Here is a 63,453-nt window from a genome sequence, read left to right as displayed (position 1 = left end):
CCATTTTGCACCATTGACCATGTTGAAAATCCTAGGACTTGCTGTCTCCTGCACTCTTCTTGTATTTCGTTTTCTTCTGAATTCTGATGAATACTATTCTGTTGCTTTAAGGTGCATGCTCAGGGTTCTGTTCATTATCATCTTCTCTTTGCCTGATGCTTTATCTTTAAGCAAACCCATCCATTCTTGCTACTCCAGTTATCTCCTCTATCCAAAGAGCTGGGCCACCATGATTTTTCTCCTAAGCTTGTTATCTTCACCTGGATTTCCTCAAGCTCAGTATATAAAGCCAAAACTCTTCAATTGTCTCTGTAAGCCACCTCTCCTATCCCTTCCCCTTTGTCTCAGCCATTTTGTTTGTATATGGAAATAAACCTCCTGGTGTTAAAGCCTCAAAACTTCAGCATTATCTTTGTCTCTACACTCTTGTTTGACCTCTAGATCCAGGAAATACCCCAGCTTCATTGTAAGGCCTGTCAATTTTATCTCACAATGTTTTTCACACTTATAAGCTAGATAGACCGAAGCAAGGGTGTGTGCTCATTCTCTGTGATGCTCATTCCTATGTTCTCAAGATAGTTGCTGGAGCTCTAGCTGCAGCTTCTGCATTTCAGGCAGAAAGGAAGAGGATGATCACAGAACCAAAGGGCATCTGCCAACTGAAACTGCCACCCTTTAAGGGGAGCATTCCTGAAAGCAACATGTAATAATCTTTGCTGACATTGAATTGAGCAGAGTAGTGTCGCATGACCACCCTGATGTACAAGGGAGGCAGAGAAATGGAGTTCAAAAGATCGGGACATAGTGCTGTTTCAATAAATGGGAGTTATATTAGAAAGGAAGAAAGTCCAAAATGTTTTGGGGTGGGCAATGGACAGTCTCTACACACCTTGCTTCTTAACTTTCCTATGTTTACTTGAAAAAAATTTCCACTGACTTTGAATAAAACACTCCTTGTTTCCCACCATTATCATCTAACTTCACATCTTCACTGTCCTTTTGCTTAGATTTTTAAAAAGCCAAGTGGACTCTGTGTGGACTCTCTACTTCATTGCTACTGAGAGGTGAAGCCAGCTGGGCTTCGGGGTTGGGTGGAGAGTTGGAGAACTTTTCTATCTAGAGGATTATAAACGCACCAATCAGCACTCTGTAAAAACGCACTGATCAGCGCTCTGTGTCGAGCTAAAGGTTTGTAAATGTACCAATCAGCACTCTGTAAAAATGCACCAATCAGCCCTCTGTGTCTAGCTAAAGGTTTGTAAATGCACCAATCAGCACGCTGTAAAAACGCACCAATCAGCGCTCTGTGTCTAGCTAAAGGTTTGTAAACACACCAGTCAGAACTCTGTAAAATGGACTGATCAGCACTCTGTAAAATGGACCAATCAGCAGGACATGGGTGGGGCCAAATAAGGGAATAAAAGCTGGCCACCCAAGCCAGCAGCAGCAACCTGCTCAGGTCGCCTTCCAGGTGGAAGCGTTGTTCTTTCACTCTTTACAATAAATCTTGCTGTTGCTCACTCTTTGGGTCTGCACTGCCTTTATGAGCTGTAACACTCACTGCGAGGGTCTGTGGTTTCATTCCTGAAGTCAGTGAGACCATGAACCCTCCGGAAGGAAGAAACAACTCCAGATGCACCACCTTTAAGAGCTGTAACACTCACTGTGAAGGTTTCCAGCTTCACTCCTGAAGTCAGCGAGACCAGGAACCCACCAGAAGGAAGAAACTCCGGACACATCTGAACATCTGAAGAAACAAACTCCGGACCCACCATTTTTAAGAGCAGTAACACTCATCTGGAAGGTCCGCGACTTCATTCTTGAAGTCAGTGAGACCAAGAACCCACTGGAAGGAATAAATTTCAGACACACTACTACTGGCCCTGTTCATTAATCTATTTATTCAGCAAGAAAATATTGAGAATGGGCACTGTCCTGTGTGCTAGAGATGGACAGAATCATGACTTTTGACTTCAGGGCCTCACAGTTCAGTTGGAGAGAGCAACATGGCACCAGTTGATTCCAGGGCAACACAATTAGTGACATAACAGACAGATGAAAGGGATTGCAGAAGCAGAGAGAACATCCTGACTAATTCAATCTGTGAATGGTGAAGAAGACCTTCCAGGGCTGATGCTGTGAGCTGAATTGTGTATTAGTAGGAATTTCTCGGTTCAACACACAGAGAAATAACAAGTTTTCTGTTGTTGTAAACTATTCAATACTAATTAAAAACAAAGTGGTTATATTCTTGACCTCACTCTGAATTTACTTTTATAAGAATGTAATCATAAGTGAAAGCAATTTTAAATATAGCATTATAGGGCACAGTATTGATAAATGAGAGGAAAACTTGTTCTTAAAGAGTGTACCACTCACTTACCATGCCCTGAAATTAACTGAGAACTCATTTGTCAAGAGAGCACCTACCCTATAGAGAATTCTTCCAATTAACATCAAAAGCGATCATTCTTAACCTCCCATGCATTAAGAAAATCTTGTCTGCACCCAATGTTCTGTTCATAATCAATGAAGCCCTTTATGTTATTCCAAATTTATCACCCTGTATATTACTAAAATGGATGAATTAATAAATGGATCTGCTGTAGGTCCAGAAGCCAGATTTATTTGTTGTCTTCTGGTTCTCATGGGATTTTTCTTTGGTCTCCAAGACATTTCACTCTGCACTCTCTCATAGTTTGCGATATTTATTGATAGCTACTGACAGCATGAGTTGGTACCCATAGACTCACAATGGCTGTATCAGAAAAGTGGTTTTGAGGGGGATTAGTTAAATTCTAAAAATGTCACTCTCAGGCTATGCTAAAAAGTCAGTGCCAGTGTTGTGCTATTATCAGTCCTAACAGTATTATATTGCTATAAAAAGCATACATCAAGATAAATTAAATGATGCTTAACACTGGTGAGGTCATGGTAAGCTTGATATATTCATAAACATTAGTTAAAGAGTGAAATAGTGCATCATTCCTAGGGGCCAATCTCATGATATGAAATTAGAATAGGTTAGGATATATTCTTAAGATCTGAGCCTTATTCCACCCACAAGAATCTACCTGTTGAGATGACTACAGATGTAGAATTGTAGGCAAGGCTGGGTGCAGAAGGATGGCCATTGAAGTATTATATAAACTACAGAATACCCATGAGCTAGAATACTATGTACTCATCAAAATTGGTGCTTTCCGATAATTTTGATTACATGGAAAAGTGTCTACTATGTTCAATGAATAAGAAGAAAAACAGTTGTATCAAGGTCTGATCCATATGGAGGGATACGTATATCATGTATGCATACACATCTTTCAAATGATTTGCATCAGAGTGCTAACAATAGTCTAAGTTTAACTGATTTCTATTATAATCTTTAAAGTTCTCTAAATTTTATGAATTTCTAATCAAGATGCATGAGTTTCACAATTAGAAATAAATCACTCATTTTTTTTTTTTTTTTTTTTGAATTCAGTGGTGCAATTACAGCTCACTGCGGATGCTACCTCCTGGGCCCAAGCGATACTCCCACCTCAGTCCCCTGAGTAGCTGGGACCACAGGTGATATGGTTTGGCTGTGTCCCCACCCAAAATCTCATCTTGAATTGTAGCTCACATAATTCACACTTACTGTGGGAGGGACCTGGTGGGAGATAATTGAATCATAGGGGTGGATATTTCCCATGATGTTCTCATGGTAGTGAATAAGTCTCATGAGAGCTGATGGTTTTATAAAGGGGAGTTCCCGTGCACATGCTCTCTCTTGCCTGCCACCATGTAAGACGTGACTTTGCTCCTCTTTTGCCTTCCGCCGTGATTGTGAGGCCTCCCCAACCGTGTGAAATTGTGAGCCAATTAAACCACTTTTCTTCATAAATTACCTAGTCTTGGGTATATCTTTATTAGCAGCATGAGAAGTGACTAATACAACAGGCACGTGCCACCACACCTTGCTAATTTTTTATTTTTGTAGAGATGGAGTTTTACCATGTTCGAGCCCAGGCTGGTCTCGAACTCCTGGGCTCAAGCGATCCTCCCACCTTAGACTCCAAATGTTCTGGAATCACAGGTGTGAGACACTTTGGCCAGAAATTAATCACTCTTAAAAGGAAAACTGAAAAGGACCATGTAGTAGAAGATGAAGAGATTATTTATAGGTACTTTTTATATGTATATATTCTACACGCCTAATACGCAGACCCACATACAGTGTGAGGTCAATTTCTTTAAGGGGCTCAGCACAGGCTCTGGCCAGGGAGGGTGCTTCGGGCCTAACCGCCTGCCATCACTCTCTCCCCTGCCATCCCATTCTCCAGGCTGCCATCAGATTTCTCTTTCCGAAGCTATGGCCCTGTATCCTCTCTCTGGAAACATTGTTAAAACCTGTTATCATCTCTCTGGAAACATTGTTAAAACCTTCCCAATTGTGCACAGAATACATTCTCCCCCTCCCCTTGGCTCCAGTTCATGTCCTCAGTCTGATATCCCTCATATCTTTCAATCCTCCTGCACTCCAGCACTATAGAGCTACTTTCATGACACTCTTCACCTCCTCCTGCCCACCACTTTACCCTCATTTTTGCCTGTCCTACTCGTTCTTTAAAGCCCTGCTCAAATTCCCAGAGTGACCACTCTAAATTAATCTTTCCTTCCATTATTTCCTCTTTGCACTTTATTGATCTCTTTCATTGCATTAATCAGAATTTTACTTGTATTATGGTTCTTTGTGTCTTTCTGTTCTTGTACTGATTTTTAGCCACCCAAATCATGTCTTCATTCATAACCTTTATGGAGTGGTTCTCAAACGTTAGCACGAATCACAACCATCTGAGGGTTCATTAAAACAGATTGCTGGGCCCCATCCCTGGTGTTTCTAATTCAATACATCTGGGGTAGGGCATGAGAATTGGCATTTCTAATAAATTCCCAGGTGACACCGCTGCTGCCCCAGTATAGCGACCACACTTTGAGCACCACTGCTTTTCAAAAATGGGAAATAATGAACTAACATAAATGAACTTGCTATAGTAGATAGGGAATGGAAGTTCAGAGGGCAGGATTTAGAATCAGAGGCTTAGGTTTGAATTCCAGTTCTGCCACTTAATGCTTCAACAAGTCACTTAATCCCTCTGAATCTTCATTTTCTTGCCACAAAAATTGGGATATTATTACAATAAGTCCTCAGTGTCACCCATAGGTTCTTGGAAACTGAATTTAAGCAAAATGATGCATTAAAAAAAAAAAAAAAAAACCCAATCTTACCATGGGCTTATTCACATACTCAAGAGTTAATGGCCTAGGAAGTACTTCCGGTCACAAAAACATCGCCAAACTTCTAAATAAAAACTAGAACATGGCTGGGCGCAGCTCACGCCTGTAGTCCCAGCACTTTGGGAGGCTGAGGCGGGCAGATTGCCTGAGCTCAGAAGTTCGAGACCAGCCTGGGCAACATGGTGAAACCCTGTCTCTACTAAAATACACACACACACACACACACACACACACACACACACACACACACACACATTAGCCAGGCATGGCGGCGTGCGCCTGTTGTCCCAGCTACTCCGGAGGCTGAGGCAGGAGAATCACTTGAACCCGGGAGGTGGAGGTTGCAGTGAGCCGAGATTGCGCCACTGCACTCCAGCCTGGGTGACAAAGCAAGACTCCATCTCAAAAACAAAACAAAACAAAAAAAAAACCCAAAAAACTAAAACACTTCTAATATTAAACATTGAAATAAATGCGATTACACATATATTTAAGAAAGATTAATAAACACAAATAAGGTCATTATTTAAATGCTTTTTCCAATTCAGGGTTAGGAGTGATCAGAACCCATTCTGGCAGCTCAGAGCATAAGGTTGGAACCAGCCCTGGGCAGGATGTCACCCCACTGCAGGGGTCACTCATACCCACCCACGCTTACACTCACTCACACTGGGACCGTGTGGATACATCGGATAACCTGACGTGCACATCTTTAGGGGATACCTGGAGAAAACCAAGGAAGATTGTGGCCCCAGCTGGGATAGACATTTTTTCCCATCCATATTGTAAAGAAACAAAACTGAATGAAATAGTTATTCAAGAACCAGCTGTACCTCTTACATAGGGTTGTTCCGAGGGTTATATGAGATCACTTTTGTAAAGTGCCCAATAATAGATGCGCAATAACTTTATAAGATAAATTTTGTCACCATTTCACAGACAAAGAGACTGAGGCAAATGGAGGTCCCATAATTTACTGGAAGTCCTCTACCTTATGAAAGACTAGACTGGTATTCTAATTTAAGTCATTTTGATACATTCTACTCTACCTACCACAGCATACTAAATATAATGCACACTCAAAAATATTGGATTTCTGTATTTTTTTTTTTTTTTTTTTTGTGGCGGAGTTTCATACTTGTTGCCCAGGCTGGAGTGCAATGGCGCGATCTTGGCTCACCATTACTTCCACCTCCCAGGTTCAAACGATTCTCCTGCCTCAACCTCCTGAGTAGCTGGGGTTACAGGCATGTGCTACCACACCCAGCTAATTTTGTATTTTTAGTAGAGATGGGGTTTCTCCATGTTGGTCAGGCTGCTCTCAAACTCCCGACCTCAGGTGATCCTCCAGCCTAGGCCTCCCAAAGTGCTGGGATAACAGGCGTGAGTCACTGCGCCTGGCCTAGATTTCTGTATTTCTTTATGTGAAATCCTCTATTGGCATTACCATCTCTCAAAACATTTTCCTGGACTTTTAACTAAAGATTATTTCCATTGTGATGGGCACAAGTGCAATTTCCCTTTTTTTTTTTTTTTTTTTTTTTTGAGACGGAGTCTCACTCTGTCGCCCAGGCTGGAGTGCGGTGGCGCGATCTCGGCTCACTGCAAGCTCCCCCTCCAGGGTTCGCACCATTCTCCTGCCTCAGTCTCCCGAGTAGCTGGGACTACAGACACCCGCCACCACGCCCGGCTAATTTTTTTTTTTTTTTTTTTTTTTTTTTGCGTTTTTGGTAGAGACGGGGTTTCACCATGTTAGCCAGGATGGTTTGGATCTCCTGACATCGTGATCCGCCCGCCTCGGACTCCCAAAGTGCTGGGATTACAGGCGTGAACCATCGTGCCCGGCCCAATTTCCCTTTCATTTTAAGAGACTGGGAGAAGTAACAAATCAGGTAAGTAAAATTAATTATTAAAGAAGGAACTAGCACTTAAAAATATAATTTATAAAACTGAGTTGCCTAAGAGAAGCGCCACCTTACAAGACTTTGTTACTTCATGGCATTAATAGTTTCAGGAACATTATAATACATAGTTTAATAGTTTAATTTTCTTTGGTGTTCTTTGTCGTGTTTGGGGGGTGGAGGTTTTTTTAATTATAGATTTTATGATAAATAACTTGGTTTTAATAGCACTTTTGAATTTGCTAGACACTAAAATAATAGAGAAAAACCATTTTATAAACTGAAAATTCACTTGTGTGAACACAATGCTGGAATTTGATTTCTTTGTTTCTATAGAAACAAAAGAAAATTGAGATTAAAATAAGCTAAAATGGAATTACATTTTATGAAACAGTAAAGAAGCTTATTTTACTTGTTCCCCGTGTAGTGTGGTGAAATAAAATTTTTATTTAAAACCCAAGCTGTCTGTGGGCCCTTCTGCCTTCTAAGAAAAAGTTTCCTTGGAACAGGGAGTGGCAAGATTTATATAGTGAAAAAAAAAAAATACCCCCATCTCTTTGGTGTTTCATTCCAATTTGAGAAATCGCTGGTGATGGTTTGGAGGAGATAGGGGAAGATGAAGAGTGTTTTCGCTGTGAAAACTTAAACCAGTGCTCTCTGTATTGTTCAAATTGTAAGAGTAGGTTTAGCAGAAGCAGTAATGTTAATGTTTTTGGGTCGGTAATGACAGCCCACTAGGGTAATAGGTCAAAGAACCAACATTTTCTGTGATAACGGGAAGGACGACCAACTATGAGTTGGGGCTGAAGAGCTTTAAACAAAGTAGGCGCCTAACACTTGTTTTTGACTTATTTGTGTTGCTTCAATGTAAGACTGAGATAGTTAGTACAATGCAAATACTGCCAGGCATCGTGGCTCACACCTGTAATCCCAGACCTTTGGGAGGCTGAGGTGGGAGGATCACTTGAGCCCAGGAATTAGAGGGTGCAGTGAGGTGTGATTGTGCCGTTGCACTCCAGCTTGGGTGACAGAGCAAGACCCTGTCTCAATTTGAACAAAATAAAACAACAATAGCAAAAAATGTGAATATCCATGTGGTTGGTTTTAGGGAAATTAAGGGAAAGGGGGTAGGTTTAAATGCTGGGTTGGCACAGTTCAAATGAAACAAATAATGTCTGTGATAGACGAGATGTGGGGAATTGGGGCATTTGGGAGACAGAAACTCAGAGAGAACAAGTCACCATGAGCCTAAGTCCACAAGAGTTTACAAAAATATTGAGAAGGGTATCTGACAGCTGACATTTAGGTTATATTTCTACTACTTAGATAATATTAAATCTAATGTGGTTCTAATATTAGAGTCCTTTGCCATTTTTGTTCTTAGTCATCTTCGAGTGTCTAGTAGAATAATATTTTCATGTATTAGAATAATTCTAATCTAGGCAGAAAAGGATACGTCTCCACCTATAGCATGAATTTACTCCCACCATTGAATTAAATTGCAAATCAATAGAAAAAAAATTGAAGAGGGAGAAAATCTAAATATCATTACCTAAAACAATGATGAGGTTCATGTCTTGGTTACGTAGAATAAGAACATCCCCCACCCTCAATTCAAAAGACTTGAGTTTGGAATTGCTGGATCTGTAGAATTTAGATGACAATCCTTGTCTCCTCAAGCATGTTTTTCCGTATATAAAATGGAAAACTTATATCTTGGTATCATGAGGATGTTGTGCAAATAGTAGGCCCTCAGTACTAACCTGGTAAACTTTGTCATTACATTGTTTTTATTTTTTACTTTTTTTTTTTTCCTTTTTTGAGACGGAGTCTCACTCTGTTGCCCAAGCTGGAGTGCAGTGATGCGATCTCAGCTCACTGCAATCTTTGCCTCTTGGGTTCAAGCGATTCTCCTGCCTCAGCCTCCCGAGTAGCTGGGACTACAGGTGCATACCACCATGCCTGGCTAATTTTTTGTATTTTTAGTGGGAACGGGGTTTCACCATGTTAGCTAGGATGGTCTCAATCTCCTGACCTTGGGATCTACCGGCCTTGGCCTCCCAAAGTGCTGGGATTACAGGCGTGAGCCACAGCACCCAGCCTATTTTTTACTTTTACAAGGGAATGGTAGAAGGCAATTAGGGCCAGCTTTATGGGCATACAACCTGTGCTACCACACAGGGCTCAACACTCCAAACGGCCTCACACTTAGCTTAAGACTCTGCTGCTTGAAAATCTTCGCACTTATTTTATTTATTTATTTTTTTTTTTGAGATGGTGTCTTGTCTCGCACTGTCACCTGGGCTGGAGTGTAGTGGCGTGATCTTGGCTCACTGCAACCTTTGCCCCCTGGGTTCAAGCGATTCTCCTGCCTCAGCCTCCCAAGTAGCTGGGGTTACAGGTGCCTGCCACCACACTCAGCTAAATTTTTTTATTATTATTTTTGTATTTTTAGTAGAGACAGGGCTTCATCATGTTGGCCAGGCTGGTCTCAAACTCCTGACCTCGTGATCTGCCTGCCTCGGCCTCCCAAAGTGCTAGGATTACAGGCATGAGCCACCGTGCCTGGCCCCAAAAATCTTCATAATTTTTAGACAAAAGACCCTGCATTTTCATTTTGCACTGGGTCCTGCAAATTATGCACCCAGCCCAGAAGGTAAAATTACTCTGTAAGCTTCGGCCTTTCTGACTCTTTCTTGAGCACTTTCCCTCATCCGTTCCCCACTATGAGGACAGCACAGGTAGCTATATTGCTTAGTGGGACTTAATCTCTGGCTATCGTTGATTGGTTCAGAGGAGGGCACCTCACTCCAGATGGTCCAATTTAGCCCATTCCCATAGTCAAAAGTGATTGGTCCAAAGATGGACACTTGAGCAAAACTGAGCCAAACTCTAGGAATTTTGACACTTGGATGGCACGACTGAGCTACTAGACTGTTGATGGCAATATTTTCCACTATTTGAACTAGGAAGGAAAAGAAAATTGATTTCAAGAGAGAATAAAAAGGAACCTGGCTGGGCTAATATCTGTAACCCCGCACTTTGGGAGGCCGAGGAGGGTGGATAGCCTGAGGTCAGGAGTTCAAGACCAGCCTGGCCAACATGGCAAAACCCCATCTTCACTAAAAATACAAAAATTAGCCAGGCTTGGTGCTACATACCTGTAATCCCAGCTACTTGGGAGGTTGAGGCAGGAGAATCCTTTGAACCTGGGAGGCAGGGGTTGCAGTGAGCTGAGATCATGCCATTGCACTCCAGCCTGGACAACAAGAGCAAAATTGCATCTCAAAAAAAAAAAAAAAAAAAAAAAGGAACCACCAGGCATGAAGACAGTTGCAAAGGAGAGGACTGGAAAGAGGATCTCATGAGCATTCCTGGATCCATTTGTTTCTGAGGCCCAACTGCTTTCCTGTAGTTGGATAACTATTATGGGAATAAAGAAAAATTCTTCCCAATCCATTCCCATTTTGTCAATTCAGTTCAAGATAGGGTTGTTCTTATTTTGAGAGAATTGTCCTTCACTGTGCCACATGTAATCCTTTACCTGGTGTGACATTCCCTTTCTGATTTCTTACTGACTCCGTGATCCTGTGCAGCGAAGGCGCAGCATGTATTCTCATGCTTGCATTTACATGGGCTCTGATTTTTTTTTCTTTTGTTCTACATATGTGGCATGGATAATTTGAATCTGATAAAGGATCTAATATTTTTTAATCAGATAATATTCAACTCAATCTATCTTTAATCTGAAACTTTGCTCAATAGGAACATATAGGAAATGCAAAAAAAAAAAAAAAAGTAAAAAAAGATGGAAGACCTAAATCCACCTTGAGGCATAAACTATGGTGTTACTTTAAGAAATGCACCTGCCAACCCTAATAATGTCTGTAATGGTATATAAAACACCTCCATGCCTCATTCTTTTAGACAATATGGTCCAGTGGGAAAAGTTTTGGCTCTAAAAGATACTGTTTTCTAGCTTAGTGATATGTTCATTCCACCTTTCTTGATCTCAATTGGAGGATCTGCATAATGTAATTCATAATTTTGTTCTGCCAAATCTGAAAAACAGTACCAGCACCTATAGATAGCAAGTTGTAGAAAATGGCAAACATATGCATAAAAATGGAAATGGATCCTAACTATCTCACCTTACTTGTTCCTAGAGAAGTCCAACAGGTAAGTTGGAATAATTTATTTTTTCTTCCCCAGTCATGCAGGCCTAGTTACAATTGATACACTTTTCCGTTTTGTCCAATAGTAAACAGTCTGAAATGTAACTTAAAATACAGTTTTCCTATGAATTATAAAAAGTTCTGAGAAAAACTCGTTTACCTAATGGTCACTGGATATCCAACACTGTGCTGTTGAGAACTTCCTTAGCAAGAGGTGATCAAATCAGGAAGAGCTTCCTTCGGAAATCATGATCAAATCAGGAAGACAAACCGAGCAGAAGTGAAACCACTTTTGACCAAAACATGTGTTTAACTGAATATAAGATGTTGATCAAGATGTGTTTGGCAGCCAATAGAAATATTAATTCAGCTGGTTTAAATGATTAGGACTTTTATTATCTAATATAATAAAGTTTGGAGGTGCGTCCGTATCTGAGTGAGGCTTCTTCAGCAGTTCAATGGCATAATCAAAAATCGAAGGCTTTTTTCCTGCTCTGCTATTCTCAAGGTGATAGTCTTGTGTTCCCAAGTTGCTACAGAGCTTCTGCAGCTCCAAGCATGACCACTATATTTGGCTGCTGAAAAGCATGACAAGGGCAGAAATCATAAAGACTTTGCCCAGAGGGCCTTGACGGTCCTTGCCTTCTGGTACTTTAGCGAGAACTTCATTGGTGGTGGCTCCAAAAATCAGTAGACTTTCTGTGATGAATTCACTGTAAGAACTGTGGGACCCAGCCTTCCTTGAAGGACGTAAGTACCCGATATCTGATGAAAATAGAGGTTTTTTTGTTTTTGTTTTTTGAGTTGGAGTCTCGCTCTGTCGCCCAGGCTGGAGTGGAGTGGCGTGATCTCGGCTCACTGCAACCTCTGTCTCCTAAGTTCAAGCGATTCTCCTGTCTCAGCCTCCTGAGTAGCTGGGATTACAGGCATGTGCTACCATGCTCAGCTAATTTTTATTTTTAGTAGAGATGAGGGTTTCATCATGTTGGCCAGGCTGGTCTCGAACTCCTGATCTCAGGTGATTCACTCACCTAGGCCTCCCAAAGTGCTGGGATTACAGGTGTGAACCACCGTGCCCAGCCTCTCCTGGCTTTTGTAGACTTGCATTTGATTCAGCTATAGGGTCTTGTATGATACTGTTTATCCAAGTCAACTGCTTGGTTCCATTTTTCTTTTCTGTTCTCCATTTGGTTGGTTTTATAATCTACAAATTCACATCCAGAAGGTATGTATTTTTTCATCTAGTAAATGGATAAACTTATTGTGAGATTTTATTAGACTTTTTTGAAACTTCCAAAAATTTTAAATTGCATTTACTGCTTAAAGGAATAATTTGAGATATAACTCAAATCAGTAAGTACTCTTTTTAAGAGAGATTCTTATTAAATATTTTTGGTAATGTTCCATAAGGGACATGTTGTAAAATTCTACTTGATTTAAACAGTATTTGTTACCTTTCACTTTTCTCAGCTGCACTTTCTCAGTTTACACTCTAATCTCCTTTTACCTGGACAATTCTAGTTGCTTCCTAACTGTGCAATGTACACATCCTGTTGCTGACCATGGGAACTCTCAAAACACAAATATGATGCCCTCTTCCTGTTTGAAATTTCAATCAAGGTTACTTGCAAAATCAACTTCATAGTTCTTGGTCTAATGCCTGAGACCCTGACTGACCTTGCAACTTCCTTCCTTTACAGCTTCAAAAGTTGCTACCTCAAAAAACCTTCCAAGTTTTTGAAAAGTACTTTAAGGATGAACCTACTGTAGGCATGAGGAGCTGTTGGTGGCTCCCCAAACATCCCATGTTCTTTCAAGTTTCCATGCATTTGCACATTTTGGTACTACTGTCTGGATCATGATTTTCTACCTATCCTGCTTTATAGGAGAATTTATTTATTTCTCAACATGCAAATGTTCTCTCCTCAATGAAGATGTGCCGAAACTCATCTTTAGCCCATTTCCACGTAGCCAGCAGTTAATACTTTTGCAACATCGTATATGTATTTCTAATACAGGATCCAGATCTGTACATCACATGTACATTTAATATAAACTCTAATCCCCACATTAGATGAGACTTCATTGTCCGAGCCTAAGGCATGGTTAGTAGGCTCTCAATAGGAAATAGAAAGCTAAGCAGGTTGGTTCTTCTTTGTGACTTTTAAAGACACTGGATAAGTAAATCTGATGAAGATAGACTTCGGTTCAAACCATGGATTGGGCAACATGCATTTCACTCATATTATCACTTTTACGAAATACCTGTATCATATTATGGGTATTTCACTCATATATCTCAGAAAAATCTATTCTATGGTTTGTGGAGGTAATAACTGTTTTAGAAACTGAATTTTAATGCAAAATTGATAAATTCTGGTATGCAAATGGTAATATTTAAAGAATTTCCACCATTCTCCACACATTACTGGGACTGGATAATTATCTGAAAGGCAGATTCTGGTTTTGAAGGTCTAGACAACAGCATAGTAGACTTTCTTTTTAGTACTTACTTTGATTATCATTGACTATCTAACATTAATGTAAATAAGAATTATAAAAAATGAGAAAACATGTTTGTTTTATTTTAGGAGTAACAGAAAGTATCTTTTGAAAGGGCAGTTTAAATATTCCCAACCCTCATATTATTAAAATACAGTGTGGTGGCTTTCTCTTTATACTCTGAGCTTGTTGGTAGCAAACCCATTTATCTTTGTTGTCTTCCTAATCTATAGTATACTGGCTTGCATTTATTTTCCTTCTGATGTGAGTGCTTCTGGATCCCACAAAAACATAAGTTGAGGTAGTTTTGGGAGACAATTAAGCAAATGAAGCACACCTCTTCTGCTGGGCTGCAGTTGGATGATTCTACCTCATGTGTTTGGGGAGCTGGTGTAGTGATATAAATTTTAGAGCCAGAATGCAGGGTTTAAATTCCAGCTCCGTTACTTACCAGTATGTGCTACCAGGAAAGTCATGTAACCTCTTTTTGCCCTGATTTTGTCTACTGTTAAGTAGGGATAATACCAATTACTATCTCTAAGAATCTTGAGAAGATTACATGTGTTAATACATGTAAGGTGCTTGGAACAATGTCTGACACATCATAAATATCACTGAAGTGTCAGCTCTCACTTTATTGGTTTCAAGTCTTCACAATCAGCCTCCTTTCTCTCTGTCCTAAGGTCATGCAACATTTTGTATAAATGTTTCTTATGGGACAAAATGCTCCTGTCTGTTTAGGAGTGTAGGTGTGAGTGTTTAAAGACACTGATGACTTTTGCCCTATAATGGAAATTCTCTGCACCTAAAGAGCCAGAAGATTGTATTATACATTTATAAATTCACATCAAGTGCAAACAGAGAGGGAGATGGATCCCAAAGGAGATATTATCAGAATCGGGCTCCAGATGGAGAATTTTATGTGATTTGGTATAAGTTTAAATATACAGTTGTTTTACTCCAAAGCTTAAGAGAAGAGGAAGGCATCATTATGGTCATTGCTAGTTATATTAATGGAAGGGGTCTTCCCTATTTTTAAAACGTAAGTGATGGTAACTATTGGCAGAATTTGTCATTCATCTCAATCGAGTTTCTAACTCGTACTCTTAAACTCCCTCTTTTAATATTTATTTTTAAATGTTTTTATTATGCATAAAATCCATTTTTTAGTAAGTTGAAAAGAATTGGAATGGGAGGAAATCAGAGCTGTCACGGGAACTGGAGAAAATGGGTGTGGGGAGGGGAATCTGTAGAGCACAGGTGCCAGGTATCCTGTGAATCTCAGCCACAGCTCCCCCCATCACCTTTCCTGTACTGTTTCTGGCTAATGGAGCAACCCATTCACTTTTTTCTTAACCAAATGAGAAAAAGGATGCATGGAAATTCCACAATCAGTGTCAATGAGGTCAGACGTCAATAAGTTTAATGAGAAACTTTAATGTAGAAGGCTTTATTTAATTTGTTTTGTTATTTCGTCTTACTGTGGCTTCAGAATTTCACCCAAGCAATGTATGAAAGGTTTAACAATACCATGTTAAATCAGTAGATCTACACGATCTTTTCAGTGGAATAGAAGAAATATGATCAGGACTTGGTGGCCCTAAATTAACTTGTTTAAAAACAGGATTCTTGATTTGGTTATGAATTTTCTTACCTCCAGTGATGTGCTGAGAAAGGTTTAACAACTGGCACTTTGGAATAAAACCTTGATTTATGCTATTGGCTTGTTTCCTTTTGGTGATATTCCCACCATAGTCAATTTTGACCTACCAGTGTGATGATACCAAATGAAGAGTTAAAAGAGAGGTGCACACTGGACTCTTGAGAGCCTGTTGAATCCGGCAACTACACAGCACGACTCTGTTTACATCTCAGAAAAGATTTGAGACAGGCCGACAAAAGAGATTGTCCTGAGAACTGTCATATACAAGAAGCTCTATGGCTTGCATAGGCAATGATGAGGCACAGAATTCAAACAGGGAAGCTGGATCAATCAACATTGTTTGACTGCACAGCATTAGATAGTCCAGCCAATATTCACTGCTGCACTATTGTTTTTAAACTAAATTAGTGAAGTATACAGACATTCCTGTAGACATCCACCTGGATATATCAGATACCCAAAAACTGCTTTTCTTTTCTTTTTCTTTTTCTTTCTTTCTTTCTTTTTTTTTTTTTTTTTTTTTGAGATAATCTCTCTCTGTTGCCCAGGCTGGAGGCTGGAGTGCAGTGTCATGATCTTGGCTCACTGCCACCTCCGACTCCCAGTTCAAGTGATTCTCCTACCCCAGCCTCCCAAGTACCTGGGATTACAGGTGCCTGCCACCATGCCTGGCTAATTGTTTGTATTTTTAGCAAAGACAAGGTTTCACCATGTTGGCCAGGCTGGTTTTGAACTCCTGACCTCAAGTGATCTGCCCGCCTCATCCTCCCGAAGTGCTAGGATTACAGACCGTGAGCCACCATGCCTGGCAAAAACTGTGCTTTCTTATGGTGTATTTTTCTTTCCCTTTCTTCTAAAACATTTTTAGGTTGTTATCTCATTTTATTTCATTTTACATCAGAAGGTTTTCACATAGAAGTCCGTATTCTCAGGTTTTGTATGCTTTGGAGTAATTCACTCTGTATTCATTCCCTCTGAGGTCCTACATGATGCCTGTTTCCAAGGGAGGAAGTGATGAAGAAACAAGATATCCTCAAGCTACTCTTAGGATCAGTGTCCACATAGATCTGGCACACAGAAATGCAAGAAAACAATTTGTACAAAAAGGTGGGGTGGGGGCGCTGGTACTGAAAGTGTAACAAGTACTCCTGAGAGAGGACAGACGGAGAGGACCCGTGGGCAGGGATGGCTGCCCTGAGCAGCTGATGTTCGAGCTAAGATCTGAAGGGCAAGCTGGGGCCACAGACTTACTGAGTTGGGGTTGAGATGGGTCACCATCTGGGGCGCAGGAGACAGCCCATGCCTAGCCGAAGGAATACAGTGCGTTCAAGCTGCTGAAGGAGTGCCAAGCTGGAGCCCAGGAGCTCCGGGGAGCCTCCTGCAGGATGAGATGGGATGGGGTGGGCGGCCGGGCAAGACCTAGGGGATGAGATTTTGTGCTTGGGTCCTTGGATGGGAAATGGGGAGGCAGAAGAATGAATGGTGAGATGAAGTTTTATCACCAAGGAAGAGGGAAGTATTCATGAGGTGTTTACATCAGGGATTTTTATTAAATTTAGCGAGGGGTATTGACCTGGGACTCAGTGATCTGGAACCGAGAAAAGGAGACTTCCCCCATATCTGAGCAGCATGCAGAGTGATCAAACAGCCACATAATCATGACTAAAAGACTGACATATCTCAAGAGTTTGACAAGTCTGGGAAGCCCTGGAGGGGAACCCCCAGAGGGCGAGGAGTCCTGCTTTTGAAGGGCAGGGGTGTTTGCCATACAGTGAAGTGTCTCTTGCGAGTGGCTTTTAGGCAGCAGGCTGTCATGCACAGTTGTGTAGTTTGCATACTTGGCAAAGGTACTCAACACAGGGGGCAGTGGGAGCCTCCATACAGCTCTCTCTCAGCTCTTCACATCTGCACCTTGGCAAGCGACACAGAGATGGGTTTTTTTGACATACTCACTGAGGCTTTAAGCCAACGAGACCCTAGAGACCCTATTCAGGAATAACTTGGGGAGAGGGGCATTTGTTGAGGGTGGCGGGGCGGGAAGAGGTTTTGAGGTTCTTTGCCAGCTAGGAAGGGGGTTTGATCCTGAAAAAAACTAAAGTTAATATATTTTATTTATGCCTAATGTTGATTGGGCAGGAATTGCTTAATTATACACTGCATATGTGTATATATCCACCCACACATGCATATGAGTATTGTGAGTGTACATATACATACATGCATATGTAATGGCGATGTAAATGCTTCTTAAATATATTCATGTCCTTCCTTTTCTCACTTTTCAGGTGCATGATTTCCCACTTACCTCCCACAACCACTACCACCCACATTGTCCAAAGTATTCAGCTGTCACGGGGAGGATCACAGTTATTCTAATGGGACTGCAAAAAGAGGGAAGGACATAGCTTTTATCATCTGTTAGAGAATTTTGTTGAGACTGTAGTAAGTTAGCCTTTGGAAAATACTTTTCTAAATTTCCGTCAATTTGGGTTAACTTATTAGAAGTCAGACCTGGAAGATGAGATCATCTATTTCTTCAAGAGGAGGACCTCTGCTTCTGAAAAAACAGCAGAGTCAACAGGGCATGGTGTCTCATGCCTGCAATCCCAGCACTTTGGGAGGCTGAGGTGGGAGGATCACTTGAGCTCAGGAGTTTGAGACCAGCATGGGCAACATAGTGAGACCTTGTTTCTACCCCAATTTTTAAAAATTATCTGGGTTTAGTGGTGTGTATCTGTAGTCCCAGTTACCTGGGAGGCAAGGTGGGAGGCGAGGCGGAAGATTGCCTGGGCTGGGGAAATTGAGGCTGCAGTGAGCCATGATCACACATCTGCACTCCAGCCCAGGCGAGCACGAGACCTTGTTCCCCAAACAACAACAACAAAAAAAAAAAAAAAAAAAAAGAAAAAAAAAAGAAAGAAAGAAAAGAAAAGCTGAGCCAGTAGACTTAGGGTTCCACAAGAATGGGATAGCATCTCTACAAGTCAGAAAGACAGAGAGGAAACTCTACTTCAACTCAGGTAGAATGCGGGAGAGAGAAAGTAGACACAGATGTGGCGGGATTAGGCTTGATGCTGAGTGACTGGAAGTCTAAGCAGTGGTTGAAACAAGATTGAATGTGTTTCTCTCCTTTCTGGTTGCCTGGGGAAGGCAGTTCAAGGCTGGGATGGCACTCTTCAGTGTAAGAGACTCAAGCTTCATCTTTTTATTTTTTACTCTGCCATGATCCTTATTCCAAGATTGCCTCATGGTGCAAGATAGCTGCTGCAGCTCTGTCTACTCATCTGTGTCTCCCTCAGTAAAGGAAAAAAAAAGTAAAGAAGGCCACACTTCCACATTTGATCACTTTGCTAATATCCCTTAGCAGAGGTTAGTCATTTGACCACCCAGAGGCAAAGGAAGGTGGAGAATATAATTGCTATTCAGAGAAGCCATGTGGAGAGCTAAAATTCTGGGGTCCTTATAGCTAGAGGAAAAAATTAGGGAACAAGTGAGGACAAATGAGAGAACTGATACTGGGAGAAAAGAGTAGGGTGAACAGATGTGTGTTAGAAATGACCAGATAGATTTAGGGGAGTCAAGGATGTGAGGCCTTGCCTACTCCCATGGTACAGTCTGGGAAACCACTATGACAGGCCCCGTTGGTGCTGCAGCCACACGATGGCATCTGGGCCTGATGGATGTGCTTGAGGCTGCACTACTTCTGCGCTCAGCACAGGATCTCAGCGGTTCCCACAGTCCTTCATGATGAGGTGTGTTGGGTTGAGGCTGTATACTAGCAGAGGGCCAGCATGAGAGTCAAGATGCAGTGGCAGCTGGGACCTCTAAGACTAGAAGCCTGACATGTCAGCAGGTGAGACAGGACCTCCTGCCTCTGTGGGTACCAGCCAGACCATTAGATACCAAACGTGTCCAGAGTCCCCTGTGACTCTGATCCCCTGTCTTCTTGCTGCCCAAAGACACAGCAAGCTTCTTCATACACAGGCACCATCTTGGGGAGGAGCAGGGAGTAACTTTTTTTTATCTTCCCATACATGGGGGAGCTAAATGGGGGATGGAAGCTTCTTGAGAAGATTTAGATAAAGAAGCCAATTTTTAAGTTAGGCTTCTGAGTATAATGGGAGTGCATTTTCTATCCTATAAATGTACATAGAATTAAACTTGTAATGCTATATCATTTACTTTTGAGTTCACCCTCGTAAGAGTGCAAAATGAACAAAAATTAAAATTGAGATTGCAGATTCTGATTTAGGGTAGACATGTGGAATTTAGTGGTACATCAGGCTAAAGACGTTACTCCAAGATAATACCATTTACACAGAAGATCTCCTTAGCTAGAGATGTGTTTTAAAAAACAAACTAGTAAATAAAAGAGAATTGACTCCCACAAATCAGGTGTTTTCCAGGTATTCAGGCATGCAACATTCACACAGATGCTCTCAGATCCTCTTATAAAGCACTGGATTAAAAAAGTATGAGATAAGACATCAGATATTTCAGTGACAAAACCATCCCTCTTGATCAACCAAAATATTCAAATGCATTTCAGATATGCTGATTTTTAAAGTGACCTGAAGAACTTGTTTTCCCTTAACTCTAAGTTAAACCCAGACACAGTGACTCCAGACAGAGAGCAATTGTATGGGGATATTGTATTGCTATTGCCTGCAATTTAGATAAAACGAAGGTGCACATGGCATGCACCGACGTACACACACACGCACACCTGCCCTCCCCCCCACCACACACACACTGTGAGGTACTATATGAATGCCTGCATACTCCACAAATCTAGTCCAGCAACTTGCTTAAGCTTTTCACTGGAACAAAGTGATAGTCTTCTCTCCTAAAACATAGTATCTAAAAAAAAAAAAAAAAGAAAATAGCTAATTTAGCAAAAGGTAGTGGCCAACTTTTCCAGGGACCCATGGAATTCAGGCCATCTAGCTGACACCTCTGCAGTACTTTAAATATTTAAAGCAATTGCCTCTGAAATGTGGATTACCAGGTAGGGAAATGTACAAGGGAAGATTGCTTTCTCCAGTTTTATTTGCTCCTTTTGATGTAAAACGTTGTGGAAAAAAAAGAGCTGTGACCCTTAATTAGATCAGGATTTATCTACGTTGCTTTTCTTTTTGTGCCTGACCCCACTAGTCGGGCTAGTTGATCTGCATTGCCTAGTGTTGACACAAATGGACAGCGTGAACCTTATACTGTTGTAAACACCTCTAAAATGTGGCCTTCTTTACATGGTCAGTGATGAGGCCTTGACAGCAGGGCACCCTTCATCTGATAAGCTAGGGTCAGGAGTCACTCAAGGAGTGTCTTTTTCTTTAAATTTCTAAAAACCAAAAACTTTTAATGTTTTTAATAAGTAAATTTCCTAAACACGTACAATCCTTTTGCACATATTAACTCATCAGAGGCCAAAGTGAGTCAGGGAGGGCTCCCTCAACAGTCAGGGGCTGTTCACCTGGTGTGTTGTAACTGCAAGACTACATTTTGTTGAGAATCTGAGATGTATTTTGGAGCGCTTATGTTACATGGTGGTCACATGGTCCTGAGGAGCCAGAGGTCATGACTTTAAGTAAATGGCTGGATGTTTTTTCCAATGTTGGCAATGTCTGTACTCAAAGGCAGAAACTCATTAGTAGGACTTCGATGAAGGAAGAATATTTTTCTTAAAGCAAGATACATTTTAGTGACAGAATTAGCCTTTTAGTTTATTCTCCCATGTGTATATATATATCTACACACACATACACATACATATACAACGCCTGTTTTATAATGTCTTGGAGATTTAGGTGATCAGGTTTTCTTCATGCTAGTATTTGGAATTCAGTGAGATCAGGTGGCTAGGCAAAAGAACAGTAAATTATAACAAGAGGTTCCTTTATAGTCACCATGAAGAAGATGACTTATTCACTGAGTCATAAAGTCATAAACCAAAATGTCTTGGTAAAGAAAAATTTTAATTGATACTGATACATGTTTATTCTGTTCCAGGTCTATCTTATTCACTGAGGATGGGATAGGGGATAGTGTGTGTAACAAATATGTCAGTCCTTTGGATAAGGTGCTGTGGGAACACAGAGGGACTCGTGTCCCTGGGATGTAGGAGGTTTTCCTGTGTTGGCCTCCTGCCATCTCTCCTTGTGCTTCAATCATTGTGTGAGAGTAGGTGGAGGAAGCACCAGCTTGGACATTTCTAGGGGTTTTAATAATATTTACAACCTTAAAATTTTGCGCTCAAAATAGGTCACTGAGAGCCTGTAATCCTGCAAGATTTCAGAGCTGTTCATTGCACTTTCTGTAGCAATTCTTTCATCAATCTGATCACGCTCTTAATTCCAAATTTGGTGGTGCAGGTAGTCAAAATACTAGTGAGGACTCCATTAATGCAACTCAAAAGTCAGGTTTCTTGTTCCAATCACAGTTCAAATCCTACAATTTAGAATCCACGGGCACTTCTAGATTGGGTCTTGCAGAGATTTTTTACAACAGAAAGAAAGGAAAGGCAAAAGAAAACATTGAGTAATAACCAACCCAAGCAACTCCAGTTTCTTTCTGCAGAAGGCACGTAGTTCTACATGAATCGAATATTTGGCAATTTTTTTCTACCCACACCGTTTGACTCCATTCTGGGCCAAAATGATTTGTGACTAAACACAGGCAAAAACAAAGTTTATTTTTAATCTGTCTAGCACTGAGGGTATTGGCTCATCATCCAGAGGAGATGTGAATTCTTATCCTTTATCTAATCTTTAACACTCTGTCTCACTTGGGGAGTGGTGATGGCTCAATTTCTAGCACTGATTTTCTATTGAAACTGTGGTTTCCTTCATTGTTTATCAAATTCTCTCCCATCCTACCCTCCACTCCAACCAACTCAGAGTTTTTCTTCAAAGCCGCTCTACTTGACATACATATGAGCTTGACAATAAAATCCCTTGGATATACATTGTGGAAGACGGGTGCATTTTCTATATTTTACATCATATTCTTGTTTCTGGATCACCAAAATATGATGTGTTATAATTCAGAAATTCATTTCACAAATAATTTAACTAACTGTAGGTCCAGACTCATGCAACTTGGGTATAGGCCAGACAAGTGGTTCATGATTGTAATCCCAGCACTTTGGGAGTCTGAGGCCAGCCGATTGCTTGAGCCCAGGAGTTGGAGATCAGTCTGCGTAACATGGTGAAAACTCATCTCTACAAAAAATTATAAAAATTAGCAGGGCTGTTGGCATATGCCTGTAGTCTCAGCTACTTGGGAGGCTAAAGTGGGAGGATCACCTGAGCCCAGGAGGTCAAGACTCCAGTGAGCCAAGATCACAGCACCGTACTTGAGTCTGGGCAACAAAGTGAGACCCTGTCTCAAAGAAAAAAAAAAGAAACTTGGGTACAATTGTAAGATGGAGCAACAAATCTTGGGTTTTACCTTGGGTCTCCTATACCATGTGACCTTTCAAATTTGGCCTTGTACAAATCATACTGTAAAGGTATGTTTCAGAACTTTTTCCCTAGCCTGACTCATCAAATATATTTTCCCCACAGGAATATCTAGTACCATCGAAGTGGATAATTAACATTCAAGGTGCTAAGACCATGTCTACATGATGAAAAGTGTTTTGGCAAAGAATAAATGAGTGCATTACTAATGAAAGATTTTTTTTTTTCCTTTACAGAAAGTCACTGAATTTTGCTATCCAGGCAGCCCACTGTCTGATGCATTGATAAATGGAGGAAAAGACAATCACATTAAGAACATCAGAACATCATTTGCAATTCTTAAAGTCGGTATTCAGAATCAATAAGCAGGGAACTTTCTCTTAAAATTAGAGGTAATAACCCACCCAATTGAGTGACAGCAATGTGGTCAATTGAAGATAGAAAAACAAGACATATTTTCCACATTACAAGCCTTTAGTACAAGGAAGTGTTTTTCAAATGATGTTGGCTGAGACCCTGAGTAATAAATACATTTTACACTGCAACACAAATGCAAATGAGTGTTGAAACAAGTTTCCAAGTAATGCTAACTCTACTATCTGCAATACACATGTATTTTCTATTGTATCCTATTTCACTTTAAAAATAAATGCTAGTTGCAAACCATAAAACTGATATCCTTAATAAGCGGACTGTGGTCCACAGTTTGCAAGAACAGTTATTTAGCAGTTATAGTCGTCTATACTTTTGAAAAATGTAGCAGATGGACTAAGAAACTTCCACAAAAATATGTATTCATAAGCTGAGTGAACCAAAGACCACTTTAAGGATAGAGTGTGACATATGATAGGGGCTCAATATAAATTTGAAGAAATAATTAAAAGAAGATAATAGAAAAGACCAGGCGTGGTGGCTCATGCTTGTAATCCCAGCACTTTGGGAGGCTGAGGAAGGTGGCTCATCTGAGGTCAGGAGTTCAACAGCAGCCTGGCCAACATGCTGAAGCCTGATCTCCACTCAAAATACGAAAAGTAGCCGGGCGTGGTGGTGCATGCCTATAATCCCAGCTGAGGCAGGGGAATCGCTTGATCATGGAAAGGTGGAGGTTGCAGTGAGCAGAGATTGTGCCACTGCATTCCAACCTGAATGACAGAGCGAGAGGCCATTTCAAACAACAACAACAACATAGTAGAAAAGAAGAAAAGAAGAAGATACTGTGGAGAAGCCATAACAGCAGGTGAGCAGATAAGGCAGTTGAAATGAGCCTCAAGCACCTTAGAGGTGGCCAAGTTTTGGCAAAGATTTTAGGCTGTTTATAAAGCAAAATAACAACTGGAATGACTTTAAGTGCTAAATATTTTTGGAAAAAAAATATAGTGAGGCCAGCGCAGTGGCTCATACCTGTAATCCCAGCACTTTGGGAGGCCAAGGCAGGTGGATTATCTGAAGTCAGGAGTTCGAGACCAGTCTGGCCGACATGGTGAAACCCCCGTCTCTACTAAAAATACAAAAATTAGCAGGGTGTGGTGGCCTACGCCTATAATCCCAGCTACTCAGGAGGCTGAGGCACAAGAATTGCTTGAGCCCAGGAGACAGAGGTTGCAGTGAGCCGAGATCACGCCACTGCGCTCCAGCCTGGCTGACAGAGCAAGACTCTGTCTCAAAAAAAAAAAAAAAAAAAAAAAAAGAGAACCAGGTGAGGAAAGTTTAAAGCCTTTTGTGACAAATGGATATGGTTTTGAATCCCAGATTTTCCACTTACCAGCTTCGTCAATGTGGACACTTTTTCCTCCACATCTTGTGTGATCTTTAATATTGGGGTGATGATATCTAGCTAACCAGGTTATGATGAAAATTTATAATAATAACGCATAGAAGGAACGTTATAGGGCCTAATAGGTAGCAAACGCTCAAGAAATAAATCAAGAAATATTATTTTTTGTGTTACATTTTGGTTTTTTTTTGTTTTACCCAACCTCTGGCTTTAGTTTTCTTTTATGCTAAATGAATTTGCCCTTCAAAATGTTGCATCAGGCACTAACATATCTTCTCTGCCCAAATTGTTAACTAGCAGACAATCAGGATGACTCCAGCTTTGTACCTGACTGAGGAACTTAGTGAACCCTGAAGAAATGATGATTAAAGAGACAACGAAGAGGCCAGGTACGGTGGCTCATGCCTGTAATCCCAGCACTTTGGTAGGCCGAGGTGGGCGGATCATGAGGTCAGGAGATCGAGACCATCCTGGCTAACATGGTGAAACTCTATCTCTACTAAAAATACAAAAAATTAGCTGGGTGTGGTGGCACGTGCCTGTAATCCCAGCTACTTGAGAGGCTGAGGCAGGAGAATCAGTTGAACCAGGGAGGTGGAGGTTGCAGTGAGCCAAAGTCGTGCCATTGCACTCTAGCCTGGGTGAGAGAATGAGACTCTGTCTCAAAAAAAAAAAAAAAAAAAAAAAAGAATGTAGACAGGAGACATTGGGCTGTGCTCTTCTAGACATGACAGGGAGCAAATAAGCCAACTCCAGGTCACCATAAAATCCTAGGTGATCATTAAAATCACTTAAAATTAAATAAGCCAACTCCAGGTCAGCAAAAACTCCTGGGCAATCATTAAAATCACTTAAAATTAATATCCTAGGTGATCATTAAAAAAACTTTAAAAAGACATGTTTTGGGAGCCATGTGTTCAGGGAAACAGAGGAGAATACAATTGGGAGTCTATGAGGTGCCAGGTTTGAAGCTGTATGGATGTGACTGATGTCAGGTTTTCATAAGGCCAGTGGGAAATTTTGAGGCAGTAAACTCTGGGCAACTCAGGCTTTTGGTGCTTGAGTAATGACTGGACATCAAGATCTCCAAACTGTGTGGCACACACGTGTGGTCCCAGCTACTCAGGAGGCTGAGGTGGAAGGATAGCTGGAGCCTGGGAGATTGAGGCTGTAGTGAGCTATGATGGTACCACTGCACTCCAGCCTGGGCGACTAATCGAGACCTGGCTCAAAAAGAAAAAAAAAAAAAAAAAAAATCTCCAAACTGGACCCTCTCTCCCTAGGGGTTTGTCTCTTTCTCTTTTCCTTCTCTTCCTTCCTGATTATCTCCTTTTCCTTATTCACAAAGTAGGAAAATATATATCCTCAACTATGAATAAGTATACTTAAACTCAGCTATATTTTCTTTTTTTTCCAGCTATATTGATGTATAATTGACAAATAAAAATTACATATTGTGAAGGTGTACAACACAGTGCTTGATAGATGTAAACATCGTGAAATAATTACCACAACCAAGCAAGCTAGTTAACATATCCATCACCTCATGTAGTTACTTTTTTTATTTTTTTATTTTTTTGGTGTGGTGAGAACACTGAAGATCAATTCTCTTAGCAAATTTCAAGTATTCAATGAAGTATACTTGAATAACATTGTATACAAATTCAAGTATAAATTCAAGTATACAGTGCTATTAGCTATAGTCATTCTGTTATGTATTAGTTCTCCAGAACCTATTCATCATATAAGTTAACGTTTGTAACCTTTGCCCAAGACCGCTCCACTTCTTCCACCGGCTGCTGGTAACAACCATTCTACTCTCTGTTTCTATGAGTTTGACTTTTTAGGTTTTGCATAGAAGTGACATCATGCGGTATTTTTCTTTCTGTGTCTGGCTTATTTCATTTAGCAAAATGTCTTGCAGGTTCATTCATGTTGTCGTAAATGGCAGGATTTCCTTATTTTTAAAGGCTGAAGAATATTCCATTGTTTGTGAATATATATGATATCAACTGTATTTTCATATATGTGTCTAACTGGATGGCCTCTTAATAAACTTTAAAGGATTAAAGATTGTCATTAGAGAATTCTAAATAAGATGGTTTAGGTTCATATTATACAACACATGTAATATGCATGCATTATGTTGACTCTTATTAAATTTTAAGTCCTACTCAATAGTGTTGAGGGCATTAATGCACCCAAGAATTTTGTTTTTTTATTTAACTTAGTGAGAAAATATAACTTAATATATAGAAATTCAACTAGATTGGTATAGAAGTATTTAACACCATATTCTTATTAATAGATTTCTACATATTTGCAATGACTAATAACTAAAAAAGTAAAAAGTAAGGAAGTTACATTATAGGTTTCCAAAAAATACGCCTTTCCACATGTTGGATTTCGAGAAAAAAATATAAGCACAAAAGTATCTATTATAACGCTTGGAATAGTCAACCAAAATTTCACACAATATAAACAAGACAAATCGGTACAATTAATAATAGAGGACTGGATGTTTCTACTGTAAATTTTTGATACACATTAAGTGTTTCTCAATTTTTGGTACACATTACATTTCCTCAGGGTGTTTGTTAGTAATATGGATTTTGGGAACCACCCTGAGAGAGATTCTGACCCAGAAGATTTGAGGTGGGGCCCAGGTATTATTTGCAAGCATTGTAGTCCATTCTTGTTTTTTTTTTTTTTTTTTTTTTGAGACGGCGTTTCCCTCTGTCACCCAGGCTGGAGGTGCAGAGGCGCAATCTCCACTCACTGCAACCTCCACCTCCCGGGTTTAAGCGAGTCTCCTGCCTCAGTCTCCCGAGTAGCTGGGACTACAGGTGGCACCAGCTAATATTTTTGCATTTTTAAGTAGAGATGGGGTTTCCCCATGTTGGCTCAGCTGGTCTTGAACTCCTGATCTCAAGTGATTCACTCATCTCGGTCTCCCAAAATGCTGGGATTATAGGTGTGAACTTCTACCTACACTTTGAGAAACTGGTCTAGGATAACTCAGATGAATTTTGGTTCTTTTTGCTTTCCCATATTTTAGATGTAACCAAAGTGGTGCGCTCAATATTTACTCTAAGTACAAGGAAGAACGAAGAGGTAGAAATTTCAGGCAGCTTTTCAACCTGCTTTTCTCATTTTGTTTTCCATCTTTGTTGTATGCCTTAAACAAATACACCAATTGTCTTAATTGAACCTTCTGGAGCACATTCGCATTCCACGTGTGCCCATGAATCTATGGCCACATGCACACATACATGGTTTGGAGTTCCATTTCTTAGAAAAAATGAAGATTGACCCCGATTATTTAAGTGCTGGGAGTATTACCGTAATAAATGGTATCACTACATGATAAGAGCAAGTGTGTGATTGCAGTCAACATATTTTCTACATCATTAATGAGAGACTAGCAGCTTGGATACACAGCAGTGTCTAGAGTCAGTGGCTAAGCTGTAGTAGGACTCTATGAAGTGGTGAAGTGGGCAAGTACTTCTGACCAACCGCAGGGAGACGTTTGCAATGTAGAGTGCAAGCTGCCCTGCCGTGGTTTAGCACTGCAAACACTCTCTCTTATACATGCAATTTGCATATTCCTTTATATACGAAAAGGTCACCTGAATATAGGTGGTAAAAAGATCTTCTTTCTACCTTCCTTCTTCTTTTGTTCTTTCCATTGGACCTTTGATTCTGAGAAGTCTGCCCCATAGAAAGGAGGAGGCTTAACTCTAGGAATGCTCCCTGTTCTCCGTCTCTTTCATCTTTCTTCTCACTTCCAGCCCCGGAGGCATCACGGAAGCATCAGTGATGCTTTTTTTTTTTTCTCCTCCACTCCAGTCTGCTCCGCAGAACCCCATGTCCTCGGATAAAATGCCAACAAAAGTCTGAAGGTGGTTTGCAATGGAAATAGATTATTGAAGACACAAACACCTGTAGTAAATTTTACAGTTTATATACTTCTGTGATGCTGTTGTTCTTAAAATTGATAAGAAAAATCAGGAAATTTACATAATTCCTGTGAGTTTCTAGGACAAATGAGTTTATGACTATAAAATATCTTGTAATCTAATCTACAGAACTGTAGGTAAATATAATTGGGCATTATTATTGTTGTTGTCGTCTTTCTTGTTTTGTGAACAGTGATAATCCTAAGAAAATCAAAAGTTAGCTGTGTGCCAAGTTCAAGTTGAGAGAGCAAGAGAAAGACAGCTGGGCGGCTGCAGTTCACTTTATGGTGGGCCCCAGGAAGCTGAGGCATCTGGTCACCCAGCTGCTGAGCGGCTGAGTTAGGAATCAGACTCCTAGCTTTTGTTCCATAATCAAGACATGCCCCTTGAGGCTCAGCCATAAGAGCTTCGCTTTGACCCTCAGAGCCCTGCTCTTTGCTTGGATGGTTCACCTCTATGGACATTCTCCCACTCTCGTTCTTATTGTTCCTTCCCTAGCCCCTGCCCTGCCCTGATTGGTGAAGTTGCTGCCAGGGACCAGGAGGCCACTCTCCGAAGTGTTTATTATAAACAGGGGGAGAAAAGTGGGGAAGGAAAAGTGCCAGAGGAGTATCTCATATCTAGCTGCCCAAGGGAATCCACTGAACACCCATTACATATGCTGGCTAAGCTTCCATTGGTCTTTCCCCATTACAACAATGATAGTCTCCAAGTATATATGGGTCACATGTTGTGGAACACAGTGACAGTGGATAATGGTTTTTATGGGAAAATGCATTCTGAGATGGAAATCACCAGTTTAGTAACAAACATTTAGGAATTAATGCTGTCCGCAAATTCAGGACTACCTTTCACTTATGCAACAGTTACAATTCCATAGCCAGAAATGCTGACATCCCATTAAAGAAGGGCAAGAAGCAATGGGTAAAGCACCCTAAAAACTACAATAATCTTTAATGCCGAGAAAGGAGCAGCAAACATTATAAGAACAACATACAGCAAACTTTGCCAAATAATGGGGAGTTACGCATGAAGCTTGCTTCGTGAGAAACAATAGATTCACTTAAAGACAACTCTTAGGGATATTTTCTTTGGCTTTGTGAAAAATTCTGGACTTTTCTACAACCATGTCCCAAGAAATGTACCTCATTAAAAATATGAAACTAGCTGGAGACAGTGGCTCGTGCCTGTAATCCCAGCACTTTGGGATGCTGAGGTGAGAGGATCCCATGAGCCCAGCAGTTTAAGACCAGCCTGGGCAACATACAGAAACCCAATCTCTACCAAACAAAAACAAAAACAAAAACAAAAACAAAAAAAACGCAAAAAAACATGAGGCGTGTTGGCGCATGGCAAGTGCCTATGGTTCCAGCTACTCAGGAGGAAAAAATATATATTTTTTGAACTATGTATTCAAATAATTTGTATTGCTTTATTATTATTATATAGTGATACATAATCAGTGAAGAAATAATTAAAACAATAAAATGATTAAAAAGAAAATAAAGGCCAGGTGCGGTGGCTCATGTATGCAATCCAAGCACATTGGAAGGCCGAGATGGGAAGATCAGTTGAGCATCAGAGTTTGAGACCAGCCTGGGCAACAAAGTGAGACCCTGTCTCAAAAAGAAAAAAAAAAAAAAGTAGAAGAAAGAAAAAGAAAAAAGAAGAAAAAGAAAAAGAAAAATTAGCCAGGCACGTTATGGTGGCACACACTTGTAGACTCATAGTTCTCCCAACTACTGGGGAGGCTGAGGTGGGAGAATGGCTTGAGCCCAGCAGTTTGAGGATGCAGTGAGCTATGGTTGTGTACTGAACTCCAGCCTGGGTGCCAGAGTGAAACTCACTCTCCAAGGGGGGGAAAAAAAAAGACAAGAGAAGTAAACGAAATATGACCTAAATAAATTTAATGACCTCTTCTAACCTTTTGGAGATCATGTATAAACACACCACATATATGTTTTAATGAAATATTGAGTCATATTGAAATATGGCAGTATAGTCCGTTTTTTAACTTAAATATAGTACAGATCTCTTTCCATGTCATCTATGGTATGACAATTAAGGTGGATGTATTTAGTATTTCATTTTATGGCTGACTATATTTTATTTCACTAATCCACATTTGACAGTCAGATTATTGTAATATTTTCACAACTTTATATTCTCATAATTGAATTGTTGTACTAAGGCATATTCATTTCTTTTGTATGTGAAATTTATCAGATACTTATATTGTTTTAAGCAAGCTTTATGAGATTACTTTTCTAGGTCTACTGGTTGTCTGTAGTTTCTAAGACCAAGTTGACTGTATTTCTAGACAAATCAGATAATGTGATTTCAGAACACCTGATTATTTCAGTCAATTGAAAGAAGCAACTGGTCAACCTAGTGCATAGTATTATCTTTTTTTTTTCCTCATAAGTAAGAAGACACATAAAATTCTTAGGATAGTTTACAATCTCATACTGGTTTACATGAGACAGAAAGTGCTAACTGACAGAAGACCCAAGTTGACAGCCAGCTTTCATTTCTCAGATGCCATATGAAAAGAATCCCTTATATTAATTTTCTCAGTTAAGTCCTACAGTTCTCTATTAATTTCTCAATGAAATCCAGAGGACTAAATTAACTGACCCTTCAACTATCCCCGGCAACGAATCATTAGCTACAATGTTAATAGAGACAGAAGGAAATATGATATTACCTATAGTACATGAGAAATAAAAATTTGGTGAATGGCATTGAAAACAAAATTGTATTTCAGGACCTATTCTATTTTATAGAATCCTTCTTCAGCAAGAGCAAACTAATGGAACTGCATATTAGAACTACTGGTCAGTATTAATTTAGCTAAATTAGCATTCAAATATGCTAAAATGTTCACTCTTCAGCCTTCTGGGCCATAATTTTCAAGATAGATTGATATGATAAAGAAATGGTGAATGGGGATTAGGAAAGGTGAAGTGAAAAAGTTATTATAATCCAAGATTGTGAATAAATGTTTATAGATGATCAGGATAGTTTTACATAGGCCTCATCTGATTAGATGTGAATCTATACATAGCACAGATCTGTTTATATTCACATGAAGGAAGAAAAAAAAGCTGGCATAGCACCAGATGTTTAATTTGTAGCCATCATTATTTTCACAATAACACCTGTTGAATCAGAGATACTGGCACCTGTTGATTTTGCCTGTGCATCTATTTAGTGCTTTGTTCTTAAATGTGAACACAGTAGGGTAAGAGCCATGTTAATGAATCATGATATATATAAATAATGAAAAGTTATCCCTCTAGAAGTTTCCAATAAAAAAATAAATAAAGCAACTTGAGGACCTCTGTGTTCTTAAATGTGAACACAATAGGGTAAGAGGCATATTAATGGATCATGATATATATAAAATAACATATAAAATAATGAAAAGTTGTCCCATGATATATATAAAATAATGAAAAGTTGCTCTAACAAATAAATAAAACAACATGAGGACCTCAGAACAGCATTAGGATGAATGTTTTAAGAAGTTCTGATCAAACCAAGTAGCAGTGCCTGAGCACATTCTGACTTCTGGACCCTGGGATCTGTATCCAGCACGATGGATACTGAGCAGTACTTCTGGGTGTGATTTCTTGGCCATGTAGGCTATTGCAAAGGGAGAGAATTTCATTTAAAAAGGTCTGTGTGGTGTTTTTGTATTTAAAGTGCAAACATTTTAGATAACTTATCTTGATTTTTGGCTTTGATAGGGGTTTGTGGGGGTTGTTCATTATTGAAATTTGTACTTAAGAATTTAGGACATTCTATTTATTATGTGTTTCCACAGCTAACAAGTTTATTATTCGAGATGATTACTCACAATACTTACAAAACAATAAAAATCAGAATACCATCAAACACAGGTTACTTTTGAATAAAGAACTTGGAAGTAACGAAGTTTCTATTTTAAAAATCATTTCCTGTACTTTCTGTTTCCTCATTAAAAGTATTAATATGAAACTTCAGATGAAAATGCTTTGGACCATCTCTGACTTAAGGAGAGATGCAAAGAAAGAAATTTTAGTTTCCAAATAGTTACTTCTTTCCCCTCTCAGTCAGGCATTATCAGAATGTTTGGTACCACATTAATTTTAGGAGACAGAAAATATAATGGCCATATAGTCTTTTGACAATCAAAAGTATTTTATCTGAGGTGGTGTGTAAAATACTTCTAAGTAATTACGAAAGCTTTCCTAGTTATAGGACAAGAAATGAAACCTGTTTCATCTGTCTTGAGATAATCGGCTTCACACTAAGAGGTTTTCTCCTTGCCTCCTCTTCCCTGTTTGCTTCCGATGCATCCCAGCAGCTTCAGCAAGCTTTGCAGCAGTGTTGTGGCAGAACCCCCTGGGACACTTACGAAAACCCGGGTGGCTGGGTCCAGTCCCAGAATCTGAATTGGCAGGTTTGGGGTGGCCTGAGAATCTGCATTTCTAACTAGGGCTCAGGTGATACTGATGCTGCCAGTCCTGAGACCACACTTTGAGAACCGCTGTTGTAAGGTCAGTTATATATATTTTTATCAAATGTTTTATTTCATTCGAAGCTATATGTAGCAACCTCATAGTTTTAAGATTAAGTTGATAGAGCAGAAAGAAGAAATGATGGTTGCTCACTTTGGTACCCATTTTACTAGTGAAGTTGCAAATCCCCAATCTATGTCACTCCTGATAAGTGATTTTATACAAATTGGGCCATTCCCTTGAGAGCTTCACTTGAAAAAATGACATGTGTGACAATAAACCTTCATAAAGCATCAGAAGGAGGGGGTCTTGTTTAAGAAATTACAGGACAGATACATAGTAAGTACCTAATGATTTGCTGAATGAATATATAAAAGAATCAATTATATCCTTTCAAGTTTATATATTATAGTTACTTGCCATTTTCAACACCAAGTTCATTTTGAGAAGAAAATTGAGAAGAAAATGATTTTATGCACATAATTCTCTCCCTTACCTATCATGTTATATCTTATTTTTATCTAGATCTCCATGTGTCTTTTTGTCCTTAAGAAGCTTTGGAAGCAAGGAAGAGCAGAAATCACCTCCCCATTGGATAGATGAAGAAAGGAGCCTCAGAGAAGAGATTCGGAGGTTCTCCTAAGGCCACTAAGTAATAAATGATGACATGAGAGTAAACCAAAGCCTTCCTGTGCCAGGGTTGGTGTGGTCCTCTCTGATGGGGGCTTTAACATGTGGGGCCAAGGACAACAAAGGAACAGCGGTCTCCTTGCCAGTAACCAGAAGGACTCAACTGTCAGGGCTGCAAGAACTTCTCAAGGGCCCAGCTCTCTGCTGGAGTGGCAATCAAGAAATTGAAACACCTGTGAAGCCCCACCTCGCCGAAGAACCAGCACACCTGTCGACCACTGTCTTTCCACATGCAGATCCAGGAAGAAAATCAAAGCAAGGAGTGGGGAGAGGCTGTTCTAGGACTGTGCTGCTCCCCTGGGTGCACAGCCCCTATATCTTCCTTCCCCCATGTGTTACCACCTTCCCTGCCCATGAACTGAAGGCTATCTCCTCCCTCTCCCTCTCTGCATCTTAAAGCTGAGCCCACTAACATAAAGCCTGGACAATTTGATCTGCAGTGAAATCTTGAAGACAGAGTCTGGCCTGCCTCATTAGAATCCACATGTTATTGAGCCTTACCCATTGGTGCTGGCCCTGGCACACAGAAGGCAACTTAATGCATACTTGTAGAATGAATGAACATTGTCCGGAAGACACACCAAGTCAAGGGTCGTTTGACATCTAATGTTCAAAAACTATTTTGTGCACCTACCATTCAGTGGGTACTATCCTATTTATTTAGGATATGCTGGTGAAGCAAATGGATTCATTCCCGGCCCTTGATATATTTTAGCAGGGGATACAGACAAGTAGTTGTCATGCATGTGATGGTATGAAATTCAACCGATGAAAAGTTCTTACCACCTCCAGGCTCTGTCTTGCACAGAAGCACAGCCTATGCTAGAGCCTTCATGTCCAGCAGACTTTGCAGTCTGGACTTTTCAATGTCTAGTGTGAGCTAAGATTTGGCTGCCTTTCCCCACTTCCTGCCCCATGTAGCCCTCTCCCTGGCCTCTTTTGGCCCTGTGTATGGAGTATTCCTGCCTCTTGGCATAATTCCAGTCCTATGTAGTGACACCTGCATCGGTGAGTGGCTGTAGCAACTGTCTAGGCCTGTCTAGAAATTAAAGCTATAACTCTAAACTTTGAAAGTCAGGGAAGCAGCAGCAGCCCTTCCCCTTCAGGTACCTACCAGCTATCCTGCTGAAGATACCTGGATTTGCATCTTCCCTGCAATCTTCTGGATGAGATAGAAGCTATGACTGATACTGAGCCATCTAAGGCATCAGTCCCCAACCTTTTTGACACCAGGGACTGGTTTCATGGAAGACAATTTTTCCACGGACTTGGGGTGAGGGGGATTGTCTCAGGATGATTCAAGCACATTACATTTATTGTGCACTTTATTCTATTATTGTTACCCTGTAATATAGAATGAAATACTTATAAACTCACCATAATGTAGTATCAGTGAATCAGTGGGAGCCCTGAGCTTGTTCTCTTGTGACCAGATGGTCCCATCTGGGGGTGATGGGAGACAGTGACAGATCATCAGGCATTAGATTCTCATGAGGTGCATGCAAACTAGATCTCTCACATGCACAGTTCTCAATAGAGTTCATGCTCCTACGAGAATCTAATGCTGCTGCTGATGTGACGGGAGGTGGAACTCAGGCAATAATGTGAGCAATGGGGAGCGGCTGTAAATACAGATGAAGCTTCACTCACTCACTTACCACTCACCTTCTGCTGTGCAGCCCAGTTTGTAACAGGCCACAGCCATGGACTAACTAAAATTGTCCCTAAGTGGAGGTGAGGGTTTCAAAGGCCAATGCAATGTGTTGAATGCGGAAGCACTGCAGGGTCTGGATGCTCAAATAATTGTTCTTTTTCTCAATTTTGGAAAGAAAGTTGTCAATCTAAAAAGAGCGGTGTTGAAGAACCTGCTAATTAGATTAGCCATGCTTGGCTAAATGGGAATGTTATAGTACTTGTTTTTTTTTTTTCTTGAGTAAAATCATACTTTGGAAGTGGCTGAGTTGCAGAAACATCTGGGGGCGCTTTATGGCGTTAATAAGAAGTTTGGCCCTTGATGCAAGGTTAATTTATTTGGGATGAAACCGTAGCTAGTTCAACTTCCTATCATGCTCTCCAGAAAACCCCACGGCCTGGAATCCTCCAGGCAAAGCTCATTTACATTTTGTATCTCCCTATAGTCAATTCTGAAATTCCAGTGGTCATGTTCAGACATAACTTACTAGAAGAGTCATTTCATTCAGAAACGTCTTAATTTTAAATGACATCTTGAGTCTCCACATCTGTGCTATGGAGACTTCTTTATTTTGACGTGCTTATTCTGGTTGAGTACATTTAGTGTTTAAAAATGCAATTCAAAAGTTTAAAACTATGGTTTTTTTTTTTTCCATTGAGTCCCTCTGTCTGGACAAGGAGGACTCCTTTTAATACCCTTTCTGGTGCTGCAGACATTCAATTTCTACTTATAGTGTTTGTGGATGGCAATGGAAAACGTATTTCCTGCTGAGCCTGAACTGGAAATAAAATTTTTGAGAACTTTGGGAAAAACTGGCAAAGATTCCACCAAGGTGTACATCCAAGGGGGCTGAAAGAGTTGCAAATATCCCCCTGGGATGGGAGTGAGTTGCATGGTAGGAGGAGCTCCAGTTGGGGAGCTGATGGACCTGTGTTTAGAGTCCCACTCCACCACTAATTCATTGTGTGATTAGCCCCTCCATAAAAAAGGGGAGATTATATGGGGTTCCTGCTTGTTGAGTGAAGATTAGAGTCTGTGAAGGGCTTAGCACAGAGCCTGGCCCATCACAAAGACTGGATAAATGGAAGTACTTATTGTTACCATTCTCTGTGGGCAAACTCCAGGACAGATTTGACCTGATTCACCTGGGGTTATTCTAATTTCTGTGCTGAGGAATGAGGTGCCCTGTAGAACTCGTGATTGAAGTAAGTGCTTACACTATACTGACTGGCTCACAGTGCTAGGTCACTGGGTGAAATGCACTTGGAAAATCAAGTGCTCCCTAGAATTCTAAATAGTGGGGGGAGGTTTGGGAAGGAACTAACTAGAAAGTGAGATCTCACAAGTAACAAAATACCCCAGAGAAGTAAAGGCTAGATCTAAAATCAAAGATACATTCTTTCATTCAGTAAATATTTAATTACTTAACATGTGCTGGACCCTGTGGGGGATATGTAGATAGTAGATTCAAAAGCTACCATCTTTACTAACACTATTCTTTCCTTATCTGCAACTGAGCTCAGTTAATTTAGAATCCCCCATTTCTTTTCAGTAGCTAGAATGTGGGTATGATGGTCAATTTTTGAAACTCATTTAATATTGTCCTAGAGCTAACTCAGCTACATCTGCTGTATTCAGGCATGTCTAATTCACTGTCTGTGTGCAGGGGATGCCTTGGGCACATTGTCCAGATGTATGGGACTGGACACCCCAGAAGTCTTGCTTCACCTAATCTTTGAGTGAAAGTGTTGGTCCTTATTGCATGTGGTGCAGAAGTGTCTCTGGGGCAAAGAATTCTCCTTCCAGCACTGTTAATACACAGTTAGACACTGGTCCTGAGGTCGGGCTGTGAGCTTATTCAATCTCCAACTTGGAAACTCAAAGCATCATCTTGAACTTGGTATGTAGGAAATATTCGTTGTTGGTAATAAATGTGGAGAACGGTATAATGGATTTGAGATGTCCATGAGATATTTAGGTGTGCATGCCTGACAGCCTTATAAAATGTGAGCCTGTAGCTCTGGAGAAAAGCTAGAGATGAGAGATGAACAGGTGGGAAGTCATCTGTTTAGTGGTAGTACCTAAAGCCACAAGAGTAGGAGAGATCACCAGTGGAGTGTCAGGTGGCTAGCGGATGGTGTGATGCCCGGCCAGGCTCCACAGTAGAAACTTAGCTCCCATCTGTAGGGTCACCCCTCCCCTGAATCTGCAATTCTATCTCCTCTCAAGGAGGAATGGGAGCAGTCTTCTGTGTACTGCCTTTTTGCCTCCTCTTGTTCTTGGTGAAGTAGTTTGCTGGAGTTCCAGTAATTAATTCCCATTCTTGTCTACTCTTGCCTGAGGTTCTTCTCCATATGGAGTGGCAGGTGACTGGGGAAGTGCTCAGTAGTGCCCTGGGAACTTGAGTGACCACACAACATAGTATTTTTGGTGCCTGAGAGCACATACTAGTCTAGTATCTAAATGAGACTTTGGAGTCAGATATAGATGAACAGTTCAGCTTCAATATCCAAGTCTATACAAGACAAGATGGTGTAAACCCAAGGGGGCCCAGAACTGTGGAACCTGTAGTTGAAAGGTTGAGATCAGGGGAGAAGTGAACTCCTTGGAGATGGTTCTTCATGTACATTCTTCGTCTGATTGCTTGGATTCACCCTGAGACAGATGTTCTTGCTGAAGTTCTAGCCTAATTCTCAACCCAATCCCCTACTTCTTTGACTTCCCTACCATATCTCAGTTTCCTCCAGAGATTATGATTGTAAAACTCTGGTCCCCATGGCGATTTTCTGCCCCTTAGTTTCCAGACCTTCCTGGAAATTACTGCCTGCCAATTTAGGCTTTGACCTTGGTCTGTGCTCCCCGCTCATGGACCTTGCTTAGTTTCATCTGTTGCATTTCCATTGTCAAGGCCTCACCCAGGCCTAGTCTCTGTTTCTGGGACATCCTCTGGAATGGCAATCCTGGCACCGTGAGTGTATCACATCTTCTGGTGCTTGCTGTATGAATTTAAATTCCATCTTCCACTTCGTATTTGGAGGTCCCTGTCAGCCAAGGACCCTTATCTTTGTTGAGAACTGCTGTGTGTGTGCTTAATGTCTCAAATGCCTGCAAAGTAGAATTGTAGTTCTTATTTTATAGGCCACAAAAGAAGGCTCAGAGAGGTTCAGGAGCTTGCACAAAGTCACAGAACAGGAAGTGGTGGGTGCTAGGATTAACTGTCAGATTGGTTTGGTTCCAAAGCCCATTCTCTTTCCATAACTATGGGTGGCTTTCAAGGAGGTATGAGGAAGTAAGAAAGGTAAGAAAGACAGTGGTCAGGAAGAGTAGACCAGGAGTCTAAGATCTTTACAGTGACACAGTTTGTGAGTAACTAACTTCAGGGAGGTGGGCTTGTTAATAAACAGAGTGGAGAAAAAGGAGAAAAGGGAGTTGAGGGACTCCCTTTTGTCAGCATGAAGCTTATCATAATTAACAAACTCTGCTCTTCCAGATTTAAAATCAAGATGAAATTAATATTTCCTTTAGAAATGGGTGCTGTGGGCCAGGTGTGGTGGCTCACGCCTGTAATCCCAGCACTTTGGGAGGCTGAGGCAGGCAGATCACCAGGTCAGGAGCTCAAGACCATACCGGCCAACATGGTGAAACCCCATCTCTACTAAAAGTACAAAAATTAGCTTGGTGTGGTGGTGCGTGCCTATAATCCCAGCTACTCGGGAGGGTGAGGGATGAGAATCACTTGAACCCAGGAGGTGGAGGTTGCAGTGAGCCGAGATGGTGCCACTGTACTCCAACCTGGTGACAGAACAAGACTCTGTCAAAAAAAAAAAAAAAAAAAAAAAAAAAAAAAGAAAGGAAGGAAGGAAGGAAGGAAGGAAGGAAGGAAGGAAGGAAAGAAAGAAAGAAATGGATGCTGTGCTGGAAAGATGAATATTGAATTCACTTGACTTGGGGACACAATCTTGTTACTTCCGGGTCCTGGAGGCACACATTCTATGCATATTTGTAACAGATTCACACACATGATTGGGCCAGTAATCTTGACCACAACCTCCAGGAAGTATGAACTTAACATCTGTGAGAAAAGCACAAATATTGCTTCTCTGGTTAGCTATGAATAAAAATGGCTCCACTTTGCTAGAAGTTCCTGATGTAACACATCTTAATCCAAAATACGGCTCCCCCTTACCCCCAGTATATGGAGAATAGCTAACATTCTTCCTTTTCCTCTTAGAAGGCGGATTAGTACCACCTGTCTCAGCTAACGTTCATGGGATTCAGCAGGAAAAACAGTATTATGAGGGGAAAGCTCCTTTGAATGCAGTATTTTAGGATTATTTCTTTGGTTGCTAAACTGCTACCTTTGTATTCAAAGGTGATGAGACATTTTCTGGCTGAGAGACAGAGACGTCTCAGAAAGGTGTCAAGTTAAAAGAGGGCTGATGAAAAGATTTGAGCCACAGCCATAGGAGGAGGGTAAGCGATTGATTGCAGGAATTGCTTACATTTTCTTTCCACTGCTACAGTTGAGGGAAGGATTGTGGTCATCACCTTGCTGCCCCACCCCACCCATTCTTCTGTGGAAGGTATTACCATGGGCCTTCCTTCCAACTGGATCGTTGCCATCCACCCAGGCTGCTCAATGATTTTCTCTGATTAGGGAAAATGTGGAAGTTACCGTGCCTCAAGGTTCAAAGAGCTGTCTCCTTTGAACTAGGAGTCTCCTTTGAGTTGGAGTCCTGCAACTCACTCTTGGCTTTGGCATTCAACGGGGATGGTATCATGGGCTGGGCATTAAACATTTTGTTGTCTGCATTCCCCCCCCCCCTTTTTTTTTAAATGAAGGTAATTTAATTCTCTTGCAGGAGAGTTGGGAAGATTAATGAGTCAATGTTTGGTGAAGTGCTTTGAGATTCTCAGATGAAAGGTGCTACATAATAATTACAATAACACTTTGTTCTTACATAGTGCCTTTCTTCTAGGGAGCTCAAACTGCTTTATAAAATTATTTCACTAATCCTCGCAGCATCCCTCTATGGCAGGTAGTAATTATATCCCCCCCATTCTCATATCAGCAATCTGGGGCACAGAGAGGCAAATTGACCAGGCCAAGGTTACACAGTAGGTCACTGATAAAACCATCAGTTGAATTCAGATCTGATTCATTCATTCGTTTGTACCCTCATCCACCAATATTTACCCATGATTATATGTCTGACACTTGAGCTATTGGATAGAAGAGGATGTGATGCAAAGTTAAATGAAATACATTCTCTTTGAAGAGATTGAGTTAGTCCAGTTGAACAAGTGCATAAATCATTATAGTAAAATATAGCAATCATATTATACAACGGATTAATAGAAACAAACATGCATCTAAAATAGGCAAAGAGAAACAAGAAATCTTAGTTTTACTAAAGAGATGTCATATGAGTGAGCTTTCTCTTGAGCGATGAGTTCACAAATAGAGAAAAAGAAGTTGAAGAAACATGCCTCCGATAAGAGAAGGAAGGACCATGATAAATGCAGGGAGTGAGATCTACTGGGCATAGTGGGAGCAAAGGGTTTTTTTAGACAGGGGAGTAGGCTAAGAAATTTGAACTTTATGCACAAGACGATTGAGAAGCACTGGAACTTGTTCAAGTAGAAGGAATGAGGTCAGCTTTATATTTAGAACATTAGCTCTGGTAGTTGAATAGTAACAGGTTTGGATGTGGAAGACATGAGCCCAGAAACCAGGAAGACAGGTCTCTGACTCAAAGTCCAGACCAGTGATTCTTCTCAACAGTTTTATGAGCTGGAGCTCCAGTGTTGTTTTGAAATTCTGCATGCGGCACTTCATGAAAACAGTGACAACAATGGTCTTTCATGGATAGTCCATTTTCTCAATTCAAGAAGCATAAAAATTGAAAAAAATTATCTATAATTCAGCTTTTCAGTAATGGTACAGTGAGCAATTGTCATTCTTCTGCCCTGAAATCCATCAGGCAAAATGGTTGAGTCTACATCAATTACCTATTATAATAGAAAGTGGCCTTTGTTATACTATTTGTTAAGTATCTCTCCACATTAGATACATGAGAATGATCTTCAATGCAAAAGTACTCATTTTTATTTCACGTGATAAACTAGTCTGTGATTAGACGTATTTATTTTTATTTTTGCCCATTATTGTTGCTATGGAGTCAATTTTAAGAATGATTTCTTGATCACGTGTATTTTTTTTTCTTGTCAAAATCTCTATTAAGTGTCTGACAGAGAAAATATTCAAATCACTTTGCCTACATTAGAGGTTCTCAAAATGTTTCTCAGGTATGGATGGCTGCAAGCCCACAGGCTACCTGTTGAAGAGGTAGGTGCACTTGGTCCTCAGAATGACAGATACTCAGTACCAGATCTCTTTATCTTCATTATTCATGGATAATAATGAGCTGGGAAAAGTCACGATATTCTATGAAATAAATCCTGACACATGGCTGGTTAAGCTATTCTGCACTTTGTGGACATACAGTAAATGCTTCTTGACTACCTGGCAATAAACTCATTTAGCCTTTTTTTTTTTTTTTTTTTTTTTTTTGGTAACAGTTGCTTTATAAAGAGTACATTATCTTTGTCATTGAGTTTGCTGAGTGAATCAGTTAGGTTAGGCAAGGTTGTGCTGCAGTAATAAACATCCCTAAGTGTCAGTGACTTTAACAAGAAAAGTCCAGTTCTAGCTCATGCATTGTAGATCTGAATGTCTCTCCAACATGCTATCTTCTAGGTGATTGATCTGAAATTCACCTTCCTGTCAATATGCACTTTAGTGATTGCCAAAGCAATAAAAGAAGGAATTCAAACAATGGCAGTTGAAATCTTCTAAGAAGTTCCACTCCTCATTTCTACACACATTTCATCAACCAAGGCAAGTTACTTTTTTATTATTATTATTTTTTAATTGAGTCTCACTCTGTCATGCAGGCTGGAGAGCAGTGGTGTGACCTCAGCTCACTGCAACCTCCCCCTCCTCGGTTCAAGTGATTCTCCTGCCTCAGCCTCCCAAGTAGCTGGGACCACAGTTTGTGTGCCACCATGCCCGGCTAATTGTTTTGTATTTTTAGTAGAAATTGGGTTCCACTGTGTTGGCCAGGCTGGTCTTGAACTCTTGACCTCAGGTGATCTGCCCACCTCAGCCTTCCAAAGTGCTGGGATTACAGGGGTGAGCCAATGTGCCCAGTTGCAAGTGACAAGGAATTACAATCCTCTCATGTGCCCTCAAGAGGGGAACAATATATTTGTTACAAGTCTTTTCATCTGCTCTTTGAAAGTTACTATTTTGTTCTTTGAAAAACATCACATATTCATTTACAAAACTTGTATTTTAATATTTGAAAATCAAGTAATTTATTCTTGATGGCATAACTGGAAGAAGTATTGGTATCATTAATCCTAATGCTTAAATATAGCCTACAATAGGAAACTGTTTATTGGTTAGTATCTCTCACCTAATAGCAAGCTTTTTAATAGTGAGAAAGGGTAGGAAATAGGACTGATATTTTTTTCTGCATTCTCACCACCTAGAAGAAGGGCTGACATAGAGCAGGCACTAAACATTTTCCCATATATTGTGGCATTAGCAATTTTTACTTCATATACATTTGGAAGAAGATATAGACAGGTAAGCTGAATTGACTTTCCTCTAAGGAGAAAAAATCCTATTTTGTTACAGGAGAAAATATTTCAAAATAATTTCTATAGTTGGACTTCTGATGTGTTTTCTAATTATACCTTAAGAAAAGCTAAAGTATCTAAGAAAACACAATAACTTTTGGAGATATTTTTCTAACTTTAGAAAGAGTTTTGCTTGGAGTAGAGTGAAGTTCACTGTGCCTGACATGGTGGGGAGATTACATGGAAATCCTATCTTGTAAATGAACTCAGGTAATCAAGTAAAGGAAATGCTAGACTTCCTATGAAGAAGTGTATTCTAACTCAGTTTCTTAGGGATCATTAATAGAGCTGTTTTTCAGTATGTACTCAGGCATCTTAAGTCCATAAAAAAGCTATACTATAGGCTGGGGGCTGTGGCTCAAGCCTGTAATCCCAGCCCTTTGGGAGGCCAAGGCAGGCGGATCACAAGGTTGGGAATTCGAGACTAACCTGGCCAACATAGCAAAACCCCATCTCTACTAAAAATGCAAAAAAAAAAAAAAAGAAAAAAAAAAAAAAGAAAAAAAAATTAGCCGGGCATGGTGGCACAACTGAGGCACGAGAATTGTTTGAACCTGGGAGGTGGAAGTTGTGGTAAGCTGAGACTGTGCCACTGCATTCCAGCCTGGGCAATAGAGAGAGAATACGTCTCAAAAAAAAAAAAAAAGTATCTATACTATCTATACTATAAGAAAATTCTTTAGCTTTAGCCCACTTGTCTTCCCCTTGAATTTTATTTGCATATTTCAATTCCTTCTACTATACTTAAAATACTTCTTCTTCATTGGCAAAAGCATGCTTTGAAGGTTTCCAGCATGTTCATCCCTATTAGTTGCTATCCTTACTTGGGGTCTATAATCTTTCCTTTGTGCCCTTTGTGTGCCATGACCTTCTGGTCATCCACTGGTATATTCAAATCATTCTGACACAGAGAGCATTAACCCCACAGTTCTGTGGTGTTGGTTTGAGGTTCTTTGTGTAAAGCATGAATAAAGTTGATTTTTCCACTACTTTAGAACATCAATATCATAGATTCATTGGATGTACTTGTATCTGCATTTTAGATGGTTTGCTACTAAAGTCTTGCTGTTTAAAAGGAGCTACTGTTGGCTGGGTGCGGTGGCTCACACCTGTAATCCCAGCACTTTGGGAGACCGAGGTGGGTGGATCACGAGGTCAGGAGTTTGAGACCAGCCTGGCCAACATGGTGAATCCCCGTCTCTACTAAAAATATAAAAATTAGCTGGGTGTGGTGGCAGGCGCCTGTAATCCCAGCTACTCGGAAAGCTGAGGCAGGAGAATCATTTGAACCTGGGAGGTGGAGGCTGCAGTGAGCCAGCATCATACCATTGCACTCCAGCCTGGGTGACAGAGCAAGACTCCGTCAAAAAAAAAAAAAAAAAAAAGATGGCTTTTCTTCCATTGACTCCATCCTTCATTCTGATAGTACTTTAAATTACAAAAGAATAGATTACTTGCAACTAGAGATTTTTTTTTCTTAAAAAAAAATTTCCTTGTCCTATTATTTCTTTGTCTGTACTGGTGGTTACACCAGCTTCCAGTTTAATATCATTTGCACATTTCATTAATATGTTGCTTACTCCCTCTTCGAGATCCTTAAAAAAAAAAAAAAAAGGAGCTACTGTTGTGGGTTCCATGGTAGGTCAACAGGTTCCTTCTTGGTCTATCTCGGGCTTTAGGGAATTTTCATTCTTTACTTTTTCTCCTGGACCCTAAAAGGAGGTAAGGGTCATGGCAGGAATTAGAAGACAAGTGAAAGCCACCTTTTATTAAGTAGACATTAAAGATAGAGGGGTGAAATCAAAGATTCCAGGGATGCTATGCTTATACACCAGGTCTGCCATTCCAGCTCCGTGCTTTGTGTATGTCATAGCATATAGTTCAACGAAGACCAGTCCTTTGAAGAACTCAAAGGGTAAAAGGCAGGAGTTCTAAAATGCAAGGTGTTTGCTTGTTTAAAGTTTATTGTCAATATGCCTGAATATCTAAGGGATGGCCAAGAGTGTTGGCATGGGAGTAGAAGTGGAGGTGGGAAAATAAGACAGAATGGTTTCAAGAAGTTATAGGCAGTCAGGGGACTCCTACTTGAATCTCAGAAGGTTGTCAGATGTTGCCTTAAGGGCATTTTATTTTAGTTATAGGTTTGGCAGAGTCATTTCAGAGTTGTTTCAACTTTTCTGGGAGAGTGAGGAATAGGGAGACATGGGGAAATAGAAAAAGCTAAGGAGTCAGGGCTTCACTGCTTTTTTGTTTTTATTTTTTAAAAAGACACATTTTTCTCTTTTTCCAAATTAATGTCTATTTGAAAACTTTGGCTTCTGGGTGGAGCCCTCTGGATCTTGTCTAATGAGCATCCATGTATTTGAAGTGCTGTCAGCATGCACACAACTTATACTCTGCCTTTTGTTTTACTGCATGTTAGTTCACATATTCTGCATGTCAATATTGTTCAGTACTAGTCATTTTTAATAGCTGTCTGTGTTGTGCCTAGTTAAGCTACTACATTTGAGTTGGCCTGTTCCTAAATTTTTACAGTTGGTGATCTTTCTGATTTTAAAGATTGTATAAACTTACATAATGTAATGTAAAGTGTTTGCGTTGGTATCTAAATTAGATGCTGGCTAAGGGTTGCCCTCTTTTCTTTCGTTTTGGTTCCCAATTGGATGCAGCCCCCAAACTTTGAGATTTCTGACTCCCAGCGCTCATCTCCAAAACTATCAATCCCAAGAAGGTGATTTTCATATAATAATTTTCTGCTCATAGTTTTAACCTCTTTTGGTGCATTTCTATTATTTCTTTGTCCTTACTGGTGGTTACACCAGCTCCCAGTTTAATATCATTTGCACATTTCATTAATATGTGGCTTACTCCCTCTTCGAGATCCTTAATAAAGATGTTAAATTAGATTGTATCTGACATTGACCCCTGGGGCACTGCAATACTTTAACGATATCCCGTTTTCCTGTCTGCAGTCTATAGAGTTCTTGCAGAATGCGTGAGGAGCAGCTTCAACCTGGGATAAATCTTCAATTTTAATTCCAAAGCAGAAGTCAAGTCATGTGGTTTGGGATAACTTGACATTGCCAGAACATACTTGTAGTTGCTAGGAAGTCATATTTTAGCAATTAAGTACAGGTTTGCCAGAATTCTATGTCAGATTGCCAATCTGCTGACAATCACGAGATAGTCACTCTGTCCTGCTTACTGCATTTCAGTCAAACTGAGAAGGGTCTTGTTTAAAAAAAAAAAAATGAAACTAGGCTTTTTAATTTCAAGGCTTGCAATCACCTTTCACCAGGTTTTAAACAGCAAGCTTCTTCTGTGTTTCAAAGCAGATTTGTTAAAGGAACGGTTATACCAGCTCACCAATGTAGGCAGAGTTCAGGGACGCATATCAAGTGACCCACTGAGAGTCCAGACATGAAAGCCACTTTCAAATTTCAAGAATTTACAGTAAGTTCTTCTTTCAAATTGGAAACATTTATTTTTTTTCTAAATAGCAAAGATATAATAGCCTATGATATTTTTGGCACAGAATTTAACTCTCTCATTATATTTGGTTAAATCAGAGAAATCTATATATTTATATCAGATGCAAAAGTTTTTCAACTAAATTGTAGAATAATATCTTAAAAATTAGGTTGTATTATCAAGTAAACTGCAATGTCTATGAAATGCAACAGACTATGGCTAAATGAAATATGTTCTTTAATCATATACCTGTAAAGTCTTCTAAGTCCCTCCAAATTATCAACTATCTTAAACGTCACGTTAGACATTCTCATCAATTTCTCTTGTTCTACCTGAAAGTAAACTTCCTTAGCTTTGCAAAGATTTTGATCTCCTTTTGGACGTACATATTAAGACAATTCCTTAGATTTTAACAGAAAGGGAATGATTAAAAGGACACACATAACCAGAACTTGAAACTGGCCCAGTAAAAACAATTTTTTTTTTCTTTTTGGAACTGTAAGCATGACTAAAAGTGAATTTTGGCATCAATCACAGAAGGTTGTGTACGTTCTACAAGGTGATAGAGGAAACGCACACATGTGGGTGTCCTCCCTTCCAAAGGGTTTTTTCATATGTGTGTGATTCATTGTGTCTTGGAAAATACAGTTTCACTCAACTGGTTAATTGCATTTGGGAACCTGAATTCTGAAGCATCCCAGTGAAATCTCAATGTCACTTCTACTCTCTCATTGCCCTACCCTACCCCACGAAGAATGACTGACCCCACTCACTTTAAGAAGTAAACAATGATTTAGGCAGGTCAGCCCAGAAACCAAAACAGATTAATCTCTATGTGTAATGAAATACTTAAACTAGTGGCGTTTGATTGGGTTGAGATTTGGTGGTAGAATTTAGATAGTTCTCTCAATTCCTGACTTCTATTTTGGGTGAACAATAGGATATCAGAACATTATGTTATATTCTCCTGACCTCAAGGATCTAACAGTTTAACTGGCAATATAAAGATTGTGTAAGGAGTTAGTATCAGATGAGATGATGCACAGTTTGATGTAAAAGCAAAAGAGAGAAGGAGGCAATCAGTGTGAGAGGAGTTACTGTTTCTGGGGCCTGGCCTTCGGCGCTTGAGTCTCCTCCTCTTACGCCCTTTTGCTGCTTCCAAGTCTGTTTGTTTGTCTAGAGTCTTTTCCCTTAAGCTTTGTGTTCTTTTATCCAACTGCCTACTAAACAATGCCCCCTTAAAACCCAGGAAACCCACAGGGCCAACCTGGTGATGGGTCTTTCTGTTTTACTCTGTGCTGTGCTTAACACACTTCCTAGAGTAATCTAGCTTCAGCATGGTATACTCAAACCAGTCATCCTGCAAACGTAGCTGTAGATGTTCTGGCTTCCGTGTGCTGCCGAATCTTTAGCCAGTTAATTTTGTCAAGCACTTTTGATTAAGCTTGTAATACAAGGTAGACATTGACAGCTGTTCTAGAACCACTCTAGGAATCATCATGCTCCGTTGATCTTGTCACGTCATTCCTCCTCGCAAAAATGAGATGTTCCTGCTGTAACTTCTTCATTCTTCCTTCTCTGCAAGAGCAAATGCCAGGCCCAAATATTTCCTTCTTGTTTCTAGAGGTGGACAAACACTTTGTACACCAAGTCCTGAGGAAACAATGCCTAGATCTAACCTCTTACCCAGCATATGGGTCAGAGAATGGGAAGAACCAAAGTGAGAGCATTGGAGAGAGGCTTTCCTCTATTTTCCTATAAAGCATGGCTGACTTTCTTCCTTCAAGTGGTGTTTGCTCACTTGTCATAACTGAGCAGAGTGTCATAAGCCATATTTTTCTCAGATCTTCTGTTTATACTACTTCAGTGCTAGAAAAGGTACTTGTATTTAGGGTTTGGTATATAATAAGTTATTTTATGTGGGGAGTATAATGTGGTTCTAATAATCTATTTAGACTGCTTTTTAGAATGGATAGTGTTGCCACTATTTAAATGTTATTCTAGTCTTTGAGCCGAAATGCTTATTAAAGTATGCAAAAATAACTTATCCAGAGAATTCCTTAGACAACCAATAGGCACATATTGAAGAGAAAAACATTGTTAAATTACTATTCTCTTAAGTTTTTTGGTTCACAACGTACCTAAATAACATCTTCCAGCTTGGAATTAGAATGAAATGCAAAGCTTGGCATTGTTTTTGAATGCGTGCTGCAGCAGACGGAGATCCATGATAGAAATAGAACAGAATTTTGCACACACACATGAATGCACCCCATGCACATGGGCATGTGGATGTATCAATCACTCTCCTGCACATCTCACCTTTGGCAAGGAACTGAATCTCGGCATCTTAGTTTCTACATTTGTTCAATGGGCTTTATCGCACTTAATTTGCCTACCTCATAGAATTTCTTTGTTGATCATCTATAAAAAATGCAAGTCAGGCCGGGCGCGGTGGCTCACACCTGTAATCCCAGCAATTTGGGAGGCCAAAGAGGGCGGATCACCTGAGGTCGGGAGTTTGAGACCAGCCTGACCAACACGGAGAAACCCTGTCTCTAAAAAAAAAATTAGCCAGGCTTGGTGGCGCATGCCTGTAATCCCAGCTACTCAGGAGGCTGAGGCGGGAGAATCGCTTGAACCTAGGAGGTGGAGGTTGCAGTGAACCGAGATGGTGCCAATGCACTCCAGCCTGGGCAACAAGAGTGAAACTCTGTCTCAAAGAAAAAAAAAAAGGCAAGTCAGGTTGTGTCCCTCTCCTTTGTTGAAGCTTTCCATGAATCTTTTTTTGGCTTTCTGTGAGTCTTTGAACAAACAAACGTATCCTTACGATGACTTCAGGGCAGCACATGATCTGACCCTGTTTCTCTCACTAGCCTCCTCCTTAATAACTCCTCTTGGTAATGACTTCTTTTTAGCCCCCACTGGCTTTCTTTTAAAACCTTGAATTCACCTTAGCATACCTTTCTAAGAGAGGCCTTCTGACATCATGATATCTGGAGCTAGGTTCCCGTCCTCTGTCGTGCTGGGTAGGCACCCCTATCATTCCGCGCTAGGTCTGGTCTTGCCTGACATATGCTTGAAGAGCCCCTGAATGCCTCCTTCACCAGACTCATTTCAGTTGTGAGCCATTTAATTCTTTATCTGATTAGATGATATTAAATTAAGACTGATCTTTTCTCCAGACTCTCATCCCCATCAGGGCAGGGCTGAGCTCTGACTTGTTGACACAGCCTTCCAGAACCTAGTAGACTACCAGACATGGAACATTTCCTAGGTGAAAGAAGGAAGAGAATAAGATGATGCCGGTGATACCTGGTGTAAAACGGCGAACACCACTTACACGTAAAATATTAATTTCATGTATTTGAGCTGATCAATCACAGAAGCAAACATATATATGCCATTTTCGTAAACATTTTTACAAGTAGAGATTAACCCATGGGCCAGCAGGAAGACTCTCTCAGGCAAGAAGTTAAGGAATTGTAGCACAATTCTCCATGGTTTTGGAATATGATGTCTTTTTAACATAAGTGCCTCAGTGTTCTATTTCCAAGGAAACTCATCAATCGTAAGTGCCAGAAATGAAAGATTTATTAATAAAAAAGAAATTCAGGTAATATGTATCTTTACTATTACAGTAGTCATGTTTCTTATTTTGAGGCCAAATGCCTTCTCCAACTCTGTATTAACATTTTAAAATAATATTCATTTGCATTTTACTTCTTGATAGCGCTTAACATCTGAAGGATTAGGAAGGAATTGTTCTAGCTGATAAGTATTGAATTAAACTTGGAGAAACATTTTTTATCTGATGACCTTCATCATGGTGAATCTGTTTAGGTTTTAGTGCAAATCAAATTTTTCAAAGTACTCTAGAGAGAGGTAAGGAGATAGGGTTTTTATCTCTGTAATAAATTTGGGATTTTAAAGACTTGTTTAAAACTTATTTGGCATAAGTCAGTTTAAAACTCAGTCTTAAAATTTTCTTTAAAAATGAATATTCAGTAACCATTATGATTCTGAAGCAGAATAAAATTTATTTAAATTCATAGACGAAAGTTGGGTTTGTAAGACTGGAGTTTTCTTTCTGAAAATTTCCATTATAGGGCTATTTCATTGGAAAATTGAATTAAAAATAACCTTTCCCATTATATCTAAACCTACACATAAAGTTGTTTGTTTGCATAGCATGACAATGGAAAAATAAAATGAAGCATTCTGAGCTAAATGTTTGGAGGTGATATCACTCCTTGAGAATTTACAGCTGAAGTTTAGGGCTGTTCTACAGGAAAGCCATGTGTTTTACAGACAAGACCATTTTTTTCCTTAATAGGTGGTCAGTTTGTGCAACAAGTAAACCAGAACGATTTTAGAGGTAAACAGAGAAGATAAGAAAGAGGGTGTCCATGTATTTTTTTTCCTTCCATAAAGTTCAGATCATGCATCATCTCTAATGAGCTTGATAAAGCATAGCAAGGCAAATGTGCCATAATTCATCATGTTTTCCATTTCAAAAGTGACAGGCAACCTACAGGAAAAAAAAAAGTCTTTATTTTGTAACAATAAAAAAAGTAGGTGAGATAATCACATTTAAAATAATATCTGCAAAGGAACTCTTAAAATCCACATCAAATATGAAAAATTGTCTTATATTGGGGTTTTGTTTGGTTGACATGATGCCAAAAATTCCTGTAAGCAAAACATTTGCTTTCAATATTTAATCCAAATCTAGTAGCAAACATTTAAAAATCTTTAAAAATTTTGACAGAGAATGTGCTCTTATTGTGAGAAATGGCAATACTTGTACTTGTTAGAAAGGTTCCATTAGCTTTCCCTCAACGCTGTTAAATATTACAGCACAAAATGTCGAAAGGTTTAGATCAAATTTATTCTGCAAAAAACCATAATGTACTTATAGTAATTTTTTTGAACGTTTGCCTATTTCTAAAAATGGTTCAACAAAATAGCATCTCAAAAATGCATCTCTTTTTGGTTCAACCATTTCCTTTGGAAATCAATCACATTTTCTTATACCATGGAATGAGTATCTTAGACCTCACACAGAGACAAGAAGAGTTGGGAACCAACTAAATATATAGGATATAATCACATCTTTAATGCCTCAAGTCATTCTGCCTTATCTGCAAGTAAGTGAGGGAGGATGGAACATGGTTTGGTCACTGTAAGAAAAATAAAAGCTACTATCAAAAAGAAACGTTAATTTTTTGCAGTGTCTCAGAACTACAAACATGCATTTAATCACAAAATATGTCACTTTTTATAATAACTCAAGAAGTCAATTTGTCTTTACTAAGAATTTTAAGGATCATGTTTATTTAAAGTTCTAATCTGTGAAGTAATGAAGAAATAACAGGAATAGTATGTGGGATAGTAACTTTTTTTGTTTAGAATATAAGAAGTGTATTTACACAAATATTTAAAATATAGAAACACATTTGATTCTAAATAATTACAATTAATGAAGACCCTGAATCTTCATATTGAGGTACCAGGGTCAAAGGCTCTGGGGTTAAGATGGAAGCTGTTCTTTATAACTTTCTTTGCACATTAGAACACATAATATTTGGTAGATTTAGAGAAAAGAGTCTGGTGGGACTTATAATCACTGAGTTTATATAGTATGACTAGACATATACTTGCAGAGCAAATTCCATCATTATTATATCCTTATGTATAAAACAGTATCTTTTATATATAACAATATAGTTTATACATATGAATATTAAACATTCTGTTTAATAACATTCTGGTTATAACAGCTCCATTTACTTGCCACTGAATTATTAATACGCCACTGCATAGCAAACTTTGTTTTCTTTGGGTACTCAAGAGCTTCTTTCTATTATTGTCTCTGAGCTTTTTAACAGAAGAGAAAGAAAAAATATGATTATTGGCCAAATGCAGTGGCTCACACCTGTAATCCCAGCACTTTGGGAGGCCAAGGTGGGTGGATCGCTTGAGCCCAGGAGTTGGAGACCAGCTTGGGAAACATGGTGAAACTCCATTTCTGCAAAAAATACAAATATTAGCTGAGTGTGGTGGTGTGAGCCTGAGTCCCAGCCACTCGGGAGGATGAGGTGGGAGGATCGCTTGATCCCCAGAGGCAGAAGTTGCAGTGAGTCGAGATCACACCATTGCACCTCAACCTGGGCAACAGAGAAAAACCCTGTCTCAAAAAAAAAAAAAAAAGGGAAAATATGATTATTTAAATTCATCTAGTCAACCCAAATTTATTCTATATAATGAAACAGCAAATTGAGTTTTCCTCTCAAAAGTTTATTCATTTTTGTTATTGCCCCAAATAGTATTTCTTTAAGGATGATGGCATTTGCTTCCTTCTTCCCTGCTCTCTCAAATAGAGGGGGTTGAAAGTCCTTCCAGAATTCCCTTTCCTGTTTCTCCTACTACTTTAGGATCACTACAGAGGATGAAGATAGAAAAGCTTCTCTAAAACATGGGCTCATTGTTGAAAATGGTAGGTTTTACCCAAGGGAACTAATCAGTAATATGCCAGCCTCATATCAGGGACTGGGGACATCTTCTATCATTGCAAACTCTCTGCCTGATAAGTTTTTCAGTTCTCAATTCAAGGGAAGACCTTTGGTTGACTGCAGTGCGTATGCTTGACTGTGTTATATTTCAGCTGTTTCTCTTTTTCCTTCTGACCCCCTTTCCTTCCCAAAAACCATAGTGTTCTTTCTTTTAAGAAAGGATACATTTGAAAATTTGATCCAGTGCTCATACTTAAATTATTAACTCTTCGCCCTAAATACTTAACATTTCTTGATGTCCACACCTTTTCACAAATAATTATCTTATTTCTTCTAACTTACTCTTCTGCGAATAAAGTCTGATGGATTTATCTTTTACCATTTTTAATGAATAAATGATTTCAAACATTACCTTTCCTTACTTTTTTATGAATAAATGATTTCAGCTTACTTTTCCTTACTTTTATATTTATTGTCAAAGGCCACTAAATTATGTGGAACTGCAAAAAGCTTTTTGATATGATCTCTAGACTCTCATAGGATTTGAACCAAAATTCACAATCCAGAGATTTAAAAAGAAGAGGAAAAACAGTAGTCTTAGTTTTTGACTCTTTTAAATAATACTCAGTTTAGAATTAAGTTTAACATGGCAGAGTTAAATATCTAATGGAAGAGATCCACTGGAGTACGTGGTGAAGATTTTTCTGGAGATAGTAGGCTGAAAGGGGTTGGCATTTTATACACATCTTTGTTGATGGAGCTGGATTGACAAGGTGACAGTTTCTCCACAATTTCCAGAAAGACAAATCATTATTTTTATGGGGATGGAAGTAGGGTTGGGAAGGTACACTTCACAATGATACAATCCATTATTTGAAGGTGTTAGTATCTGGTCTCTCCCCCATTTAATCAGAGGCATTGGGTCTTTCTTCAATGTTTCTGTATTTTTTTGGGGGGGTTGGTGGGAGGGTTAATACTTTCCCAGACAGATCTGCCAAAGGGTTATTGTTAGCCAGTCAAAGGAAGCTGGCAACCCAATACACCGGCGGGCTTGTCCATGGCTCTTTTTCTCTGACTGTTAACTTCATCACTCTCCAGGTGTGGTGTGAATGGAGAACATGTGGCCCAGCAGTTGCTAGAGGGCACGTTTTCTAAGCTCAAAGTCAGAGGTCATTGGGCTCAGACCGCCAAGCTTTGGAACATCAACTGGGATTTAGTTGGAAAGGAGTCTATACAGACTGTATGGCTGGTACTTGCTAATCTCTGAACTGTTTTTAAGTGGAGCCTTTAGGACACACTGCTACCCTTTCCATGCTTTGATAACAGCAGTAGTAAAGGCAGAATGCAGATAGATCATCATGGTTTAGTCTATAATGTCATATCCAAAAAGAAAAAAAAAATAACACCGAGCTCTATTTCTGGCTCCTCAGGATTTGGGGAATTACCAAATATTTGAGCTTCTACTAATTCAGGAAGCGAAACTAATAATCCAGCAAGTATCTGTGTTGTTTTGCAGAAGGCAAATGATCTGGCTGGGATATCCTATCAGACTATACCATTCCCAAGTCAGGCAACAGACAGCCTTCAAATGATCTTGGGAAGAAGTAGAGGCCAGCCAAGCTGTTGTAAGATTCAAAAAGTTAAAAAAAAAATCTCCTTTTGTGTTGAAAAAAAAAGCGTCTTAAAACTAATTTTATTTCATGGTCTGAGAGGAAGCACAGAAAAACCAAAGGCGTTGGCTTTCCGGGGTAGAACTGTGGGAGTGATGGTCAAGCAGCTTTGTTTAAAGATGCTGACGAGAGGTATTTATTTCGATCGGGGCATAAACTTTCTTGAAAGTGTTTTTTACCCCTTGCTTCCGCTGCTGAACATTCTCCTACCCAGATGGGTATCAGAAAGTGAGGTTCAGGTTTTGGCCTGCTGAGCCAGGGGAATACTTGGTCTACCCATTTGCAACAACTGGATTTTTGCTATTCCAGTGTAGGAAACCTAATTACACCCTGGTAAATTCTCTTCAGTCTACCAAACACAGAAAAAAACAGTGACAGAAACTGAAAGGCCAGAAAAGAGAAAAGAGTCCCTAAGACCTAATGAATCCAAACTAAACACCTCTCCACAGAAATGTCAAACATTTCTCGTAGCACAAAACAAGGCTTAAAGAATTCCCTGCTTTTGTCTCTGGCCTAATTCCTTAAGCAGAGAGGGGGATTTTCCTCTGGGAGTGTTATTTCACAAAGAACGAAACAGCAAATAAACAAAAGACTCTCAAAGAGAGAGAGAGTATAAATAAAATTCATGACTCCTTAAAGAGTTTACACTGAAAGAATGTGGAGGATTATTTACAATTAAAGCAGAGCCTCTAGAATACAGTTATTATATGTATATATATAGAGAGATTTCTATATAAAGACAGAGTTCATTTCATTTTCTTCACAAGAAAACTGCACCTAGATACCCTTGTTTGTAAAAAATCGTGAAACTTCATTTTATTAAGATCTTTTTGTTGTAGTTTTTGTCGCATATACATATATTTTGATTTTCTAATATTTAAAACTTCTTACACATGTAGCCTAGCAAATTCTAATTAATTTATATCTTTTTATTTAAAAAGCTACAGGTGATGTGTGTTGCAATTTGATTAAAAAATAAATCAGTCTAAAAGACAAAGTTCCAAGAAAAAGTGTTTTTTTTTTTTTTTGGCATGTGTGTGTTTAAAAGTAATTTCCTACATTTAACAAACACCTTTAAAATGAGTGTTTTCAGTGTTGAAAATATTCTTTTGGTTGAACAAAAGAAAAGTTGTACTCTATTAAGAAAAGAAGTTTGAATTAACAGAAAAGGAGGAGAAAGGACAAATTTAGAACTGTCTAGTTTCATGGCAAATCATATCATAATACAATGGGTAGTTAATAACAGAAATGAGGTTAAAGAAGGGGGAAGGTGAATACGAAACAAATGCAAGATTTCAGTATTAATGTAGTAGGGAGACAGAAATAAATGGTTATTAAGATAAAGCAGCAGAGGCTAAGGAAACCAGTTGATTGTAAATTATAGAGCAATTAGTCCTCTTTTCAATTGTGTGTGTGTGTGTGTGTGTGTGTGTGTGTGTGTGCATGTGTGTTTACCAGGCATTTGAATTCTACTTTGAGTGTGACTTAAAACAATGTGGATAATAACATTAAAAGCCGTGGTACAAGGGCCATATAGGCAAGAGGAGTTTAAAGGTAGAATCCTAGTAAAAGCATGGTCTTCTAGAGAGCTTAAGTCATGGGCCTGGGAGATGGGGCCAGGATTTAGTGCTTGCAAAGTTTACAGCAGAGTTTAGATTGAGTCTTATCCTGACGTGCCTGTCTCAGTGAAATATCTGAAACATTTGGCCCCATGAGATTAAAAGAACAGTGCTTATATTTAGCATCTGCTGCCCCCAACTCCAACTTTGCTACTAATAAAATTCAGCTCTATGGAAAAGAATTTGAATTCCAGCTGGGCAGTTTTCAAAATAAGATGAAAAGTTAAGCAGGCAATTGGTGTGTATTTAGGGCTCAAAACACCTTGCCCCCTAAGAAGACTTGAAGGAGTTAATCCCTTCTCAAGATAATCCACTAAAGAGCATCCTTCATTATGATGTTAAAAGCAAGGATCAGTGCCGAGGAGTCTAACAATAGGACAGGGGGCTTTTCAGTCCCAACCACATTCTTCCCAGGTTAGAAACAGAAACTGCTGTGATTCCAGCTGGAAAACAGAGTAGGACTTTTCTCTTATGTTAAATATTCAGATGGAAGGAAGGGGGAGAAATCTACCACATTAACTAAATTCCTCATTGGAGAATTTTTCTTGGCAACTATTTTTTTATGTTTTCAGAAATGATTGCCATGTCATGAGAGGAATCATTCTATAACTCAACCATTATGCAGCTTGTAATCAGTCTTGATTTCATAGAAAAGTGGATTTTTTATTAAATTGTGTTCAATTACCCCTCCCCCTGTAATATTCAATGAACATAAAACTCACCATAAAGTTTTACTAAAGCTGCACCCTAACGTTGTTATTTGGTGAAAATTTATCCTGTAAGATGTATTTTATATTTTTGGTCAGATGTTTATTTCTCAAAGATTCTTAATCATCTTCTATAAGTAACAAGACAAAGTATTTAGTGTATGTAAACAAATGAATATTTAAAAACTTGATTTAAAAATCTAGTCTTTACTATATTTTAGTACTTTTTAAGTATTGGACATACAATTTACTATTTGAAAAGGTCTAAATGTTGCTGCTTTCAAAATGTTTTATAAGAAATTTTTTTAAATTTAAAGGATTTCTATAAACATCTTAACCATAAGTTCATCTCTTAGGTAAACCAAATGGAAAAGTTGGGCCATACCATGCTAAAGGAAATGTTTCTTTAAAAAATGTTTCTATAAACACATTTTTGAAAGACATGTTTGTTTTTAAGGAACTTTATTCTGACCAAATTGAATCAAGACAGGCAAAGGTTTTTTTTAAGAAGTGTTTTCCAAGGAGAATCAACTGCATGCATAAACGTATGTTGTCACTGCCTCTCATGAACTCTGCTGTGTGCCTGTGATGTTCCAGGCAGCTGGCCTCTGAAGACCTGGGAGCTGGGGTTGCAGCCCTGCAGGAGCTGGAGGTGGACAAGCCCATTTTGGGGAATTTAGCAGGGCATGTGTTGGGGTGACAGTAAATCACTGGAATGAGTGGGACTGTTTAAAAGAGGAAGAGGCAAAGACTGCTGTGATTTGGATTTGACGGACTCAAAGAGTCGTTTGGAAACCCTGGTAAGACAAAGAATTTGAAAGAGAGAAGTGTATCTATAATACATAAATAGAAGTCTTTGGGACATGGGCAAAGACTTTATATATGGATATATAGCCCATAGCTGGTGAGCCATCATGAAGTTGGTGATGTAGTAAAGGCAGAATTTTAAATAGAATTTTATTAATGGTCTATTTTCATGAGAAACCTCATGGAAGGGGAAGGATTTTGGGGGCAAGATTGGTTTCCTTATATGCATTATGTGAGAATAACTATGCTTGAACTACAGGCTAGTATGAAGATTTCTGGAGCGCCTATCAAAGCCTCTGTTATCTCAATACACCCATAATAAAGAACAGAGGTCTGAAGTTTTGCAGATCCTTCGTGTCCTCATTATGTGGCTTTAGGCAAGTCCCCTTGTCTTCCTAAGTCACAGTTTGTTGTCATCTGTCAAGTGAGAATGGTATCAACTCACAGAGTTGCTGAGAATATAAAATAATATGGTCCATAAATAACTCAGTGCTTGGCTCATTTAAGACCTCAATTAATTCTTGCTTTTGCCAAAACAACAATTAAAATATACATACTGCAAAGTGTCAGGCATATAGCAAATGTGCATGAAAAATCAGATTCTCTTTCTTGTAAATGTATGCTTCCTTTTTTTCTTTTCTTTTCTTTTTTTTTTTTGAGATGGAATCTCGCTGTGTCCCCCAGGCTGGAGTGCAGTGGCGCCATCTCTGCTCACTGCAACGCCTGCCTCTCACGTTCAAGTGATTCTCCTTTCTCAGCCTCCCGAGTAGCTGGGATTACAGGCATGAGCCATCATGCCCAGCTAATTTTTGTATTTTTAGTAGAGATGGGATTTCACCGTATTGGTCAGGCTAGTCTCAAACTCCTGACCTCAGGTGATCCACCATCTTGGCCTCCCAAAGTGCTGGGATTACAGGTGTGAGCCAATGCACCTAGACTCTGCTTTTTTATTTTAAAGGAAAGTAATATGTGTAAGGTTAGTTCAAGCGATACAATTGTCACTAAAGATATTGATCTTGGAATCAAAGCATTTCGCTTAGCCCATGTACCTGCAGCTGAATTTTACTGAAAATATTTGGAAAATTAATTCATTAATTAATGCCAACTCATCATCTCCCTATCCTCTCCCTCCTTCCTTATACTACTAGAGAGAGCAAGTCATTGGACAGTCAAGGCAAATAGTCATTTTCTAGAAATTTGGATCCTGAGAGCTGTGAGTGTTACAGTGAAGTGGCCCATATTTGATCTCCTTCCTCCTTCCTCAAGGTTTAGGCAGAATCTAGCCTCTTTATCTTTTTACTCTGGGATTCCTATTTTAAGTCATCTAACAGAGGACTATTGCTAACTCAGGGACAACACTTCCCTCTGACATAAATTTCATTTATTTATCGTACATTCATTGAGCTGCATTTATCATAAAACAAAACAGGATTTGCATACAATTTGCTTTTTATTGATTGTTACCTCATTTTATCCTTTCAACTTTCATGTAAAATATCATTCCTGGTTTTATTTTAATAGAAGAAAAAAACCAGATTAAAAATGTGCCCATGGACGTCGAACTGGTGCGTTCAGTGGCAAAGCTGGAATTCAAATATCAGGACTCCTGCTCTGGCCTTCTTCTCCATGAAACTTGGAGGTAAGAAGGAGGTCTTCTTCCATTTGGTTCCCCAAGCTCCTGACATCCTGGAAGTCTAAGGGGTTGCTGGTGGGCTTGGCCTTTTTTTTTTTTTTTTTTTTTTTTTTTTTTTTGAGACGGAGTCTGGCTCTGTCGCCCAGACTGTAGTGCAGTGTGCAGTGGCGCAATCTCGGCTCACTGCAACCTCCGCCTCCCGGGTTCAGGCCATTCTCCTGCCTCAGCCTCCCGAGTAGCTGGGACTATAGGTGCCCGCCACCAGGCCCGGCTAATTTTTTGTATTTTTAGTAGAGGCGGGGTTTCACCGTGTTATCCAGAATGGTCTCGATCTCCTGACCTCATGGTCCACCCTCCTCTGCCTTCCAAAGTGCTGGGATTACATGCGTGAGCCACCGCGCCCGGCCAGGCTTGGATTCTTAGCTATCTTAGCTGCTTTATGAATGGGGACTTCTGCCTTCCACCACTGCTCTGAGTGACCCTGCAGTCAGGTCTGGAAATTATAGTTACTCCTTAAAAGCCGCACCCCAGGGTGGGCTGAGGAATTGGGCTAAAGGCCTAAACATAGGGCTTGTGCACCTGCTATAGGACAAAATGTCCTGTAAGCGAACGACTTAGACTTCGGCCTTGAGGAGAGAGGGTAGGTGGGGTTGGGAGAGTACCTTGACATTGCTTCCGGAAGCTGTATTCCCTAACAGGTCAAAGATTGAATCTGAGTATTTTTCACCTTCCTAGAGTATCATGCGTTGAGTAAGTGTTCAATAACTACTAATTGAATTGAATTCATTTGACAAAATAAAATAAAAAAGTATGGGTCCAGAAATTTTCTTAGGTTAAGAAGCAATCTTGAATTCACAGCTTAATCAATAATGATTTGCAGATTCATTATTCCCTAACTCTCAGTCGGTACTTCTGGCTGCTTAGTTATTTTTAAACCTTTACTAGGTACATAAATACTTCCCTCTTTAATGAGAACGAAGCTGGGAAGCCCGTGCTTTATCATTAAGTTGCATTTTATTCACAAATGTTTCAGTTTCTGGATCGCCCTTTAAAAAGTCATTAATTTATCACCATTTTTCTTATCTTCTTTAAAAATAAGGAAAAGAAAAAGGAAGACACTCTCATTGGTCAGAGGAGAGAACACAATTCCATCAGTGGAATCAGTAATTCAAGCTACTGCTTATGCCAGTTAAAGGCCAATTTGGGGAAAGGTGGATGCCCTGGGCTCCATCTGCCATTCAACCATGGATTACGACCTTGTACGGATGGACTTTCAGCAGCAGGAACCCAAAATCACTGGTGAAATAGGAAAACTATTGTACAGATATTAGAAAAATGGGACCTTCACAGTCATCAGAAAGTTATCACTTAATGTCATTTGTCATCAGTCCTTCTTTCTTGTGATTGGTTATATGTTTGTATACATGCACTTGAAATGTGTTTTTAAAAGAGTGTTATAAGGGGTATTTTTCCAATAAGTACAATAAATATTCAATAATAGAACATTGATATCTCATTATTACTATTGGTCACATCTATATTATGAGGCAAAATTAAAGTTGAAATGCAATAAGAGCCATATTTTATCATAATAGATATTTTTCATTTTCTGAAATAATATAAATAATGTGGTTGGTTAAAGTATGTACACACAGGCTATCAATTAAGATGTTTTAAATTTAATTAAATATTAAATAATAAAAGCCACAAGGGGAAGTAAGGCAATTTTTTCTTTAACATGTAACACTTTAAAATGTTTCCTGATAATTATAGAAATATCGACATCAGATCAATCTTCATACCTCAGAAAATTAAAGGTTAAATACTGGGGACTATTAAAACAAATAAAACTGTTTATTCCACAACTTTGCATAGCTGAAAAAATCTTCTGTCATGTCTAGAAACACATTTCTGACATATGCATACCTCACCAGCTTCTCTCAGGTTATTATACACCTCCAACCACAGCCTCATGGTGGCAGGCAGTCAGTAAGAAGGACCCCAGTGATCCCTGCCTCCTGGTATTCACAGTCTGGGGTAATCTCCTTCCCTTGATTATAAGCCTGTGGCTTACTTCTAGTCTTTAAGATTACAGCAAAAGCAATGGGATGTCACTTCTGTGATAATGTAAGATTGTAACTTCCATCTTGCAAGCCAATTCTCTTCTTTGCTAGCTTTGATGATGCAATATGCCATGTTGGTGAGGCTCATGTGGCAAAGAACTGAGAGTCCTGTAGGAACTAAGTCCAACAGCCAGGTAGGAAGGAGTCCCTCAGTCCCACAACCCAAAGAAACTGAATTCTGTCAACTAACAAGCACGTAAGTGAGCTTGGAAGTGACTTCTTCCCCAAGTGAGTCTTCAGATGAGGTCCTAGCCAACTTTTTGATTGCAGCTTGTGACAGACCCTGAAGCAAAGGACTCAGCTAAGTTGTGTCCTAATTCTTCTACTGTGAGAAAATAAATGTGTGTTTTTAAAAATGCTAAATTTGTGTTAATTTGTTATTCAGTAATAGATAGCAAATACATGCACGCACATACAAACACACACATGCACACAGTATTTGGCTTTCATATTGAGGAGAACACAGTGAGTAGCCCCATTTCATGTGGCTTTTAAGGTAGCACAATTACTTTTCTTTGTCTGTGATCTACCTTTGTGTCCTTCAGGTTCTTTTTCAGGCCTTTGCCCTGAGTGTGTGGGGGACCAAAGGGATGTCATACTATATGAATGGTATTGCATATTCATATCCTTGGATCTGAAAGTAGTCCTAGAATATATCCTAAGGAGATAATCTATCAAGATTAGAGAATTTCCTTCACGATGTTGTTTATTGTGGCAAAACTAGGAACAACCTGAATACCACTCCTCCAAGAAGTTATTGAATAATATTGGTAACTCTGCTCAGGAAAAATGCAAACAAACCACTAAAAAGAATAAAATAATCTTTATTGATATGAAAAGATGTTTAATGTTTACTATGACATTTTTAAAAGAAGTTAAAAATCTCATTAAAAACTAGTTTAAAATCCACTCTTATCCCATACTTGTATTATAGATAACATACGTGCATTTTTTTGAAGTAGAGAAATTTCTGGAAAAACACTTATTAAAATGCTATTTGTTTTCTATGGATAGAGTAAAACCAGATAAGTAAAATAAACTATCTGTGTTTTCTATATTTTCTATGATGTATATTCCTGAATAGATGTTTCAAGGCTTTCATTATGTTCATAGATTGATTGAAGTGAATGAAAACTGTTTCTTAGACAACCTAAAATATATCCCAATTCCAACTTCCAGGTCTATCTTCATTGCTTCAAGTGCAGTTGTATGAAATACTTTTCAGTGAGGCCACATTTCTTAATAATTAATAATTCCAGGTTGATTTTTCACCCCCTTCATTCCATTTGAGAAGGGTAGTGCAAAGGTGTATGGTACCATATCCCCACACTTTAGACCTATGGTCTTATAGAACTTCTTAGGGATCTATTTTAATAAAAAATTTAGTTTGCTGGTTACATCAGATGATGTCACACAGCTAATGAGCATTCTCTCCTATGCTGTACCTTCTCTGTTCTGTTAACATAGCTATGGTCAATTTTTCTATCATGTACAAGAATTGAATCTGTGGATAACTCTTAGTATATTTCTGGAAGTAAAAATTTAACTGTTATGTTGTAGAAAATTCAAATGTATATGATTCCTTTGTATAAACTATGT

The 63,453-nt window shown here is 39.4% G+C and overlaps 1 long non-coding RNA gene across 1 annotated transcript; it reads left to right on the top strand.

Annotated features, from left to right (window-relative positions):
* The first annotated feature begins 14,676 nt into the window (after positions 1-14,676).
* LOC144329733 (uncharacterized) lies at positions 14,677-62,210 on the top strand. Its single transcript, XR_013395358.1, has 10 exons — positions 14,677-16,749; positions 17,807-17,938; positions 18,172-18,173; positions 21,961-22,100; positions 25,056-25,189; positions 39,975-40,075; positions 41,912-41,951; positions 55,006-55,010; positions 59,623-59,737; positions 60,831-62,210. It is a non-coding gene; the product is annotated as an uncharacterized LOC144329733 (long non-coding RNA).
* Positions 62,211-63,453: the final 1,243 nt, after the last annotated feature.

This window comes from Macaca mulatta, chromosome 7 (assembly GCF_049350105.2).
Source record: "Macaca mulatta isolate MMU2019108-1 chromosome 7, T2T-MMU8v2.0, whole genome shotgun sequence".
NCBI lineage: Eukaryota > Metazoa > Chordata > Mammalia > Primates > Cercopithecidae > Macaca > Macaca mulatta.
The sequence above is the reverse complement of the archived record's forward strand: the minus strand, read 5'-3'. Positions and strand labels throughout refer to the sequence as shown.